The 69,808-nt window shown below is 42.5% G+C and overlaps 5 protein-coding genes and 5 non-coding genes across 13 annotated transcripts; 2 read left to right on the top strand and 8 right to left on the bottom strand.

Annotated features, from left to right (window-relative positions):
* Positions 1-11,830: 11,830 nt before the first annotated feature.
* map2k1 (mitogen-activated protein kinase kinase 1) lies at positions 11,831-23,053 on the top strand. Its single transcript, XM_071896500.2, has 11 exons — positions 11,831-12,087; positions 18,783-18,993; positions 19,729-19,875; positions 20,097-20,174; positions 20,361-20,412; positions 21,011-21,135; positions 21,477-21,684; positions 21,946-22,010; positions 22,144-22,202; positions 22,389-22,434; positions 22,522-23,053. The coding sequence occupies exons 1-11, from the start codon at positions 12,005-12,007 to the stop codon at positions 22,633-22,635; spliced, it is 1,188 nt and encodes a 395-aa protein (XP_071752601.1). The 5' UTR covers positions 11,831-12,004; the 3' UTR covers positions 22,636-23,053.
* Positions 23,054-23,066: 13 nt separating this feature from the next.
* On the bottom strand, positions 23,067-26,879 carry rpl4 (ribosomal protein L4). The gene is made up of 10 exons (XM_071896502.2): positions 26,811-26,879; positions 25,930-26,101; positions 25,665-25,771; positions 25,275-25,413; positions 24,838-24,962; positions 24,430-24,559; positions 23,908-24,064; positions 23,607-23,690; positions 23,295-23,415; positions 23,067-23,205 (listed from the first exon to the last, which is right to left on the bottom strand). Exons 1-10 carry the CDS (start codon positions 26,811-26,813, stop codon positions 23,134-23,136), a joined length of 1,110 nt encoding a protein of 369 aa, XP_071752603.1. The 5' UTR covers positions 26,814-26,879; the 3' UTR covers positions 23,067-23,133.
* Positions 23,495-23,561, bottom strand: LOC139909459 (small nucleolar RNA SNORD18). The gene has a single exon (XR_011784518.1). It is a non-coding gene; the product is annotated as a small nucleolar RNA SNORD18 (small nucleolar RNA).
* Positions 23,778-23,848, bottom strand: LOC139909458 (small nucleolar RNA SNORD18). The gene has a single exon (XR_011784517.1). It is a non-coding gene; the product is annotated as a small nucleolar RNA SNORD18 (small nucleolar RNA).
* On the bottom strand, positions 24,718-24,785 carry LOC139909456 (small nucleolar RNA SNORD18). Its single transcript, XR_011784515.2, has one exon. It is a non-coding gene; the product is annotated as a small nucleolar RNA SNORD18 (small nucleolar RNA).
* LOC139909461 (small nucleolar RNA SNORD16) lies at positions 25,033-25,132 on the bottom strand. Its single transcript, XR_011784520.1, has one exon. It is a non-coding gene; the product is annotated as a small nucleolar RNA SNORD16 (small nucleolar RNA).
* On the bottom strand, positions 25,479-25,578 carry LOC139909460 (small nucleolar RNA SNORD16). Its single transcript, XR_011784519.1, has one exon. It is a non-coding gene; the product is annotated as a small nucleolar RNA SNORD16 (small nucleolar RNA).
* A 474-nt stretch (positions 26,880-27,353) lies between the features above and the next one.
* Positions 27,354-32,945, top strand: zwilch (zwilch kinetochore protein). Of its 2 annotated transcripts, none has more exons than XM_071896436.2 (18): positions 27,354-27,484; positions 27,657-27,699; positions 27,816-27,908; positions 28,306-28,427; positions 28,606-28,793; positions 28,938-29,017; positions 29,095-29,250; positions 29,429-29,500; positions 29,580-29,673; positions 29,775-29,827; positions 29,925-30,027; positions 30,135-30,214; positions 30,326-30,482; positions 30,658-30,686; positions 30,778-30,914; positions 31,019-31,114; positions 31,664-31,775; positions 32,258-32,945. In XM_071896436.2, exons 1-18 carry the CDS (start codon positions 27,435-27,437, stop codon positions 32,588-32,590), a joined length of 1,998 nt encoding a protein of 665 aa, XP_071752537.2. In that variant the 5' UTR covers positions 27,354-27,434; the 3' UTR covers positions 32,591-32,945. The 2 variants fall into 2 exon arrangements, with proteins under 2 accessions (XP_071752537.2, XP_071752538.2); XM_071896437.2 differs by having other exon boundaries at positions 31,660-31,775; positions 32,258-32,536.
* Positions 32,946-32,955: 10 nt separating this feature from the next.
* lctlb (lactase-like b) lies at positions 32,956-37,681 on the bottom strand. 3 transcript variants are annotated; one of them, XM_078283265.1, is made up of 14 exons: positions 37,537-37,681; positions 37,261-37,421; positions 36,989-37,076; positions 36,784-36,893; positions 36,537-36,665; positions 36,287-36,382; positions 36,105-36,159; positions 35,828-35,993; positions 35,149-35,422; positions 34,864-34,990; positions 34,518-34,717; positions 34,070-34,133; positions 33,298-33,342; positions 32,956-33,131 (listed from the first exon to the last, which is right to left on the bottom strand). In XM_078283265.1, exons 1-14 carry the CDS (start codon positions 37,661-37,663, stop codon positions 33,016-33,018), a joined length of 1,758 nt encoding a protein of 585 aa, XP_078139391.1. In that variant the 5' UTR covers positions 37,664-37,681; the 3' UTR covers positions 32,956-33,015. The 3 variants fall into 3 exon arrangements, with proteins under 3 accessions (XP_078139391.1, XP_071752541.1, XP_071752542.1); XM_071896440.1 differs by lacking the exons at positions 33,298-33,342; positions 34,070-34,133; positions 34,518-34,717; ... (2 more) ...; positions 37,261-37,421; positions 37,537-37,681 and having other exon boundaries at positions 36,537-36,626; XM_071896441.1 differs by lacking the exons at positions 33,298-33,342; positions 34,070-34,133; positions 34,518-34,717; ... (3 more) ...; positions 37,261-37,421; positions 37,537-37,681 and having other exon boundaries at positions 36,537-36,626.
* Positions 37,682-39,243: 1,562 nt separating this feature from the next.
* On the bottom strand, positions 39,244-41,775 carry snapc5 (small nuclear RNA activating complex, polypeptide 5). The gene is made up of 4 exons (XM_071896443.2): positions 41,622-41,775; positions 41,163-41,290; positions 40,981-41,061; positions 39,244-40,064 (listed from the first exon to the last, which is right to left on the bottom strand). Exons 2-4 carry the CDS (start codon positions 41,250-41,252, stop codon positions 39,870-39,872), a joined length of 366 nt encoding a protein of 121 aa, XP_071752544.1. The 5' UTR covers positions 41,253-41,290; positions 41,622-41,775; the 3' UTR covers positions 39,244-39,869.
* Positions 41,776-69,808: the final 28,033 nt, after the last annotated feature.

Here is a 69,808-nt window from a genome sequence, read left to right as displayed (position 1 = left end):
GAATTCACGGCATCTCAGCGGCAAATGTTGTCCTTGTTTCTACTGAAGCCACTGAAGCTCACCTCAGTGTATCAGTCTGCTTTCTGGCAGCACGTTCTCTCATCACCACAAAAGTTGGATCAAATCACAGCTTGAAACAAATAAAATAGGAAGAACAACAGATGGTACAGGTAAAAATGAAAACCCAGTTCCCACGTTTTGAATAATAGTCACTTTGTTTGGGCCTACAATACATTGATAGAGGGGAAATAACAAGTCTAAAACTCACTGATTATATTGTTTCCAAGTGCAAACTGTCCCTGACAGATTGAAGTTATGACCACATAAACACACTGCACATGTTAATGTATTTAAATACATATATATTGCTGTTGTTCAAATTTACAATTTGTAACAATATCAAATAAGCCAATTGTGTAAAATATTTATACACATATGGGGTGAGCGATTTCCTAAACACATAAACCAGGTTATCTGATAATTAACATGAAAAAATAGAGGCATGTGGATTTAACCAAAAAAATGTGAAATTACAGCTGCATAGATGCCATAAACAAAACAACATGCAAACATGGAACACATCTGTCCATACTGTCTGCTGGTCTATCCATCCCCAGATATAAAAGTTGGCCTTGAAGGTCCAAACGGACAAGACTAAAATTCACCCTCTACTGGCTTTGTTTGTTGTTGGATTAAATTGGAGTAAATATTGTTAATGACAATGAAACTGACTAGCTAACTGCTTGATACAAGGATGAACAGAATGTGTAGGTCAAAGATGAATTTGCATGCCTTTTGAAACTGTGAATGGTTTATTTGTATTTGAAAACTCTGGGGCAAAAAGGACATGGGATTTGAAAATGGAGAAGAGATTCAAGATTATACGTGTCTACCCATATGCTCAAAAAAAGAAATAAAAACTTAGCTTTAAAGGAATAAGGACTTCATTGAAGCATAACAAAGATGAAAGCAAATCTTAATCTTTGAAACCATCTAAGAAGGTTCGTTATGCGTCAGTCTGCAGGTCAGAAAACAAAAACTGCACTGCTGTAGTGCCAAGGTGCATTTATGACAAATGACTTTATAACAAATTGCTGTAATGCGGGGAACCCATGCAGAGTATAAGATACAATTATGCAGCTTCCAACAGGGCAAAGCAACAGTCGATAGAGCTCCACTCCAGTTGCTTCAACTGAGAGAAAGAGAGAGTGTACCGATCAAGGTTCTATAAAAAGCTTCTTTGTCTGTTTATTTGGAAAAAGGAAATCAACCACAGCAGCCTGCTAATGATTTCATTATTTAACCATCGTCCAGATCTGCTCACTGACTAACAGACTTGTGCAAGTTTGCTCATTCCTTCTGCCAGTAGCTTGCACTTTGTTGTCATCTAGCGGCTTAAATATGACATAGCAAACTACATTTGATCTCTAAACTGAATCAAAATTTTAAGCACCTCTGCTGGATTCATTCGTCATCCATGGCTTTGAAGGGCAAAACATAATCTCAAAACATTATTCTGACTGCCTAAGCAATATTCAAATTAGACTAAAACAGACATTGTAACATTGCTCGGTTAGGCTACATCAGGTGCAACTTTCTGAGGCAAGGGAAACAGAAAATATACATTTAGCAGGGACGGGGGTTGGAAACTGAAACAAAAGGCGGATGATACAGTCACCAAACTTATAAGAAACAGACAACCCGTCAATACATCACTATCACTATCACTATCACTTCTATCGCAGCCTCATTCACGGTCAAAAATTACATTTAAGCAGTCCGAATCAATTGCTCATGCATCATGGTTGTGCGTCCGATAATACACTTCCAAATCATTAGCGCATTAGTATTCACTACATTACGATAATGCATGAAACTATCTCATTTTCTCACAGAACATAGGCTACCACTTGAAAAAAAAATACATTATTGCAGTAGATTAGAAAAATCTTGAAGATGATACAGCCTTTTTTTCTTTGGCAGAGCGGATACGTTTTCATGGGATAGACTCGCCAATAGCCTAATTAAATAGAAAGCACTATTTGTCACATCAAGTAGCCAACAGCAGCGCTTGCCAAATGCCAAGGATTGCACCCCAAGTTACTGCGGACCGGTTCAACAACACAGAAAAATGACAAAGACAACTTCATGCTCATGTCCCAATATCTGCAAAGCTGTGTCTTACCACAGATTAGGCTATATCGACACATATGACACGCATGCTGCAACATCATTAGCCTCCCTTACGATTCAATCAAGCTGAAGTTTTTTTTTTTGTTTTTTTTTCCGATTTTCGGGAAAACTCACCTTCAGGAGACTTCAAATGTAAAGTTATCGCCCTTGAAAATAGCACTCAGTGGGTCCTATGTGCGACGCGGTCTTCCATCTCTAAATAGTGTGCAACTTGAAATGCCGGTGAAATATCTGCAGGCAGGAGTTCAGAGTGGCATTTTAACACGAAGCTGCACGGTCAAAACTCAGGTGTTGTGAGAGACAGCCGCGGTGCCTCCTCACTGCTCTCTCTCGTCTCCTTCACTGGCTGAAGCGCGGCCCACTTTAAACTCAAATGACGTCATGGGCGCTGATGCTGATGCTGCACCCCCCCCCCACCCCCACCCCACCAGCCCTGACACACACTACCACCACCACCACCACCAAGCTGGCTGCTCCATCACATAAAGGGTATATTCTTTCCACTAAAATATTCCAATAACATTCCCAGGGACTTGCATATATGAATATTAGACAACTCGAGGCAACGCCAGCGATGGATAAAAACTTATAATGGAAAAAAATCTATGTTGCTGGTGAATAGTCTGCTTGCCATGCCTACGATGTTCCACATTAAGTGAAAGGAAATTAGGTAAATTGCTCGGAACAGAATAATGACTGTAATTACATATATTTTTCTGCGAGGATGAACTTTTCAGTTCTCATCTGAACCAAGAAAAATATCAAGGCAAAGTACAATAGGGCTGTCCCTCAGTTTCAGATGCTTGTTCATGCAGTCCTATCATATCACACCTGAAATGACATCGCCTCACCCGCCTGTGAGGGAATCAGGTTTAGTCTTGAGGTTAAGATGACTGGAGAACTAACTGTTGCCACTGAACAGGGAATCTAGCATGTGCAAGCACCAGAACATGCCCCTGCATAAGACCCTGCAATCCTGACATCTCCCCTGGCCAGGCGGGATGCCCCTTTGATTTTCCACATGGCAGGTGTGGAAATCCAGTGTTGAACCCAATCTCTTACAGTGACAGTTAACTTATGGCATGTTTTTTTATGGCAGGTCAGAGGGAGGTGAGTGTAGCGGATACACCTTGAATGTATTTCTTTTTTTTTGAATGCTTGTGTTGCTTGAGACAGTATAGGCCTACATCTATAGTGTTACTTTTCAACGCAATATGTGCTAAAGACATGTTATTAGCAACATATGACAAGACAATGTATCATGTTATTTAAACCAATGTTTTCCTATAATTTGCATGCTTGTATAATATTTCAATAATTTGTGTCTTTACTTTATTTCTACCTGTTTTTTAGGGAGCCTGTGTAACATCTGGCCAGGGACTACAGATGAAAATTAGCTTTTTGGATAACTTTGGCACATTTACATTCTGAGTGCACTGTCCCTGTTAAAATAAACAAAATAAATAAATAAATGAATAAAAAAGCGATATGTGCCACCATTACCATATATTGTTTTGAAAAGTGACACAAACATAACGAGGGGCATAAGATGTTTTGTCCCATTCTTCATTTATGAATTTACAGGATCTGATGTAACTATCCCCTGTGATATGTGAATGAGTGCTTATGTAGAAACTTAACTTCAGTGTCCCAGGAAAGAGGGATGGGCGTCACACAGCACCTCCATAAGACTCAACAGTAAATGCTGACATCCGATAACCAACCCCCTGGCTCTCCATACTAAACAGAGCTATAATCACCTACACTACTCTGTATCTACACCTAGTTCACACCATTACACCCATTCTAACCTTGCTATTGGTCTCATCAAAAGGGACTCTGACCCTACGGGCTTGAAATGGGCCAATCAGAAAGTAGAGAACTGTATCAGCAAACAGTGTGCTTTTAAAGATCTTTTCATACATGATTGCTTTGTTTCCTTCTCTCAACTATCAGAGATTTTTCTGATACCTCCAAGTCAGACATTATGTGCAATGCCAAATAGCTCAATTCCCTGCAAAACCCTCTAACAACCCCATAGCATGTTCCATTCTATTAACTCTACACTGAAAGGGGCCACATCTGATTTTTCAACTTCAACTTTAAACTTTTTATTACCTGATTTTCAAATTAGACTGGCCATCTATGACTGCAATAAAAAAACAGCATGGGAACAGGGCCGAGACCTAACCGTCTGAGACCTGGGCCGAAATCTTCAGGCAGATACACACTTGGTCTGTGTGTGCCCGCCATGCACTCATGTAGTTCAAAGTGTCGTATCCATATACCCAAAACCAAACAAGTTAAGGTTTACCCTGAGGTGGACGTTGCTTCTGATGAGTACAAGTGTGCCTCACTCTCTTGCATGTACTGGTTTTGCCCCGGTTTAGCCGAGTTTTGGGCCTCTGTCTTTAGAACTTTATCAGAAATTCTCAGCTGCCTTATTGAGCTCAATCCTCTATGTGCCGTCTTTGGCCCGGCCCCAGATGAACTACATCTGCCCAAAGCAAAACAACATGCCCTTGTCTGTGCTTCTCTATTAGCTCGCCGAGTTATCTTATTCAAATGGGAGGACACAAGCCTCACCTTCCCATTGGATTACAGACATTATGTCCGCCATGAAAATTCGTTATACACCGTTCAAGGGTCTGAAAATAAATTTGACAAAAGATGGAGCAAGTTTTTAATATTCTTTGAAAAACCTTCTGTTGAGGTTTCTGCATAGTGTCTGCTACCCTTTTTCCCCCTCCTTTCTTTCCCCTTCATTTACATGTATAGTTTCTTTTATATTTACATTCTGTATGCCATTTGTACAATGTATACCTTGCAGTCAGCTGGATGGGTGGGTATGTCTTGGGGCTGTGTATTTTTTTGTTTTTTTGTGCATGTGTGTGTACACTGTAATTAGTCAAGGGTTGTGGATAGGGTAGAAAGGAAAAAACAGCGTTGTAAATGTTTAATTTGTTTATTGTGCACATTGAATAAAAAGGCATTTGAAAGAAAAAGCACAGTATGCTTAATTAAAACAATAATACCAATAGCTGAGAACAGTGTCTGACTCCCCACTTCTCCTACCACAGCTATCCCCTCCTATGGAATAACTCCTGTCTTAGTTATGGGACAGATTTCCATGCTCTGGACCCCGACTAGTGGCCTTTCTTTTCAGTCAGAGGAACTGGCCGCTCTTATCGGCTGCTTCAGAAGCTGCCATTGTGGCCCGCTGTAATCCCTGACCATGGATCCCCAACTCCCTGAGTAAAGTAGTAGTGGATGTGGCAGCAAATCCACAGCATCAAACTTCAGCATTGCGTATCCTAGTTTTCCAGCGTGGCTGCTCAGACTCGGCTGTTAGCTCAGCGCATCTGAGCTTCTTCTCTGCCTCATCTGCTGTGTCTTCTCATGGCAGTCAGTTCTATAAAGTAAACAGTTCACAGAGTATTGGACCACAATACTAGGTCAGGTCCTAGACTGGTGCTGACCATGGCTAGGGCTGTTAGTTTCCAATCCCCAGCTTCCCCTAAACACCCTAATACTCAGTAGTGAGTCTTGCCTGACTTGTTCGCCTTCACATACAAAGCCGATCTGATGCATAGAGCTTTCTCTTCTGACAGTTAAAGAATTAATTTCTGTTCATTTACTCTCAATTGCTCCTGGCAGGGACCGCAACACCCGCCGCCAAGCGTTGAAATCCCTTTGCACCCTGACAGGTTAGTTGTGTTGAAAATTAGATTCTTTTTCAGAGTGTAGATTGAGAGTTTTATGGTCCATGTGGGAGATCAGGTATGAAGTCTGGTCTGATATGTTCAGATGACCACAACCCACAGACTCACATGGTTTTTGGCCATGGGCTAGAGATTGGACAGGACCGGTCCGGTTTGTCAGTCCTTGTTTATGATGAGAAAGAAACGCGTTTGAGAGTAAGATGCCTTTGGTAAAGCAGGCACAGCTCAGTGGTTGCTGTCAGCCCGACACATCACTCACACTGACACATCATAGTGTGATTCAACCCAACATCTGAAACCATTCATTTTTATTTCTAAGTTTTTGCAGAGATCAAAGCCTCCCAGCATGTAATAGGATCTAACAGCAGTAAAATGTACCACAAATTAAGGGGAGGAGTATTCATAAATTTACCAAATCATTTTTATGTTCAGATTTGAGATGCTCCGAATTACTGAAGTTGATAGAGATACAGTTTTGTTCTATGCAAAAACTGTTGGAAATGTGAGTCTATGTAACTGTATGAATGCTAAGCAAGACATTGCTGGAAAAGAGAAAGCATACTCAGATGACTTTCCCTGGAAATGTTAAAAAACATGTGGCATGGTAGTTTTCTTTGGATGAGATCAGACACTGAGTCCTCAGAGTTTTTGGAGTGATATGAATAAAATACGGCCAAGGCATGTAAAGAAAATTCCAAAGGAGGCGTGGGAGGCTGACGGTAGCCTGAGAGACAAAGATACACTTGAACTGAAAAGTCTGTAAAATTATTTCAAAGGGCTATTTTCAAATGACAACACTGGTTTATTACAGAAAAGTCAATTATAGAGAGGAAAATGCTGTAAGATGACTTTCAGAGTAATGACGCTCAGCTGAACATGGCAGCAAGGCAAAACTGGGAATAGCTGCTGGTATTGAAGATCTACCCAATAAAGTTCTGAGATCTTGTGAACTTTCACTATTTTGGAAACAATAAGAAACCAATCACATGAGAGTATAATCCCACATTTGCATGCTATTTTGATTTGTAGAAAGCTTTTGATTTCATTAACAGAGACTTGTAGGTATGTGGAGTGAGGTGTGGTGCAGAAAACGTATGCATCAATTTATATGCAGATGATATTGTTCTATTGGCTGAAACAGAGAGGGACTTATGAAAGATACTGTCCTGTGCTAACACCTGGTGTATGAAGATGAGGCTGCTTCTGAATGATGAGAACACTGAAATAATATTTCATTTCAATTCATACATTTTACAAACTCATTGGTGGAATTGGATATTAGTGATTTTCAGTTCTGTTTTGGATATAAGGATTACAAATAGGGTTTTATTTAGATGAAGAATCAGCCATTTGAGCTCTGGGAGGAATCCTATGGTTTCTCTTTCTACCCCACATTTGACCAAGCCTGAGGTTGTTGTCCAGTGTTGGATTACACTGCCAGGGTCTGGGGTGTGAAGGGATTCACAATAGGGCAATAAGATATAGTTCCCAGGAGCACACAAATTTGCATCAGCCCTAGCATGGGGGTGGAAATCGTGTCAAGCACACTGGAGCAGATGTATAACTGAACTGTGGAATAGGCTGCAAAACAGGAGAGCAGACTATCCAAGAGGATATTTGAGTGGCTTGTAGATACAAAAGGTCCTCAGGCAAGTAATATCCATAGTTTATTTTAGAGAGTCAGATCCAAAGTATACATTCTAAAGTAGAGAATTGGTATTTGTGTAATAACAGTACATTAGCTAACAATTGATTATTTTTAATCAACTGAAAGCTAAAAAGGTCATCTTTGCACAACTGTCTGTATTTGCCAGGTGCGTTGGAGGAGAAGGATAAAGTAAAAACCTGTAGACTCCCACGCACTGTCTTCACTTCATAAGGATTTTATTTCAAGACACAACATTTTGGTCAAGTGACCTTCGTCAGGTATTTCACTGAAAGCTAACTGGGCTACAAAGATGTGGAGCAAACCCTAAACTATGTGATTAAAATGAATTTTGTACAGAAAACTATGGTGAGATACAATTTGCCCATGGAGAAAGGGTCGCTGCCCAATTCACATCGGGAACATTACCCCACCGTGTTGAAACTGGATGCTGTGTTGGTACAGCTGACAACGACAGACTGAAAAAAAGAATATGAAATTCATTTTATTTTATATTTGTCTACTTATTATATTCTGAGAAAAGCTTTGTTTAATAAGATTAATGATGAAATTGACTTTCTGTCTATGGAGGGCTCTGGAAAGCTAAGGTGGGTGTTTGAGAATGAAACATTTACACTTGGAGATTATTTAAAGAAGGCATGGGAAATGAGAAAATGTGTGCTATAGGGGAAATCAGTGTATGGTATAATTTGTATAATGGTGACTAACATTATTTGTCTTTACTTTTCCTTAATGGAATATCATGGAGGTGCCTCAAGTAGCCCTTGGGCCATTTCTCTCTTGCCACACCTTCATTGCTCTTTTTTATGTTGTATGAAGTGTCATGTAATTTTATGTGGGATGACAGATAAATAAATACAAAAAATCACTAATTCATGTATACATGCATTCATTCACAATCATTAATTCATGGGTACATACATCCATTCACATAATAACTAAGGCAAGGCAATAATGTCTATAATAAAATGTTTTCTGGCTGGTGAAGGTTTCCTACAACAAGACCTGCAGCTTGCCAGCGGGTCAAATGAAAAATCAAGACTACACAGAAAAGGAAAAGGCCTGTATGATCCCCTGGTGCTTCTGTAAGCATTTCAACAGTAGTGCGCTGCAGTTTGATGGATAACTGTTTGTTTTCACATGTTAGCCTGGGACAAGGCCTGGGATTTGAAACTCACAACCAGTAATCGTCTTTTTAACCAAGCCACAGCTGCCATCTAGTAGAGTTATAATAGTTTTGCTATTTGCATTAGTTTATATTTTGACCATACTTTCAGATTGGAGATCAATTATAGTTTAGTTTCATTTTATTTTGTTTCAGTTTTAGTTTGATAAAGATAGAGAGAATGTGTCCTGAGTTGCTAATTATGTGTCCAGTGTTAAAAAAGAAAGACACAAGTACACATAGTTGGAGAATTACCTTACAGGAGTTTCATATGTATCCTTCAATAGTGGCACTCTAAATAACATGAAAGTAATATTTGATTGTATATATGTTTTGCTTTGTAAGCAGCCATTACACTCCAGTTTTTTTTTTTTCAAGTTACTAAAATGTTTTTTCATGCTTATTTTTGTCTTAGCTTTCACTTTAGTCAAATATAATAATTTTGCCAACTAGTAGTCCTACTTTTAATGTCCTGTTTTTTGAATGTTTTAAGTTTTGTATTTTTTATGTTCTCCTGAATTCCTCCTGAATGTTCTCCTAATCCTGAATCTTTCTTCACAGGGCGCCAACTGACTAAACTCTATTTGTATTGAAGATGTCATTGTCACCAAATCTGTCACATAAGCGTGCCAACTGGAAGCCTTGGTTGACGGCGGAGGTCTGTGCTCTGCTGAAAGTACGTGAAGCTGCTTTCAGATCAGGTGACAAAGTGGCCCTCAGGACAGCTGGGGCCAATCTGTACCGAGCTATCAAGAAAGCAAAGTGGGCCTATCCCAAGAAGATCCACGGCCACTTCAGGCCATCACAGATTATAAAACCACCACACATGTTCAGACCAGCGATGCCTCTCTCCCAGACAGGCTGAACCAATTCTTCGCCCAGTGTGAAGCACCAAATGATGCGTCATAAGGGAAGACCGTATCCCTCCTCTCCACGAACAGGTACTCTGTCTGTCTGTCCACAGCTGATGTGCGGAGGACTTTACATAGAGTCAACCCACGCAAGGCTGCAGGATCTGACAGCATACCTGGTCGCTTGCTGGCAGATGTCTGGACAGACATCTTCAACATCTCCCTGAGCCAGGCGATCGTTCCAGAGTGCTTCAAAACTGCCACCATCATACCGGTGCCGAAGAAGACAACTGTGTCCTGTCTCAGTGACTACCGCCCCGTGGCTCTCACATCTTTAGATCCCTTCCAGTTCGCATGCTGGTCTAACCGGTCCATGGACGACGCCATATCCCTCGCTCTGTACAACACCCTGTCACACCTGGACAAAAAAGACACCTACATTAGGATACTGTTCATTGATTTCAGTTCAGCATTCAACACAGTCATTCCACAGAAGCTGATAGGGAGGCTATGCTGGCTGGGCCTCAACACCTCACTGTGCAAGTGGATTCTGGACTTTCTGACTGGAAGACCACAGGCAGTCAGGGTTGGCAAACACATCTCCAGCACCATCAAACTGAGCACTGGCAACTCCCCCCAGGGCAGTGTGCTCAGTCCATTGCTGTTTACACCGCTGACATATGACTGTACAGACAGATCCAGTTCAAATCACATCATGAAGTTTGCTGACGACACCAGCGTAGTGGGCCTCTTCAGTGGTGATGATGAAACAGCACACAGAGTAGAGGTGGAGCAGCTAGTGGACTGGTGCACGGAAGACAACTTGTCTCTTAACGTGAGCAAAACGAAAGGGATGATCATGGACTTCAGTAAGGCCCGTCCTGACCACATCCCACTGCAGATCAGCGGTTCCATCGTGGAAAGAGTCAGGACCGCTAAGTTTCTTGGGGTGCATCTCACAGACGACCCTTACCTGGACCCATAATTCCACCTCCCTAGTAAAGAAAGCTCAGCAGCGTGTCCTCCCACCCCCCATCCTGACTACATTCTACAGGGGCACCATTGAGAGCGTACTGACTCACTGCAACACTGTGTGGTACGGGACCTGTAACAATCTAGACCGTAACACCCTGCAGCGAATAGTGAGGACAGCAGAAAAAATCATCTGAACCACTCTCCCCTCGATTCAGGACATTTTCCATAAAAGCTTCCAGTATTGCCTCCAGTATTGTCAAGAACAACCTCCCATCCTTCCCACAGCCTCTTTGTCCCACTGCCGTCGGGACGGCGGTTCCGCAGCCTCCAAGCCAGAATAGTCAGGTTGAGCAAGAGCTTCTTCCCCCAGGCTGTCAGGCTCCTAAACTCTCTGGGTCCCCCAAAAACACATGCCCACCTTGAATAAAGAACCCTGCCCACAAACCCTTCTCCATCCCCACTCGCCACCACCTGCCTACATTAGGAGTGAGGCCCTATACACTGTAAAGGACTGTAATGTCTGTAGAGGACTGTAGAGGACTGTAGAGTGCTGCTATCATGTTCCCACTGGAGTTTTTTTATTACTGTTTGGATATTTTGCACTATATGTATGTATTATGTTCTATCTGAGTCTGAACATTACATTGTCTGTGCAATATTGTTTTATTCTTTTTGTTATTATTTATTATTTGTTTGTTTGTTCTTTTCATCATCATCATCATTATTATTATTAATATTTTAAAATACTAATTGTTGATTTGCACTACATCTCTGTTGCACCTTGAGCCTTGAGAAACAATATTTTGTGTCACTGTGTACAGTCTCTGTATATTTAGATGTATATATGTAGCTTGATGCAGCTGCGATGACAATAAAACGGAACTTGAACTTGAAAGTATGGCCAAGTCGCAAAGTCTATAATAAAGTAATTGAATTCGTCACTAAATCTTCCAAACCCGCTAATACTGACTACATTTCATTATATATAGTATTTGAGATTAGAATGAAATCTGTATTGTTCTCTGTTACTTGAAGGAAAATAAAAACATATTGATAAAAAAAAAAGAAGTGACTTGCCTGACTAGTCGGTTCCTCTCATGTTGCTGATAGCGGCTGTTGCTGCTGCTGCTGTATGTTGCTGTTAATCGCCAGGTGAGGGCGCGCTGCCCCAAGCACAGCCATGCTGTCCGGAAGACGAATGTAAATATTTTTGTGACGTACCATCCCCGGATCATTCACATCCACCCATTAAGAAGAATATCTGTGCTGTCTGTCAGGAGCAGCTCTTCCAGCTCATGACAACGTTGCTCATTTTTTTGTAGTTATTTTCGAGTAAAGAGATTGATCTTATCTGATATCAGACCTCTTTTGTCACGTTTATATCCAGATTGCTCGCGCCTGTGCGTTTTTACAGCAGTTTCTTGTGTTCAACATGCAAAAGAGAAGGAAGCCCGAGCCGATCCAACTCAACCCGATTCCCGATGGAAACACCATCAACGGCACCGGTGCCACAGAGTGAGTGGGAATATTCATCTACCCATGCTATATATATTGATGTATATATAATAATGTTATAACCTTTCAGGTTTATCATTCATTGAAGGCTAATATTCGCTATGACAACAGATATTTCTTGAATAGTATCATTATTGTGTATATGAACTTCTTTCTTAGTCTCTAATCTGAGACTATTTTCCTACATTATGTATGTGTGTGTATGTGTGTGTGTGTGTGTGTGTGTGTGTGTGTGTGAGAGAGAGAGAGAGAGAGAGAGAGAGAGAGAGAGAGAGAGAGAGGAGGGGGGAGTGTGCGCGTGCGTGCGTGCGTATGTGTGTGTGTGCTCGGGAGTTATGGGGCAACTGCACCCAGTGTGTGAGCGGCTGACCTGCAGGTGGTTTATATTTGGGATGCTCCAAACCTCGAAATTCAAATTTGGCAACCTAATGTAAGAATACCATTGGTGTTTGTAATCATTTTCACAGTTAAATTCTGTTACAATGCTTCCCAACAGAGATGATCTAACCACAATAAACCTACTCCTCAAACTGTAAATCATCTTCGTGGTGTCACTGATGACCAGTCGTTGCCTCACTGTAATTAGATAGTGATTAGTCAGAGGTCGACCTTTGCAGGGAGAAAGCATTTAGAATAATATTTTGGTGTGTTGAGGGTGTTTTGTGAAGGCAGAGGCTACTCCACCATCCAACCAAACACAATAATGGAGATATTAAATTGTTGTGACACCATGCTCTAGTTCTCAGGTCAAAGAGAATGGCAGCCAACCCTGCAACATCAATCTCTCCTGCTGGATCAGTTGAGATAAGAATTACATAACATGCCATCCAGTGTAATGGTGAGAGATGGTTGGTTTGCTAATGTGTTGTAGAAGCGGGATGTTTTGTCTTTTATTTTATTTTTCACTGGGTCATCCCCTGCACATCTGAAGGCAAAGCACTTTCCCAATCTTTTGCAATGAATGACTTCTTTAAAAACAAATGAACTAAATTCAAATCCTTATAGAATTCTGCATTAAACTTTTATAAGGTGTCACTCTCCACAGCTTAACATTTTAGTTCAAATTCAAAGACAGTTACTAGTTGATATCAGTTGATATTAGGTAAAAACATCTTAATTGATTTTGACATAATTTTTTAACATTTAATTTGATTTTATTTGGTTTTGCTTAGGCAAAACTTTTAACACTTGATTGAAGAAACGTTTTCCATTAGGATGAGTATACTTGGTGCCAGTTGGTGGGTTGTTTCCCCAGAACATTTGATATACATACAGTATATCAAAACCACTTTCCTACTTAATAACAATAAAAATAATCAGCTTATACTAACCCACATTCTGCTTTTTTGTTTGGAGGTCAGCATGGTAATAAATGTTAGATATGTGTGGGAGATGAGTTGGGCTTGGGTTCAGTAGTAGTTGCTGTACATGACATAATGTTTGGCTTGAGCAGAGTGCATTCCTGTTGCTGCTGGGCAGGCTGTGGCGGGCCGAGCAGCAGCGTGTTAGAGTGAAGCAAACACCAGGATCTCTGATTCAGGACTTTGGAAGTCTCTGGAATCTCTCTTCCCGGCACGGCTACAATGGGAAGTCACAACTTGTGTGTGTGTGTGCGTGTGCGTATGTGTGTGTGTGTGGGTGTGTGTGTGTAAGAGAGAGCTTAGTCTAATTCCTCTCTCTGGCTCAGTGACACTGCTATACTGTGGCAGCCAGCCGGACAGAGCCAGACTGATATATTGCTGACAAAATACCCATGGACCCTGGTGTTAGTTGGCCCTCTTTTCCATAAAAAGACAGTTTTATCTGGGTCCTTAGTTTCAACTCTTGGAGGCTGTAAGAAGGGAAAAAAATCCTGTTACAGTCCAGTGACGGTACATAATGGGGCAGACCCTACTGTAGGCTCACCAGTACCTTTTGTAAAGATGTGCACTTTTAGCTGTCTTATGATTAGAAGTTTTTATTGTTTTTAACAAAAATAATAAGTACATAGTAAACAAAACAGCTCAGATAGTAAAGAGTAAAGAGGAGGCTGGCTGGACACAAAAATGAAACCATACACTTGCGCACCCGCCAAAAAATGAGAGGGGGGGGGGGGTAAGATTTTGAATAGTTACACAGTTACAGCATTACAAGTTGAGTATTACATAGTAATGCAAAGCAGTCAACAGTATGATATGCCAAGGTAATGACAGTTTCCTGTATTTTTAGGAGCTGGAAACACTATTACATGCCTATGACCTAAGTATGGTATCTATTCTACTTCAAGTAATATTCCTCCACCCTGCTAAGCAGCCTGTATGATAGATGTTCTAGGGCAGCTGGATGACTGAGAGCAATGTGCCACAAACAATACTAAGGGTGCTGAAGAGGCTTTCCAGTCTCCAGTAAGGAGTTTCCACCCCAGCAGGGTTGCAGTCTGAATCCACTCTGCAAGTGACGGAGCCAAATCCATCAAAACTGGATTAAACGGTCACCCAAAATACACAGGGTAGGGGAGAAGTGAATGTTTCGACCAATAAGACTTTGCAACATTGCCATTGATAGCCCACTAAAAATACCCAAGTTTTCAAGCAACTCCAGATTATATGTACTAAAGCAGTGATTCTCAACCTTTTTCATATCAAGGACCCCTAATTTAATCCACATTAGGGCCACAGACCCCCATTTGATGAGATTGTTTCTCGGACCCAAATCTGAGAATATTTTTATTGTTAGATATGATTTTGTGCAGAATTCCATGACTATCTGTTGTACGTAGAGAGATAACAGAGAAACTATGATCAAAATAGTCATTCTTCTACATTCTCTAATTGTGTTAACTTCTTGTAAACAAATTGATGGTGAAGTTTAACAATTCATCAATTTGCTGGGGACCCCCTGGAACCCCCTCAAGGACCCCTGGTGGTCCCCGGACCCCACGTTGAGAACCACTGTACTAAAGTGCCTTCTTCATCATGGCATCTCAAGTATCTAGAGTTCTCACCCAACCCAAATGTATACAGCTCAGATGCATCAATAAATAAACAATGTATTGTTTTAGATTGGATTAGTCTTGTTCGTAATTCTCTTGACATCTTTTTCCCATTCCTAAAACGTCTACCCTATTCGACCTCTGTAAGTAATACATTCAGGTCTGTTTCCCATGTTGACTTAAGAGCGGATCTACTGGCATCTGAACCTGCAAGTATCATGGAGCAGTAGACACATGCTTCATGGCCGATCCCAAAAATGCTCAGTACGTGCTGAAGAGTGTCAGTGTCAGGCGGGCCAAATGTCTAAACCAGCAGCAGTTGGAAATATTTCCAAAATTGACTGTATGGTAGGTCAAACTGTTGTTTAAGCATCCTGAAAGATTTCAATATTTCCACATTATATAGTTCTCCTATAATTGTGATGCCCTTAAGGAACCAAGAGCTGGAATAGTGATTCGTTTATAGAGCTTGGGATTCAGCCAAATCCCTGCAGACCGATGAAGATAGGGATTGAATTTAAAGATCCGAGGTACTTTGCTCCACGTGTGATATAATAGGATGGATGTGGATATCTGGGGCTAACCTAGCTGTGATGTAGCAGATAGGAGGAAGAGGGCTGTATTGGGTGCTTTCAAGGTCAAACCAGGGGGGCATTTATAATGGTAACAATAACAATAAATTAGGCATCCCATGGCCGCTGCTGTCCACTGGCCTTTGCTGTTTATGAAGATTCAGTCTAGGGCTGAATCTTTCAGTATTGCTAAAAATGCGCAAGTGGAATTTTAACTAGGAGAGCCTGCCGCAAATAATTAAAATCGGGAGAACTGTTTATTTTGATTATGTTGACCTTTCCTGTTGACCAGAGAGACATTTAGAGGAGACCATCGTTCTATATCAGGTTGGAATTTGTTCAGCAGAGGGTCAAAATTTACTTTGATCAAGTGAACCAGAAGAGGGGAGAATGTTATGTCCAGGTTATACCATGTGTGGGCCAGGTAGAGCTGTCTGACTGAAAGAGAGATTTTGAGCAGCAGGACGTCGGAGGAGGGGCTTCATGTTTCATCCAATTTGCTTCATGAACTGAAATTGAAGAGAACATATCAGTTGTTTTGAATAGAGAGGGGAGCAAATGCTCGGGTTCCAAAACAAACACAAGTGTGTTGTCAGCATACAGCATTATTTTGTGGTATTTGTCACCAGTCTGGATGGCAGGAAATGCAGGGGCCCTGCAGATAGCCACAGCTAATGGATAAAGGGCGATTGCAAAGAGGAAGGGGGAGGGGCCCCCAGCTGAGGGCCGCTAACCAGCTCAGAGGATGATGCCACTGGTAAGCATGGAAGTTGTAGGTTGGATGTAGATGAGTTTAATCCAATCAATGAACTTCTTACTAAAACCAAAACATTCCACAGTGGTGAAAAGGGAGGCTATTGCCATTCCACCCTGTCAAATACTTTCTCAGCATGATATGGCGTTCATGGGAAAACTGCTCTGATTGGCCCACATAATGCCAACCAATCTTATAATGTTATCAGAGGAGGTGCGAGAACAAATACAACCGCCCTGGTCTGGATGGATCAGAGAGGTTATAACTTTGTCCAGGCGGTTTGCTAAAATCTTACATAAGATCATACTATTACAGAAGGTCAGACTTATAAGTCTGTAATGTTTACGGTCTAAGGTGTCCTTTCCAGGGCCGCACATAGTGAAGGAGGTAGTCTTACATTCTGTAGAGCTTCATTATATCGAAAAGTGTTGGTGCTAATTCCTCTTTGTGGTCTTTTATGTTTTATGTTTAACGATGATTCTTCACTTAGAGAAACATGCAATCACACAGACAAACACAGGGCCACGGATAAAGTGGGAGGTTTAGCTTTTACTTACTTAACCTGCATGATGTGGTTGATGATTATATTTGTAATCAAAATCATGAGTACTGGGAATGCTGAGGGTAATGTTTCTCTGTGACTGTCATCAGTCTCGACTGTACAAGCTGGACCACACACAGACGCTCTAGGGAATGGCGAGGAAATCACATTAATGATTAACCGCTACAGCAACCACAGTCTCTGGAGCTGACTGCTCAATGGTTACGTCCCTATTACTATATCCTATCTTACTACAATGGAATGTGCACTTGTTTGCTATACACTGAGGTATGTATACTACTAGCCAAAACCCAGTAGAGCTTTTAAGTCAGATATGTGGGTGGCTCGCAACCACAAACTTATTTATGATTACAGTGATGCCGTCGTCTTCAGGAGCTTTATGCCAGGCTGTAGAAACTGAGTCTCTGGTCTACTGGATGTCCTTGGACATTGTGGATGCAACACAAAAGACCAGAGTCGTGCTCACTTCCTCATGCACTTAGAAGGGGGCTGTGGTGTGCAGCTATTGTAATCCCTCCCACACGTTGTGCAGAGTGTGTGCCAGGCTGCTCCTCTCCTCAGTATCTCCTGCCTCCTCCACCTCCAGCTCTTGTCGACAAAACGCCCACACTACCCACAGCCCCCTCAAACTCAGCACCTCGTCTCCATGGATATGCAGGCCTGCTGTCAAAAATAACACCACTTAACCCTCTCTTTGCCGCATGTGGTTGAGCCATGGAGAGAACAGCATCCTGCCCTGCTGTAGCTGCTTTCCATTGAGTCGTGATTAAGTACAAAGAGAGACAAAAGCATAATTACCACTGTGCCTGAAGAAAATAATACTATCATCACCGAATTAGCATATTATGATGCAAGTATAAAGGACCAGCACTTCAGCTGATGGAAATCAGATTTTGCTTCCCAGTAGCTAAATAGGTAAAACCTTACAGTAGCCTGTAGTTCTTTCAGAACAAATATACTTGCAGGCAAATGTCCTGACCATTAATCAAATCATGGATGCTTTTGTTTGGTTCATTTGCAGCATAAAACATTGCGCTTTGCATCAGCAAACATTTACTCCGAAATTTGATGCCCATTTTTGCATTATTTATGTTCCATTAGTCTTTATTTTCCACCATTCTAAATGAACAAACATCTATTGTATCATCTTTGGGATGTTTGAAACACACAAGATCAGTTCACTGACTAATTAACTGTTTGACCATATAATCATTTGCTTGTGAAATGACATGACAATTTATTGATCTTTAGATAAACAGTCCTGGTTAAAAGCTTAGATTGGTATTGTGTTAATATGCTTCGGGAGAGTGGAGGAGGACTGTAGGAGGAGAAGGAAAGGTCAAAGAGCAGCAGGTCAGATGAGTTCATTCCGCAAATGACTTATAAAGGAAATGCATCGCCATGACAACAGCGCCAGGGGAGAGGCATCGCCGCTCAGAGGAACTCCCAGCTTCCTCATATTGGGATCTGGGAAGGAACAGAGAGGCACACACCCCTGCGGCCCTCACTGTCTGCCTGCCTGCTCTTTGGTTGGTGCAGATATTCCTAAGGGCATATGTAGTATTAGCTATCACACACCAAGTTGTGTGTGTTTGCTATGAGTTTTTAATGATATAATGAAGAGATCCTGACTCACCTTGTTTCTCTCATGTCTCCAGAGGGGACAGCCAGTACAGTGGTGCGAGATCTCTGAGAAACAACATCTGTAAAAAACTGTCTGAATGGACACTTGCAATCTCACCTAAGTCCAAAATATACACCTTATATTTAGCCAATGCCATATTAATAATATACGGATTACTCACCTCTCTTTCTCTCTGTCTTCCTCTGTGTAAGAACAAACTTGGAGGCCTTGCAGAAGAAACTGGAGGAGCTGGAGTTGGATGAGCAGCAGCGGAAACGCCTGGAGGCCTTCCTGACACAGAAGCAGAAGGTGGGGGAGCTGAAGGACGATGACTTTGAGAAGATCTGTGAGCTGGGCGCAGGCAACGGGGGGGTGGTGTTCAAGGTCTCCCACCGCCCCTCTGGTCTCATCATGGCTAGGAAGGTAAGCTGTTTAAAAACCTAATTTCAACTCCTTTTTACTCCCTGGGTTCCTGAGCTGCAAGGCAGAGAGCGACTCAGCCTGAACTGTGTCTGGTAGAGATGTGTATATTGTAAGGGTTATTTTGCAGTTATTTTCCTTCAGTCAGCCTCACTTAGACCAGGCTGCCCTGAGCTCTCTTCTCCAATATCTCAGACAGGCATTGATTTTTACAGGCATCATCACTGTTTTTAGAGACTGTGGTCAGAAATGTATCTCTCTTGTTTTCCTCTCGAGTATATTGTGCACACAGTGAGAAGTGGGTTAGTGGGAGTACAGTCTATCCAGTGATACAAAAACCCAAGAGCTGTGGTATAAAAGTGGTTATCAATGTATATTAAAATGTCAATATTTGGCTTCCCACGCTTGGCTGACAAGATTCAAATACTTATCGAACATGCAACAGTATGAAAAAAATATCAAAAACATGTTTTCCATATGATCATTATATAGTATTGCAATTATGTATGCTTTATTTTCTTCGCCTTATGCTTGTAACCTTGAGCATGGTTGAATGCATATGTCACGACAACTCATGCAGCTCTGCTTCAGTGAATGCATCTATATCTAAAGTCCCTGTGTGTGTGTGTGTGTGTGTGTGTATGTGTGTGTGTGTGTGTGTGTGTGTGTGTGTGTGTACATGCACATGTGAGTCTGTTTATGCCAAAGGGTCATGACGTCATGTTTCATCTGTTCTAGTTGATCCACCTGGAGATCAAACCAGCCATCAGGAACCAGATCATTAGAGAACTGCAGGTGCTACATGAGTGTAACTCCCCGTACATTGTGGGCTTCTATGGGGCCTTCTACAGTGACGGAGAAATCAGTATCTGCATGGAGCATATGGTACGGCTCTTCAAACATGTCACGGTTGTCAGTGTTTTTACTCTACATTCACTCTGAAATCTGCTTTACAGACTGTGCTGTAGTTAGTTGGCAAATGTATTTTCCATGGACACACTCATTGGCACGGAAACAAACTTAGTTCAAGTCAAATTTTGAATCTGAAAGAGCTATACAGTCATTCAGTAGACGCTCTCCTTCTGTTCCTTCCCTGGTGGCTGTAGGACGGCGGCTCCCTCGACCAATCACTGAAGAAAGCAGGCAAGATCCCAGAGCAGATCCTTGGCAAAGTCAGCATTGCTGTGGGTAGCTCAAACACCTCTCCCACCAGATACACACTCTGCCCATGACGCTACAGCTATATTTATGCAGCTTTTTTGGCTACGAATCTGGGCTCCTAATGGCTGCATATGCACTGTATTATTTCTGCTGGAGTTCACAGTAATCTGTGTGCATACTATGCTGATACATAATATTTATCTTTCCAGGTCATTAAAGGGCTCTCCTACCTGAGAGAGAAACACAAGATCATGCACAGAGGTTAATTGCTATTTTATTCACTGAAAGATGTCACAGAAAACATAATGAATAAGGTTTTGCCGTCTCGTTACAAGCCCTTTATATAACTGAGTACCTGCCTTTAGGTATGCTATTCTTAAAATGAGTGTTTACTCTAAATAACTTGTGAGACAGTTTTTTTTACTTACACTGCAGTTGAGGCACAATTTGTAACATGCTGAGTTACAAACATAGAATGCAAAGTTGATATGCATAGTTCATGCATGGGGTATTATTCAGTTCACACACTTGTTTGGAGAGATCTTGACTGAACTTCACCACTGGATTGATCTTCACTTAACAGTAATTCCCCACTTCAGATGCATACACTATATTTGAAATAGACATTTGCTGCACTCAAAGATGAATGAATGATGTGAAGAAATCACTCAAAGATGAATGAATGATGTGAAGAAATCAGTCAAAGATGCATGAATGATGTGAAGAAATCAGTCAAAGATGCATGAATGATGTGAAGAAATCTGACGACCTTGTAGCAAAAGCTTGTTTCTATGGTGACAACTATTTCCTCTTGAACTGCCCAGCGTGTTCTCCTAAATGCTGCATATCCTTCTTTCAGATGTCAAGCCCTCTAACATCCTAGTGAATTCCCGCGGTGAGATCAAGCTGTGTGACTTTGGCGTGAGCGGACAGCTCATAGACTCCATGGCCAACTCTTTTGTGGGCACTCGCTCCTACATGTCTGTGAGTTCACAGCCCTTTCCCCTGCTGCTCTCACTCACACAGTGACTATTAGCCTTTCTGCTACAATGGCCACATGTCTAGACCTCATACCTGTGAGGAAATAGAAGACAGCACCCAAAACAGTCATTGATCATAACTTTCCAGCATGCAGATTTTGCAGGAGCATTGTTTATCATGTCTGCATCTCAGTGCATGTAATGAATTCCATGTTTGCACTTACCTTTATGAGATTTTAATTGTATTTTTGGTTATGAACATTGCTGTATATTGTTCGTCTGCAACTTTCTACTGTAAACAATAGTATTGGTAGTAGTAATAATATAATTGCATGTGTTGTGCAGCCGGAGCGTTTACAGGGTACCCATTACTCTGTTCAGTCGGACATCTGGAGTATGGGTCTATCCCTGGTGGAAATGGCCATTGGACGCTTCCCCATCCCACCGCCTGACGCTAAGGAACTGGAACAGATCTTTGGCTTCCCAGTGGAGGGGGAAGCAGCCTCCAGTGAATCCTCTCCAAAGCCGCGGCCCCCTGGGCGACCAGGCAGCTGTAAGTCTGAGAGGACAATGGTTCATCTCCTGTTTTTGCAGATGAGCTCTGTAAATTACAGCAGCTTCACTACTTACTAAAATCATTTCAAAAGGATTTAAAGTCTTTGCTGAATTAACTCCACGAAACAGTCGTTATATAGTGAAAACTTTTATTGATCACCTTGAGTGGTACTTTGTGCAGAGGCGCAGATAGTAAAATATGACAGCCAAGAGGCTGATGTCCACATGCTGTTGTGACAAGTAGTTTCTTCTCCTCTAGCGTACGGACCGGACAGCAGACCTCCGATGGCTATATTTGAGCTGCTCGATTACATTGTCAATGAGGTGTGTGGATATCTCTGCTGGATTTCCATGTGTTGATTTGAGACTGAACTGAAATGTAAATGCATTTTGCTAATGCCTTTGCTACACCATAATATTTGACCATTCATTGTTGATTGGACCATCTTATTTTCAGCCCCCGCCTAAACTGCCTGGGATATTTGGCTCCGAATTCCAAGACTTTGTGAATAAATGGTATGTAATCAAAGAAATGTTGAAAATATTTACAGTACCATGTGACAACACTCATTACTGGGTAAAAATGAGCAAGGCTCTGTAATTGAAAATGTAAATCTGCTCATTAGAAGTTATATTGCCATCTAGTGGTATCAATAAAATCTGCACATTGTCATTCTAAGATGTTCAATGTCTCCTTTGCAGTTTGATAAAGAATCCAGCAGAGAGAGCAGATTTGAAACAGTTGATGGTGGGTGCGCTCATGTAACAGTTTCTCAGTTCCTACTGATACCATTTTTTATGTCTAAGATGGCTCACCTTCTTTCAATGTCTTTAGGTCCATTCTTTTATCAAGCAGTCTGAGGCAGAGGAGGTCGACTTTGCTGGCTGGCTGTGTAGCACGATTGGACTGAATCAGCCTGTGACCCCCACCCACGGCTCCGGCATGTGAGACCTGCCATTCTGTCTACAAGCTACATACAACCTGACCATTCAGCCGCTCTGCCACAACCAGCTCCCAATCTCAAGGTCATCCTAATGACTGGATTTGTATTATGGGAGATATGTATCCGTTTATAAGATTTTCAGCGCTCATTGGATCAGAAGTTGTGCAATCACTAGTTGTATACAAACCTACATGCCAAGTGAAATTAACTTTATGTATTGAACAATTCTCTGGGCTACATTGCAGGCCTGCCTGAAAAGCCATTTTTTCTAATGATGATCAAATCATTTAATTATGTGACAAATGCTGCTCAACCTATTTGCTTTGTATTCCTCATTACCCTATGTGCTTACTGCCCCTCAAGATAAGTTCTTTGCTAGCATTTGTGAAATATGGTGTTTGTCTTGTGAATTAAAATTATGAATGACAGGAATGACTTGTTTATTTGAAACCACTCCATTTTATTTAAGTCACGAGTGAACCCCACAGTTTGTATGGACAGATTTATGCCTTGGCTTTCGGAGCTGCTGCCTTCTTTGCTGGCTTCTTCTTGGGTTTCAGCATCTTGGCCTTGATCTATGGAGAGACCAAATGAGATTCATGAATGATAATCAAGAGTTAAGTGTTCAAGTGTGGCAACAAGCTTAAATCTGTTAGCTACTTACAGCAGGGTCGTGCAGGAGGATGGCATGACGTCTTGCTGTCTTGGCGTAGGGGTTCAGCTTCAACATTATCCTCAGGTTCTTCAGAGGGTTCTTCTTCAGAACTCTGCGGTTGATCTTCTTGCTGTAATGAGAACACGACAGCCCATTATATTAATGTGCACAATTTGCTAATATTCCGTCTTTGTGATAGACTAGCTTTTTGGCTCAGGACTTCCATATAATCAGGATTCAGAAACACGGACCTGAAGTGGAAACTCATCATGGTTTGACAAGACACTTAAAGTTTAAGAACTCAAACTGTGCAGTGCTTACCTTGGTGCACAAAGTGCTTTCTGGATCTCCTCACTCTTCAGAATCCTGCTCAAGTCTGTGTTGGTCATCTTGTGCATTGGCAGGCTGAAATAAAAAAATTTTTTTAAAAAAAAGGTGTTAAGAAAGGGGTCCTCATGTATTGAAATACTAAGTTGACAGCATGCGTTGTTCAAACTCAGAACTTCTTAGTTATCATGAAATTTCAAAAACACGGACCATGAAGTGGAAGCTCATCACTGCAAAACATCTGAGCAATATCAGGTTCACTAGTGCTATAATGTAATATTCCCTTTATACTCACTTGTAGCCCAACTTCTGGGAGGCAGGTTTACGCCAGGTGCCATACAGCTCATCCAGTTTACGGAAAGCACTCTCAGTCCAGATGCAGAAGCGTCCAACATGACCACCAGGGGCAAGCCTCAGGAGGTTCAGTTTGTTCACGTTCTGCAGAGTGATGCCTGTGAAAAACAATTGGCTACAATCATAGGGTGCAGTACAATGCTTTTCATACAAAAGGCATTTCATGTTCTCAGCACATAATTAAGTATGGATAACTCAACTAGCCTTAAATTCAGAAAAATGCAACATCCAAGTTGGAATTCATCATTCAACCAAATTGCATAGATTTCCCGGAACACAAGCTGCATACCTAGAGACATGCATTAAGGCCTCTACCAATTTTCTTCTTCACTTAGTTTTGTGCTACCCGCTGCATGTGAATTACAAGTGAACATACACAGCATAAGTACTATTATTTTTGTTGAGAAAATCCTAATGTCCTTTTCATGGCAACATTGTTGAATCCCACATCTTAAATACACACCTGGGATATTTCTGAAGGCTTTGGTGACACCTGCGTCTTGGTTGTAGATGATGCATGGTCCTTTGCGCTGGATACGTCTACGATTCCTCATCTTACCCTTACCGGCGCGCATGCGTTGGGAGGCATAGACCTGGTGAGAAAAGGAAAAAAAAAAACTTTAACACCTGAGCTCACCATTAACATTGGCCAAGCAGCGCTGTCATCAGGTAACCCACAGGAGAAGAACAAGTCAGTCTGAGGTATTTGTATAATGCTACTCTCCACATTTGATCAATTCAGACAGCTGAAGGGCTCAGAACTTCCATTAAAATCAGGTTTCAGAAACACGGACCTGAAGTGGAACATCATCATGGCTTGACTGTCATTTTGGAATCCAAAAGCTCAATTTACAATTCTGGTGTAGATTACCTTTTTGATGTCGTTCCAGGCTTTAAGCTTCTTCAGCAGAAGCACAGCCTCCTTGGTCTTCTTGTATCCCTCAACTTTGTCATCAACCACCAGTGGGACCTCAGGGATCTCCTCAATGCGGTGTCCTGGCGAAAGAGACCATCATGTCAAGCCAAGACATATACACACACAAACCATCACGCTGCTGCCAGAGCTTGCTCAGAATTAAATGGACATCACCACCCTATGACAGTTTTGAGACAGCAGGCAACTGTCACTGTTCACAGGGTCAGACGCAAATTACACCATCATGGCAAGTCAGATGTTAAAGCCTTTGTGCTTTAAAAATATTTTTACAAATGCATAGATTTTAATGGCTTTTGTACTGTCTGTAGTAACACTTTGTACTCCTGTTTTTAGGGCTATATAAATACACATTATTTTTACCTGAGGCTTACCTTTGGACATAACAAGTGCAGGAATGGCAGAGGCAGCCAGAGCAGAGCAGATGGCATAGCGCTTCTGCGTTGTATTGATCCTGCGGTGCCAGCGACGCCAGGTCTTGGTAGGGGCAAACATGCGGCCTCCACGACACATCTAGACTAAAGTCAAGGAAATAGCCTATATGACTAATGCTACAGCAACACAAATTACTTAACACCTGCTCAGACTCAAGGATTCGTCAGCCATCTGTGCCAGCCTATGACAGCAGGCATACCGTCACTGGTCACAGTGTCAGACGCAAATTACACCATCATAGCAAGTCTGCAATGTTAGTTTGTTTACAACATGATATAACATCAAGTATGATTACTCCATATTAGCCGCAATCCTGGTCAAAAGGATACATTTCCAAAAGCTCCCTGGCCAGAGCGGTGGGTACCACCACCTCTCACACGAGGGATACGGGCCACAGCTCTTCCTGTGCCCCAGGACTCCGCACTGGTCTGGTGACCTGAAATATACACATGAAATTACATTCATCCATTACAAAAGAACCAAGGGCATCAGATTAGCCCCCTCTCATTTCAATTATCACAGCTTTCAAAACCTTAAAGTAGTCTCAGCAAGATTTCATCAACATGCCAATTCTAAACTGACAGATTTACTCACCTGCCAGTTCACTGACTGCATAAGGTTGACGGCTGTTCTTGCGCATGTTGGTGTGCACAAAATTCACAATATCTGGGCGAATTGGAGCCTTGAACACAGCAGGCATGACAACATTCTTGCCTGAGGATTCTCCTTTCTCGGAATAAACCGAGATCAGGGGTCGGGCACAGGCCTGAGGAGGCAAAACAGAGCGTAACATTGAGCTTCAGGTAGGTGCACAACTTTCAGAGATTGGTGGATGAATACATTCTATAACACTTAACTACCGTGTAACAGCAGGTAAACTGTAACTTTAGAGTTAGTCCGATTAAGTGCAATTTGTATAACGGAAAGAGGCTCGTGCATCTCGCTTACTACCGTTAATGTGTAGTTTTGCCATTTCCTTCGTCTGACAACGTACTTGACATTCAGTCTTAAATGAAGTTGTACAAGAAACCATAAGTCAGCTAGCGTTAGCTTGGCTAAGTTCTAGCTAACATGATTTATCATGCGAGGTATACCGCAATTATAAATTACGGGTAACCGTGTTAAAAGCAAAATGCACCCGCGATGTCGGGATTAGTATCTTCTGCAGTGAGAATTTGACAAAATGTAAGCGTCATCTCATTGTGCGGCCTTTGCTAGCTCGCTTGCTAGTGATCTACCATTGAAGCGACATTCACACGTGTAACTGAGTTGCTAGCGCTAAGTTACCAAAATGGCTCCTCGTGTTAGCTTTACTAACGTTAGCCGGGAGCATTCCAACTCACGGCACTATGAGTTCTAACGTTATTATCTCTCCGCAAGACAGATAATACAACCTGATTAACTTAAGTACAAGCAAAGAGAATAATCCCTATTATTACATATCACGTTAACACAACATTACCGTATATTCTCACCATTTTTGATAATTATTTTTCGGCTCGCCGGGAACCACGCTCCTCACGCTATGGCGGCCACAGTAAAAAGGAAGTTGGTGAACCAGCCCAAACGGTATATGCCTCCGCTCGACGAAGGACTACTTCCGACAAGAGCATTTTTAGGCAACTCCTTTGCTTAACAGATATAAAAAATACACAATACTATTTGTATCAAAGTAAAATTTCAGCGTAATATTTTTGTAAATAAAATGTCAGGGTTCTACTAAACCACTTTTAAATCGATAGACATTACTGGCACTAACTTTATAGTCCCAGTTGGCGGAGGATAAACGTCAGACCGAACTACTTTCGTGGTAAAATATTTCTCATCTATTTTTTTTTTTTTTTTTTACTTTACTCAGTATTTCGCTGTTCATATATTTGAGATTATTAATACACTTAACTGATTTCATTTATGCATTTCTCTCAATATAAAATTATGCCGATAACGTGATGACCTCTAACCTCATGACGTGCACTTTCACCACTGAGCGCGCGACTGTCAAAATAGCAACACAGGAGCACAACTTTTCACCAGAGCAGTCTGTACTTCTTCAGTGTTTACTGTGTAACGAGAGACTTCCACTTATTCATATTTTTGAGATGGGCTCAAAGATGATAACTAGTGCTAAGGAGTTTTTTAATCTTCTTCGGTGAGTTTGCTGTGCAATGTTAAACGTTACTAACGTCAAGTTAGCCAGTAATATGAACCGATGCTTCAGTTCATGTTAAGTCAAGCAGTGCTTCTGTCAGTCGTCATGTTACTTGTTACTTTGTTCAATTAATATATTTTCTTTTAATTTTAATGCGCCCTTTTGGTTCCAGGTCTCTTCAAAACGAGGAACGTAAGGATTCTTGTGCATATGAGGTAACATAACGTAACTTTGTATTGCTATTAACGTCGATGCAATTTTGCCATCTTCATGCATCCAGCTGAATAAACTAGGCCTATTACAGTAATGATGTTAATATCTTGAATTTCAGGACGACATACAGATATTAAAGATCAATGGAGATAGCTGTGCTGTGCTGAATATGTACTGTGGGAACCAACCAGTCTTCATCTGTGAAAAAACTGTGAGTTCTGTTACTTCGGTGTACAATATATAATTTGCAGTTTAATTTGTTGAAACGTAGTATTTCACTTAGGTTTTTTTTTTTAAGCATACGTACCTTGGTATGAGCTTATGTACAGTCGACCCTCAGTATTAGCTGCACTAGGAATCAGTATTCTCCACTAGCTCTGGCTTTCATTCCAATCATCCAATCAATAATCAGTCATTACTGATTATTGCAAACAGTCAAAATAACATCCTGAAAAGTACAACACAGAATATGTTGTTTGGGTCTCATCACCATAGCGAAAGAGTGTGACATCACTACAGATACCTGCAGAGCCCAATACTGGTGTTTTAATCAATCCTTTTACTACTGTTCACCATTAGAATATGCCTTTATTTCTTGATTTTACAAGGTCCCAAAATTAATTGAACCTGACAATAAAAAAATGGATGAGACATCATCAGGCTCTGATAATGAAGCTGATGCATCCCAGGCAGACTTGGGACCACAACCGCTCACTGTCATGAAAGCAAGGTGATCTACATAATATTCACATTTCACACTGGATTGAATTACATTTCAGTGAGAACCGTCTTTTAAGCAAAGCTAGAAATTAAACATTTCATCCCTGACACAAGTGCTAGTAGAATCATGTTACCTGTTTAACTATGTAAGATATGTATGTAAGTATTTATTTTTTCTAATTTTACAGGCAACTACTGTCTTGGTACACAGTATCTCAAAATGCTAATGTGTCGTCTTTGGACAACCCCGCCTTGCCCCCTCTGTGGGTGCGCTGCGACATGTCTGACCCTGCTGGAACATCCTGGTTGGGGGCAGAAACAGTCTGCATGGGCGATAAAATAACTGGTGTCAAATTATACTCTGTCACCTGCAAAGGTATAAGCTCAGAGGCTCCAGTCCTCTTTGAATAACCCATCATTATTTAAAACATTATTGACAGAGTGAATTAATGATGTTTGAAGTTATAAACTCCTATTTGATTCTGATGTTTCTTACATTGGTTTTACTCCAACTTTTTAGGCTCATCTGTGGACAGAGGGTCATTCATTACCTTAGATGAGCTTAAGCAAGAGCACAAGAAAAGACATCATCCATCCTCGGTATGTCATGACCCTCCTCTCTTGAAAGTTATTGTAAATGAATTTTCATTCATACACATCTCTCTTAATGTTTCCAGATGCAGATAAAAGGCAGCGCCAAGTACAACCTGTTTGGCTCCACTGTTGTTGAAAACACTGTGATTGAGTGCCAGAATAGTGTGATGGTGGATTTCAAATGGAGCCATGTGGAGAGCATCCTGGAGACCCCTCCTCTGTCCTCTTCAGCCACTCTGGTAAGCAGTCAGTCATTCACACTTAGATTATACTCTTTCTCTATATAAAATACTTACTCAAGATCTGTACATGTAATTAAACAGATTTTTAATCGGATCAGACAGAGGAGCAAAGTGCTTTAGATTTGCTCATTATAATTGTGATTCTTGCCTTCCTTTGTCTCCTGTTCACATGCAGAATATCAAAGTTGCCAGTGGGGACATGAGAAGCCCAATGTTCGAGATGTACAGGGAGCTAGAGTTTCTTCAGGTTTGTGTCTCACAATAATTTGATGTGAATGACTATCAGTGCACAGTAACTAGATATTGCTAATCCCTGTTATTGTCAGATTCTTGCTAACGGTTTGAGAACTGGTGAGACCGAATGGATGGAGCCCTTGGAAACCAACTCCGCTGTAAATCTGACCAAGGCCTATCTAGAAGGTATGAGTCTGAAGATACTTGTTTTGTTTTATCACTATAACTGTACCATTATTTAATGTTAATAGGTAGTTAAGAAGAGTTTCTTTTTTATACTCTTTCAGAACTTCAGAGTACTGCAAAGACACTACAGGATCAGGCTGCAAAAACAACTGAGGTAAGATGGTAATAAAAAAACGAGGAACACTTTACAAATGTGCTTCATTTTCAGAATACAAACAGTAGCTTGCTAGCCTCTCAATCTTTTCTGACAGGCACCAAAGTTGAAGACCGAGTCGGACACTTCCATTTTCAACTCTCTCATGGAACGAGGCGATTTGGATTTTGTAGAGCAGCTGTGGGTTCGGATGAGAAAGAGTGAGTCCAGTTTTGGGTCTCTCTTGGGGAAACTGGAATTCCTTGATCTCCACAGTATAGGCAGACGCAGAAAGTCATTGTCATTCTTTTTTTTTTTTTCATTACAGGTGTGACTTCATATCAAGACATTGGAGACTGTCTGAAATTGGTTATAGAAGCTCTAAGATACGGTGACATCAAACCATGGGTATGTGTGGTGCAGCTTCTGAAAAATAACTTTTAGTTGCTTATCACAGAGAAAGAACTGAAGTTCATAATGAGTATAATCTATCTCAAGGCTATTTCTTGTTTCGCCCAGATTCACAGGGACAGCAGCAGCTCCCTCAGCAAGCTCATCCTGCAGTCCTACCACCAGCAGATCGATCATGTGTCTCTTACAGGTCTCACGCCTGTCCACATGCTGCTGGAGATGGGTCTGGACAAGATGAGAAAAGATTACATCAACTACCTTATAGGTAACCTCTTCAGCATCACTCTGTCTGAGATTTATGGATCCTTTCTACATGATGTACCATAATATGTCACGTCAGCTCTCATGAATCATTAACGAACATTGCCTTGATTTGTTACTTTGAAAATAATGTGAAAATGCATCTTTTACATATAGACAATGTTCTTTGTTCTTCTCAGGTGAAGAATTGACGACTCTAAACCACTTGGTAAGCTTAAGACTACTTTATAGACTTGTAGACAACCACTTTCAAATGAGTCTTCACGCTAAATTCTGAGTGTGTGTATTCTATTCCACAGAGTTACTATCTTAGCACAGAGGTTGATCTGCAGGAGCAAGTGATCCGAGTCAGGAAACTGCACCATCTGCTGGAGATAATGGTGACCTGCAGCACATTCCTGGGTTTGCCCTACGACCGGCTGTTCTTCCTCACACAGTAAACCCAGTTGGCTTGTTCCAGTGATATATCTCTGTGGAAGCTCTATTTTGCCACAGACAAAGTTAAATTATAGACAATTTTTTCCTTTCTCATTCTCCTAGATCATGTTTGCAGTACTACAAATTGTACCCATATGATGAGGACCATGAATTCAAATTGCAAATCAAACCAGCCCTGATCAGCCATTTCTACCAGAAGTAAGGAATACAACCCTTTGCACACTAACTACTTGAGTAGATTTAAAGAAATTTGTAAATAAGATTTAGATGTTTGCCATTTCATTCAAGTTTTAAACTTATCTAACAAATTGTTTCACCTACATGAGTATCAGAAAAGGTGAGAATGAAGGTAGGATTCATTGGACAGGACTTATAGCTTCATGGTTCCATACTGTTCCATGTTTAGACATGTGTTAGCGGTTCCATGGAAAAACACTGGAAAATGACTGAATGAAACTGGAAATGAATGGCTTAGATAGTAGTTAAAGTTGGACTGTATGTGTTAATATTCTCAGAACTCATACTCCCATTAAGATCTTGGGAGTCCCTCCTGCTCCCACAAAGAACAAGTGGGGAACTATTGCCTTATCCCTCACTCGTGTGTGTGTGTGTGTGTGTGTGTGTGTGTGTGTGTGTGTGTGTGTGTGTGTGTGTGTGTGTGTGTGTGTGTGTGTTGTGTGTGTGTTGTGTGTGTGTTGTGTGTGTGTTGTGTGTGTGTGTGTGTGTGTGTGTGTGTGTGTCAGAGAGCATCCAGTTGTGTGGGGGGTTGAGGTGTCCAGTGGCCACGGTCCTCGTGAGGTCAGGACGTCCTTACAGCTCAGTGACAGACCGCTGGTTGAACACGTCATCTTTGAAACAGGTGACCTTTCTGTACCACTCTACTGTACTAACTAAACATGCCACACAGTTCTGAATAGTTATTATGTCTAGTATATAATAGGGCTGCAACAAACAATTACTGTCATTATCGATTAATCTACTGATTATTTTCTCTATTAATCGATTATTCATTTAGTCTATAAAACGTCAAAAATAATGACAAATGCCCATCACAAGTTACCAGAGCTCAAACTGATGTCTTAAAATTGCTTACTTAGTCTGACCAGCAGCCAAAAAAAACCAAAGTATTCATTTTATAATTATATGAAACAAGAAAAAGCAGCAAATCTTAGCATTTGTGAAGCTGTAACCAGCAAATGTTTGGTATTTTTACTTGATAAATGACTAAAACTATTAATGGATTATCAAAATTATAATCGATCAATTTTCTGTCAATCAACTAATCGATTAATTGTTTCAGCACTAGTATACATGTATGGATAATTTATTTATTTATTTCAGATTACCCAAATGAAACAGTCAATGGAGACAGTGAGGAGCCAGCCTACTTCACCACCATGGTGTGCTGCAGCCTCGTCAACTTTGCTTGAATTCACACAAAGCACAACTGAAAACAACTTCGTTTTTTTTGTTGTTTTTTTTTGTTTATTTTCATATTTGATATTCTCATCACTAATTAATGTGTTTAAAAGTGAATGCAAAACTAAGATGAGCAAAAACTGCATAAGCTTAACAGGGGCCGGTGTGGGATTTTCTTTTAATATATCATTGTCAAATGCATTGTGTGAATCGCTTTTATTGCTGTGTTCTGTGACCCTGTGTGGTGCTTTCTAATTGCACCTTCATAATCACCCCTGCTGAATGTTGTTTTCTTTTTGGGGGGTTTTCTGTGCAAGCTAGATTGTGGTTAATTAAGCCTGAGAGCTCCCAAATTTGACCAAATGAAAACACAAAGTAGATCCTTGGTGATATTTCACAGCGATATTTTAATAAGAAAATCCAACATGTGGCAGTTTTATCCCCACTGTGTGAGTGTTTGGTAATAAGTTAATATACGCTAAAGCAATGTGTCATTCTGCAGCAAACATTGTATGCACATCAAATTAATTAATTCATTCAGTAATTCTCTTAAAATTCAGTTCAAATAATAACTAAAATATTTATGTTCACACATGATACATTAAAGAAATTATGCACGTACAATATGAGTATGTGTTTATGTTTGTGATTGTAAACATGCACACTTTGAGAGCTGTTTTCTAATTCCGCCTCCGCAGCAGGAACATAAGGAAGATGGCACTGAGTAAAATAGAGAGTGTGCACACAGTGGGAACAACAATCTCAGTTACCATCTCCATGTGGCTGGTCAAAGGGTCTGCAAAGCACACAGACACACATTAACGACTCACTTGCACAATTGTGTAGCCTAGAGCAGACTGCTTATAAAGCAGTCTAATGATACTCAAGTACAGCACTCAAAGGGTTAATCATTTTCCTAAGTATTCTTTGATCTGATTTATAATGAGCATGAGTGTCCTTACCATGTATAAGTCTTAGAATATTGGCAGCAGTACTCCGCTGTTCCTCTAATAAAGAAAGAGAAATTACTCAGAGTTGGATGAAGGCACATTAACCCTTTGAGAACTGCATGCAGGTATTGGGCACAACTTCCATAGATATGAGTTATAGGTACAAGTTTTTGTCAAAGCTGCTGTGATATCAAAAGGAGCGTCCTTGGTTGCAAATTAGATTTAAGGCATACCCGTAAAACTTAAGATAAAGAAAAAAGCAGTTGCTCACTGTATGCAATAAGTACAAGCTAACGTTTGGGAGGCGCAAAGTCATAGTTAAGTTCAAGTTAGTGTTAAAAAGGCTCAAACTTCACTCTGTAAGTCAGACTGAAAGCCACACAATCACAGAGCAACAAAAAGACGATGCATTAATAAAAAATATATGTACCCCTTAAGTTCTACACTTCATCATGCACTGGCCAAACCTTTGGCATTTCTGCATGTTCCTTGGACTTTCTTCTAGCTGGAGGGGCAAACAAAGAAAAATCCTGTTAGAGATTTTTGGTAGCTAGTCTTTCTATTTCCACCTTTCCTAATTAACTAATAATTTGTTTATGTGCGTTCTGAGGTGCTGAAAGAACGGGAACACCTATTCAAGTCAAATCTGTTTATAATTGTAGATCTTATTTTTTCCTTTATCTGTTTTTAATATTTGGGTCAGAATCGTTATTTGTTTACCCCAGCTAGTTATTCACCTCCTGTCACCCTTAAACAAGGTAAGGGATGTTATAGGTGGACTGACCTGCGGCTAGGAGCTGGTTGCTGGAAGAGCAGGTCTCAGTGGCCTTCCTCCTCCAGTTCTCAACCTGTGGAGATGTTTGGTGCAATCACTCATCAGTAGCCTTGTGATTTACTCAAGGGCATTATTTTATCTTTTTCTTCTACTGTTTATATTGTTTTTATATTACTGTTTTTATTGGTTTTATATTGTCTTTTATTCTTCTCCGTCTTCTAAAAATGTACACAAGCAACCACTAAGCTAAATTCCTTGTATGTGCAAATGTACTTGGCCAATAAAATTATTCTGATTCTGATCATCAGAGAGTATTTACCAATTAATCCAAAGGTCATAACTTCAGAGAAAGAAATTGAGTGTATCTGTATATGTGGAAAGCTATTAACAGTAAAAAATCCTTAAAAAAAGGGAAGGGATTAGAAGCAGGTCTTGTAGAAACCACACCATCTCTCACCTCTCTCTGATTGGGGAATCCGTTGGAGCTGATGATGCGTTTGTAGTACTGAACAGAAGACTTGGGATAGCGGGGCTTGTTTTTGTTCCTGAAGTCCACATAATACAAGCCAAACCTCTCAGAGTAGCCTTCATCCCACTCAAACTTGTCCAGCAGGGACCATGCAGTGTAGCCTCTCACATTGACTCCATCTTTGATAGCTGAGTGACACCAAAAAAAGAGTAAGCTGATTACAAATTATTTTAACTACCATATAAAAATGAAACAGAAATGCCAATATCTTTTCTCGGTATGTGTAGTGTAATCTTGGTACGTAGAGACTACATTAACGTTAGTGCTCACTCGCCTTTTAGCATCTCATTGATGTAGTCTTTATAATACTGTATTCTCCAGTCATCACACAACTCTGTGCATAACATCTTCTCAGACACTCCGTTCTCTGTCACATAGATCATTGGGTTCCCATACTGAGTCTAAATGGGGAACAAATCACAGTAAGTTGCTTTTACATGAAATCAGTGACTAGAGGGGCAATGTGTTACGCTCATTTCAGTTGTTCATAAAGTAGAGCACAAATTTTAACAAGCCTGCTGTGCATCATTCACTACACACCATGGGATGCAAGATTCACCTTGACAAAATTGAGCAGGCGTCTGAAACCCCAAGGCACCGAGTAGAGCCACTCTGACCCGGGGTCCGGCCAGCGGGGGTCAACCAGCTCAGCCAGGTCGCGGTCAGTGAAGTAGCTGCTGCCACTGCGGCCTGATGGGTTGTTCTTCTGGGTGATGTAGCGGGTGGTGAAATGACCGATGCCGAGGAAGTCACAGGTTCCCTTGATGTAGCTCTTCTCTTGGGAGGAGAACGTGGGCAGGCGGGACGTCCCAAGACCCTGCTGGCCGCTCTTTCTTCCTGGACACACGGAAGGAACACACAATCAAGGTTAGTTTCAGGTCAGGTGAATTGAAAACTCTAAATTTCCCATAGGCGTGAGTGTGTTTGTGTGTAGTATGCTATATGATGTAGTATATGTGTAGTATGTACATGATGATGCAGTCAAATGATGTATATGAAGTATGTATACGATGTAGCAGGCTATAGGATGTATATGATGTGTATGTAGTATGTATATATGATGTAGTATGGTATATAACATGTATATGATGGTATGTAAAGCCCTTTGAGACTTGACTGTGATAATGGGCTATATAAATAAACTAGACTAGACTGATTAGAATCAAAATAATGACTTTCCCAATGACTAATACTACTTTCCATTTACACGATCTCTGATGAATTGTGCACAATGTAACTTGCCGATGAAGTCTTTCATCACTTGAGGATAGTCTCCGTGAAAGATGGGTGTGGCAAACCAGCCCAGGTAGAACTGGACGTATCTCTCAGCTGCTTCGATGTCCTTCTGGTTGCTGATGTCCACTGGCTCTCCCCAGTCCCCAGACAGAGAGATGCCAATCAGACCTGCAGATGTGGACAGCAGCTCTCAGTGCACAAACAGACTGTACTGTTGAGAGGTACAGTATATATTCAATTAAGACTATCTATTACTTGAATGGCTTTGTCCTTGTTTACCTTTTTGTTTCGCCCTCCACTGTGTGTCATATGTGTGCCAAACTTTAGAGTGCGCCTGAGAAAACAAAAGTTATTCTGTGTTATGAATAAGATTTCCATTTCAGTTTAAAGTCATTAAACTAGCACTTTCATTAATTGATAAATGACACTTTGATAGAATACATTTGCAGCCAGTCTCATACCTTGATTATATGATGGGCGGCCCGGTACGCTCCAGTTCCTCTTAGCTTCAGTCCAGGAGCATGCTCACCAGTCTCATAACCTTCAACTGCTACAGACTGTGGTTGAGTAGAATATCAGTTTGATTACAATACTGACATTACAGCAACAGGTAGTTATGTTAATCCAAACTCTACTACTGAAAAACTTCTTGTTGCAAGGTGTGAGTGCATGTGAAAACATTACTGCAAACCAAATTTATTCTGAACCTACCCATGGGTTGTTGAAGGTGATCCAGTACTTCACACGGTTGCCAAATCTTTCAAAGCACAGGTTTGCAAATTCATTGAAATGATTGACCATGCTAATATTCTGCCATCCACCATATTTCTCTTGTAAGACCTAAAAAAGCAGAAAGAGAAAGATCCACCCAGTAAAGAATTGATTAATCAATATATAGTGCTATAATAGAAAAGTATTGAGACTGAGGTTGGTGATGATCACTATTTTTTGTACCAACCTGTGGAAGATCCCAGTGATACAGAGTGACAATGGGAGTGATCTTGCTATCCAGCAGATGATCAATCAGATCATTATAATACTGGATTCCTTTTTCATTGATATGGTCAGCTGCAAAGGGTGTTAAAGCACAGAGTTCTCCTCAGCATTAGCCATCAACATACTGAATCATATGTGCCAGTTCAGTTCCTACATCAGTCACTCACACTTAATGCCAGTGGGAATGAGTCTGGGCCAGGAGATGGAGAAACGATAGTGGTTCAGCTTCAGCTCCTTCATCAAAGAGACATCATCCTGTGCAACATAAACACAGAGGACTGATATAATTATATTTGGTTTGGTCCCTCTCTCTCTCTCTCTCTCTCTCTCCCTCTCTCTCTCACACACGCACACACACAAACACACACACACACACACACACACACACAAAGTGGATGGGCAGTGTTTCTGTACTAGGTTTGTCTCCTGATCACCACACCTTGATTTTGTAGTAGCCCTCACAAGAGGAATCCCCCGTGTCATTACGTAGGATTTTGCCTTTCTTGTGGGCGAACACATCCCAGATGCTCAGTCCTTTTCCATCTTTGTCCCAGGCTCCTTCTGTTTGATAGGCTGAACTGCCGGCACCCCACGAAAATCCTAATAATGTTCCAACAACCAACCAACTCAGAGTTAGATGACATAGGAGACAATGTATGTATCCCAGTAAATGCAAGAACAACTTGTGTGCACAGGACTTGCTGAGTGCTCATACCAGCTGGAAAAGTGCCATAATAGAAGGAGCCGCGGTCGTTCTTTGTCCAGTCGAAGTCCTCAGCCGCAGACAGACACAGCACCAACATAAGCACATGGCACACCCTGACTGCACAGCGGGGCAGCATGGTATTCCTGAGCCTGCAGCACAGTCACTGTCTCGTTCTACTCCAGTCGCTCGCTGACTTCTGCACATACACAAGAACCATTCAGCATCACTTGATACAATCTCAATGGCACCACTCAGGCCCTGTACCAAGCTTGGTGTGGAGCAAAAACACCAATATGTCCAAGAGTATCTGCATACATCCACATGCATACACACACATGCACACAAACCTCTCCTTTGAAAAGTCTAAGATTAGAAACAGTGTAAGAAATTTCTAATATGATTAGAATAAATTGTCATCAGTCTAGAAGCATCCAGTGCAATGGACTATAGGGGGGGTCCCGTGTCCCTAATGCAGAGCCAAATGCCCCTATTCAGACTCAATGAAGTGTGAGCTCATTGTGCTGAGGCAGACTGATCCCTCACAAACTATGGTTTCACCTCTGTAAGCAAAGTTAATGTGAGAGAGGCTGATATGTTTACAGTACACTATGATATCACAACAGAGGGATAAAATAAGGAATAATTAGAAACTGGTGCAATGTGTTGCATTGTCAAGGTCAAATATCTTGGTTTTGAGTGCTCACAAGTCTTGGAAAATGAATAGAGACATCATATTTCACTGTGTAAATAATTTTCCATTACAGGTGTCCAAAAATGGAGATGAGCATTATATTTCTTTTATGTTATTCTAAAAAGCATGTAATCAGTCTGACCCAAAGGACACAAGTACATAAGTAAAGGTGGAATTATTCATCAGAGCTCTGATCCATGCTCAGATTTCTAACCTGAAACCTTTTGTCCATGTGCATGCCATAAGAAATCTTAATTGCAATATAAATTTCCTGTCATATGTACTTTTATTTTTTATAAGATGTACCTTTTTCTCTCTTGACTAGCTCCTATGGATTTGGCATTATTTGCTCAGTACTTCTCATGGAAATAACTTATTGAATTGCAATCTTGCCACCCTAGAAGCAATCATGTAGTGACATGGCTTTTCCACTTTAGGTAATTACAAAGTAGAACAATTTGAAACCACTTATTTGCAGTCAACTGCATCAAATACAGTAGAATTACAACACATGCCATTTTAACTTTGCGCACACAACAAAAAAGGAGAAAAATGCTACCACAAAATGCATCCCTATCACACCATGAAATTTGATTTGAATAGTAGATGTGCAGTTACCTGTGTACCTTACGAAGTATTCATTAGCAGAAGTATGTACTGAACCCAAGTCCCTGTGTGAATGTAAGCTCTCCTGGATCAGTGGACCATGTGGAAAGCTGTATATATCTATCGGTGCAATCCCTATTGTACGTTATCTGCTGTAGCACCACCCTTCTCCAGAGCTGTCCCTGCGCTCCGTGTGAAAGCAGGTCTGTATTGTCAGGCTCGCTGCATTGTTTTAGCTGTTTAGAAAATGCTGAATGGTTTGCTGGTGGAAAGTGTTTGCACTGCATTACCCATTTGCAAAAGTGGATGCCTAGGTCAGGTCAGGACAAGAATGTGACACAAGTATAACCTTGATTCAGTATTTGAGAAGGAAACAGAACAAAAATCTGTCCTCTCACTGTCCATACCCCATGAAGTATACATTCCTTACATCTGATAAGAATATGGTGTCCACCAATCCATTGTTTACAAAAGTGACTAGGACTCAGCATATTGGGTTAAGACTGGAGATGTATATTGTAAAAATCAGTCAGGCGATCCCTATGCAAAACATTTTATTTTGTGCTTACAATTATCCCTAATTACATAATGCAGATTCACTGCCCTCTTATATGGCCCAGCCATACATGTTCATGCTAAGAGACACATCTCAACTCCTTTGAATTGCTGCTCAGCCTCTTATCTTCCAGATGTACAATATCACCAGTAAGCTACAAGCACCTAATAATACCGTCTTACTGCATTACAGTGAGACATTTATCAGGAAAATGGACACAAAATTCTAAAATGGTATGCAATCCTAACGACATGCCTTGAACTAGGCAAAGGAGAGAACACTGTTACCACACTTCATCACACGGTGACTGTTACCATCCACTTATCAACACTTCATCACATTGAATTGCTATTCGCTCCGTACAAATAAATTAAACTTCTTAAGTGATACAAAATAAGTCAACAAATAAAGAACTGTCCATTTATGCATGGTTCTTCTTCGGTGGTGCAAATATTAAAGCCCACCGGAATACTGAGGCAGCTAAGAATCTCAGTAATCATCCTCGTCTTCTTCCTCATCCCCCTCAGGCACTAGATCAAGATTGTTGTCATCCTCTTCTTCATCATCTTCATCTTCCTCCTCCTCTTCATCTTCTTCCTCCTCTTCCATATCATAATCTACGGGGGCACTCAATAGCAGTTTGGTTTGATTGATCTCACCCTCATCATCAAGGTTGACATGAACCTGTAATAATGTGAATAAATCATAAACTTAGAAGGCATTTTCAAATCAATCTTAAAAAGTGTGTTACAAACAAAAATTTTAATAAACAAGGCAAACAATAAGAATGTGGGACATGAATTCAAACAAGAATAAAACAAGAATAAAATGTTAATAAAACTTTATAAAAGCCTGTCTGTAATTATATGCATTATAAGAAGTGGTTTACAGGCCTTAAAGGTAATCAGTAGAAAATTAAGTTTAAAACCATTCGGTAACACGTTAAAAATGTGGTTAATATGATCCCGTCTCTAAGTTTGGGTTCAAAGCCTTGCTGCTGCATAGTGCACTAGCATTCTGACTAAAGATAGTTACAGAAGTCTAAACAAGACAAAATAAAGGCAGTGAAAACTTTCTCACGGTCAGCAAAGGATAAGTACAACCAGTATGGCAGCAACATATACACTTTGTCATTTAATGAGTCACCATCTTTGAATGGCACAGACAAGTCTGCCAGATAGGTTATGCATGTTTCAGAGTCAAAAGAACGTGAACAGGCTGCACATTATAATTTTAATTTGTAATTGATTTAATTGTCCTTGTTTATTACTCCTAACTTTCATAGAGAGGAAGAGCATCACAGTTGATACAGCTGTTGAAATATGATGTGAAAAACACCCCACAGGTGTACAGCATGAATTGATAAACATACACAACAGCTATTGAACATATTATAACATGACTCATTATGATCTCTGACTCAAAAAGCAAGTTTTAACTGATAAATGAGGACTTAGCAACACTGTCTTCGACTTGACAGCTGAGTAACGAGAGTTGTGCTCTCTTTCTGATGCTCTGATAACAGTGCTATCACTAAAACTAATATCAAGTGTTCAAGAAATGCATTTTTTATTTCTGTTGTTCTTCCACAGCAATTTACCTCTGTTTCTGGGGATGAAGGTTGAGAGGCTCCTTCATCTATCTGAGCATTTATGATTGATTTCAAGGCCCCTTCTTCAAACTGAAACACAGAGGGAACACAGGGCATCACATCATATAAAGGCAGAGGTACAGTAGAAATACCAACTCCAAGAAACTCAAGTCCTGAACCCTCCCACTCACCTTCAACCTATTCAGCTGGTCCTGTAACATGACTTTGATTTTGAGGAGAGTCTCCTCTTCCTTCTTCAACTCCTGCAGACGACTGTGCATGTTTACTGGTATCGTTGCAGTTAGACCATTCCTCGATACTGAAAGTGAAACCAACAGATTTCAGAAATCCGGTAAAAAATCAGCTCATTAGCTAGCCAGCCACTACAGCTAGCTAAAATGCAGTTTATATAGTTAGCTATGCATTTGTAGCATATCTACCAAAAAGATCGGTATTTAACCATCACAACGGTACACACTCTGACCAACTCAGCCCTAATAAAGATGGTACGTAAGTTGTGTTCAGACTAGTGTTACTGCTAGCTAGCTGTTGATGAAAAGCGGCTTGGTTAAATAGCGGTATCTCCAAGCTAAGCTAATTCTCAGCCATGCAAAACAAACAAACAATAAAGAACAGTTTGAACTTGCTACCTCTGTTTAAACCTCTGCCTACAGCTCCATATCAATGTCGAAGTCGATGATACACAAGATTACGTTCAATTCCTGACTAGGTATTTCAGAGTATTTGTTTTCAGCTCAATTAGCAAAGCTGTTGACTTGTAGTAGCCAATGTTTTGTTGCAAGCTTCATTCATTCACGTGGCCCTGAAGTCATATCCGGCCTCATTCTGCCTTCAAGTGCTGTCGGAAATATCGCTACCACGGCATGAACGGTGCGAAAAACTTGACTGGGAATGTTGAGATTTTCGTGACGTTTAGGGACTGAGAGCATGGAAGCCTTATCAACAACGAATGGCAACAATGTGGTAAAAGTCATGTTTACAACAAGTTTTGCCTGGTAAATTAATTAGAAAAAAACAGTTACATGCCTGGTGTTCAAATATCTCATCTTCGTCACTCTGTCACTACAACACAAAGTAGTTCTGTGCCATTCAATTTCTAAAATACAATCACCACGAAAATACTTTTGTTCCAGGGTCCATTTTGTTGTTATTTTCGACCAAAACTCATATTTAGGTTGTGAGGTTCGAAAGTATGAGTTTATGAGGAGTACGTGAAGGCAGCATTAATAGTGTACGCCCACCAATTCATGCGGGTCAGTTGGCGACATCTTGTGGCATTACCAGGGATTTCGCAGAGTGGTTAACAACGATAGATTCTGCTTTGTGGTGAGGAAAAGTAAGAAAATAGTCGATTAGATCTTTAAGCGAGCGTTTTAGTCGGTAAGAAAACCTAGTGGTAGTCTTGCAATGTAAGTCAGTCGAGTAACTAAATTAGATTTTGTCCTATGTAACAAACTTCACAATACTTGCATACCTTGCAGTCTTAATGACCAAGTGGGCACGCAATAGTTATGTCTTTCTTTCCACCCGGTTATCAGTGCTCTGTCCTCCCCTCCAAACAGAGGTTTGAAGTGGCAGGTGTCAACTTTATGGCACTAGGAAGCCTAATTTGTAACAAATGTAGTTCATGGTGTTAGTCTCCCTCATAAAACATAAAGGTCACACTATTGGAAGACAAATAGGCCCTAAGCTAGGCCTGCTTGCTACTTCAGCAGACTGTATGCTGGGTAGGACTGAACTAATGCAAGGTGTAAATTTGTCCTTCATGCTGGCATAACTCCAAATAGTGGTTTTATTTTATGATTAGCAAGAGTAAAAGTGGAAAAAACACTTAAACACCAAGGGGTTTTCAAAGCAAATATCCATGTTTTAAAAACAAATTTGTTGGAAAAGCAAGTTTATAAAAGCCATTTGACCCAAACATGTTTTGAATTACTTGGAAGCTGGGATCACTTTCAGGGTACAAAAAGAGAACACACTTACTGTAGGATTTGCATGTATGTGCGGTTTGTCATTGATGGAGTGGCCCTTTGCAACACTGCTTGTTCGTCAAAGCATTTGCACTGCCCCATAAGCAAATATACAGCAGTCTTGCATGTTACCTGCAAGGCATGCATGTCCCCCCCCCCCCCCCCCCCCCATCCCCCAAACCCCCGGTAACATTGAAAGGGAGCAAGTAAAGTAGATAACGAATTCAGTGAAAACTCAAATAAATCACAGATGGAACTCATTGATGTGAACCAGATCTGAAACGGCTCTTAATCAGTCTTCAAAAAATGTTAGAAGAGCCCATTAGGTTCTTTATAGGATTCCTTGACTAAGTCCATCCAGATGTGTGCATTGATAATCACAGCACGTAGGCACGACTGGAGACTAACAATGGAGCCCAGCCAAGAGGACAGACATACCTGTCTCTGTTCACACACATGAAAAAGAGCTGCTGTAAGATGTAGGTTCCTCAAATTTCCTAAACCAGATACCTTCTATTGCTTTACTAGACAATCATTTCATGAGCAGATTTTAGGCCGGAGGGAAGAACAGCAAAAGGGGCTTACAAGGCTATTTATGTTTCAGATATAGCATTGTTCTTACTCACTTCATCCACATATAGAACTGCTTTATTCTAAATATCCTGTGACCAAAATGTACGTTTCTTATTATAGCCCGAAGATTTACTCATCCATAGTCATGTTCTATTGTTTAATCAGGATAGGATGTAGCCCACTTATCCTTATGGCACTCTGTGTGAAGGTCTTTAATGCCCATCCTGTCTGTGACTCTACGTGCCTCTACGTATGTCAGCCTATATTATGTCATTTTGGACACGATTCCTGTTTTCAGCTCATCTGTGATCTGCTTTCTTAATCTTTGTGCACAATCTCACTCGGTGGAAATATGTTGTCTGTGCCTAAGGTGAGAAGCAACAGCCGGCCGGTGTCATGCAGTCGGTGCCTCCACTCCAGACCCAACAGCGCTCCACAATGATGCCTGCATGAGAATGGCTATGGGAGCTGACGAGTTGGTGTCCGTGTTTCCCTGGTACAGGTCTGATATCCAGCATCTCTGATAATACAGGTCTGAACCACGCTAGTTCGAGCTATCACATTTACCATGTTGTGGTATGTTACCCTGTATAAGAATTTTAGTGTTTTGAGAGCCGAGCGCAGAGAAAAGCCTTGGGAGGCTGAAACCGGAGCTGTCTGTCAGTGTAGGGGAGACCCTCAGGATTTGGGGGTCAGGGGAGAGGTACTCTGAGGCCTGCGCCCCAGTAACGCAGCTGCCAGCCTCCCAGCGCAGACACGAGAGGCCCCATAGTGGCAGGAGGGCTTAACTCGGAGCTGGCTTCAGCAGCATGAAGGGAGCTAATACGCTACAGATATCACTCTGCTCCTTCAGAGCCACAGTTGCTTTCTCCTTGTCATCACACAGACTCTGTTGCTGCTACATTGCATTTTCTCCCTATCAGAGCTCTCCTCGGCAGAGCTGGGGCCCGGGGCTGAGGCCTGGCGGCAGCTGAGGCCGCGGGTCTGTTGCCCTCCTCGCCGCTGCTAGTGGTGGTCTGGTCTGCTGGTGGAGCGTTTGAAGGTGCTCCCACCGTCTGTGGAATGCAGCGCTGGGCGTGTTGGAAGAGGGGCCTCACAAAAGGGAGAGGAGGAAAGGAGGCGGGGGTGGGGAGGGGTGGGGCGGGGTGGAGGGGTTTGACCTTTGAACAGCGCCGTCAGGAAGTTATGACTCAATTTTCAACCAGGACAGTAAAGGAGAGAGCAAGAGCAGGGAAATGGAGGACGGACGAAAGATGGAAAAGGAGAGAGGGAGAGAAGATGATGATACAGATTGTAAGGAGAGGCCCAGGGAGATAAGATTGTAAGAGAGCAGTGAAGGGTTTGTGAAGTTGATGGGGGTAGGTGAGCCACGGGGGAATCGCAGGTTCCCGTGCAATCACAGCCTGAGGAAAACCAGATCATGGCTAGCACTGCATGTCATCTATCTGTGGCTCAGGAACAGGGCGCCCAGTCTGAAAGAGCCTTTCTCTGAGAGTTGCTTTTGAGTAATGAAGCTGTGCATTCTTTCAGTTAGTGCTTTACATGACTGTAATGTACCATAGGTCAGCCTATCTATAGAATATGGAGGGAAAGGTGGGGGTGGCAGCTCCAGGATGTTCCCTCTTAAGCAGCACAGTGATGTGGAGAGAAGCCCCGGGCGCCTATGAAAGGAAAGGGCTCATGTGGAGATGCCGGAGCCTTTGTTTCCAAGGAACTACCTCAACCTTTACATTTCCTGTCTGACCTCCCACACACACATATGCATGCAAATTGGCACGCACACTCAGTGGGACAAATGCATTAGAACACATTCATTGCAATCAGTACAATCTTCGGCACGTACACAGAGCCAGAAAGATATGGATGCATACTTTGGTGGTGAATGGTTGGATGTGTATAAGATAAAGCCTACTGATACAGACCCATATGTGCACAAATGCACATTATGTAGTTATAAATAAGTGCATAGACCTTCACACCCTTGCATGCAATATAACGGTCCCAGAAGGAAAATATGATGTGTATTTCATGTTCTGTAATGTGACCATTTGTGTTAAACCAAAACCCGCTCGCAGAAGTGAGGATGTAGAATAATGGCCTGGTTTACCTACCTTACATACTTTAGAGATTGTACGTTCAAACCTTTCACACTAAATCAATCAGCTGCTTAATCCCAGTGGGCATGCTGTCATTGAATCAAAGGAGATGATTGATAATAGTCTTAATCACCAGATTAACCATGGCAGTGTGGTATGATCCGCAGTGTGGTCTGTGTCCATCAACACTTTGCATAGTTGTGTGTGTGTGTGTGTATGTGTGTGTGTGTGCGTGTGTGAGTGTGTGTGTGTGTGTGTGTGTACAGCCAGGTGCCCACTACAGCTATACTGTTGCCCTCATTCAGTCAGGGTAGTGTAGTGAAAGCCAAGCATTACTCCCCCTGTCAGACTGGGAAACCCGATTATTGTTAATGTCAGCATTTTATTATCTTAAGCACTTATGTTCAAGAGGACACTTTGGGTTCAGCACCCCTATTCATGACAAGCTCATGGAAGCATATTTATTCCCCATTCAGATTTAATTTCAGTCAGTTTATGTGGCCTTTGTTTGGCTTTTATAGTGGAACCGATCTGTCTAGAGAGGTATAAGTGTATTTGGTGAAATTGGACAGGATGCGTTGTATGTTGTGATCCCGGGGAAGTGAAAGGCTCGCAAAGTGACACATTGGAGGAGGTCTGGTTCTCAGAAGTACCGTGGATGCATGGAAAACTGAAAGGGGCTGAAAGCATGGGCAGATCCTGGATGTAAGGCAATCCAATGTAACCACAGTAAAAAGCTGTTGATTTAGGTTGGGCTAAATGGAGTGAGCTTCTTTATGTTCCAGCCTGGGGAATGCCTCAGATCACGGCATGCGGTTTGGGCCTTGATATGATGTGGTTTGGTCGGGGATGACGGGAGGGACTCTGGGGCTGGGGCCGAGGAGAATGTCTCTGTCACAGCTGAAATCTGTAAACTAATTGACCACCCATACACAGCATTCCTGTTCCACCGGCCTTTCTCTTGGGACCAGCAAACAGACCCAGAACTCAAGCTCACCTCCCCCAGACCAGGCCCACTGACTGTAGTGTGATTAATTACACTTTCCCTCTCTCTCTCTCTCTCTCTCTCTCTCTCTCTCTCTCTCTCTCTCTCACTCCCCTGGGCCTGGTGTATTGGTCTGCGTAGTTCACCTCCCTTGGCACACTAAGTTAAACATCCTTGTAATGTCAGACCAGCCAGGAGGAAATCCACTGTGTTTTCCTTTTCTGCTGTCTTTTTTTCCTTTTCACAATAATTCATTAACAGTGAGGCTGCAGGCTCATTTTTCTCTTTTTGTGAGAGTGTTTTAATCTCAAATATCCAACTGCTTGGCTGAAAAATGTGGTGAAAGATATTTCGGGGTAAGGTAAAGGTTTTTTACTCTATTCACCACAACCCAAAAGAGTGAAAAATGACAGTGGGCGTTGTAAAATAACTTTTGGTACAGTACTGGACAAACTCAAGTTAGTAGTGCTGATGCCAAGGACAAAGGTCAAATGACAACACAAGGTCGGATTACTCCCATAGGACAGGCTGTATGGTCATGACACAGCCTAGGCTAGATAACACTGTGTAATGAATATTGAATATTGTATGTGTCATGTTCTCATGGTAATATGAGCCGAGAGCTTGGCTGGTTAATTTACAGTTCGGGATGTGTCCCTTTGGGCTTAATTTTCTGGCTGGCATCTTAATTGTCAGTGGTGGGAGGCTGAACTGCTGCTATCATTTCATCTAAAGCAAATATTGACTGAAGAGGTTTGGGCATTCCCCACATTCCTCATGGAAAGACCACAGGATAGGTACTGCGCTCCCGCATTTCCTCCTGCTTCTCTCACCCTCATTAACCCTCTGCCCCTATTTTCTCCACCTCAGCCAAAGACATGTAGCTTAGTCTATACATCACACAACCTATGGCTATGGTATTGATCTGTGTAAATTATTTTGAAGGTTTTTAAGCTTTTGGGCCATACAGCCATTCACCTAAACGATAGTCTTATGTTGTGTTGGTCCATTTTCCTCTGTGAAGTCCAGTTGGTGCGTATGACTGGGTGATGTCAGCAGTCAGCTGTCAGGATGGTAGCCTATGGTAATGGAGGTACAAGGCTGAGCAGGCCCATTGGTTGGAGGAATGTGTGAACACAGTGACAAAACCATTTATTTACAGGCACTTCCACAGTGAGGTCTAGCACCCGCAGCCCAAGTGCAACCCTGGGGAAGACACAGCTGCGTGCGAACGGTGTAGCGCCAGCCCCGCTCGCTTTGATCGCCCGACATGAGAGCGGCCCTGATCTCCAGGAACACCACCCATCTTGTCTGATATTCCGAGTGCACAAACTGAGACATTCCAGACGTGCGAACTGCCCGTGACAAATGATCACCCTTTGGGTTTTCAGCTTTCGCATGCCGTGGGCTTCTTGGCAGGGTGAAGTGGGTCTAGGGCTGAGAGTTTTCCCCTCTCTCTCCGGCTTCAGTAACTGGAGCGGCACCACAGAATGTGGACAAGTCCTGGTGTGGATTATTACATTAGTGAGAGCCTCAAGGGTGGGGCTATGATTTAATATTGACCTTTTTCAACACAGGACAGCCTGCACTCAGAACACTGCCAAGGCTGTGGGGACTGTGTGTCATTCAGTGGACTGTTGACTGGATTAAATCAACTTGAATAATACAGATCCTAGGCACAGCACAAAACAAAGTTGGTTTGGTTTCGTTTTAGTTTCAAGCCGTAACCCTCTGTGAAGAGAGAAGTGAAAATAACATCTATTACTGCCAGATTAGTCACTACATATTAGCGGGTGATGTTGGTTTTGATTTGTCTCCAACTCTACTCCGATTTCTCCTGCCGTTGCATGAAATATGTCCTTTTTTAGTTCACAACTGGAGTCTCAAGGTGTGCTGCGTGTTTTAAAAGGCGCTATAGAAGCCCATTGATTTCTCCAGTTCATTAAACAGGCCCCGCACTGTGCCATAACTGATGTCATTCTACTGCTTCCTGTCATTTTCCAACACAGGCACTGTTCCACATGTCCTCCTCCGGCTGCAAACTCCATGCAGTCAAATCCTGACATGATTGATTCTTTTACACTTCATTTCTAGCATTCGTCAAACTTCCATTGAATCATGAAACTTTGGCTGGCTACTCTCCATATGATCTAACCAGTAGTAGAACTGCTAGATTCTCTTGTGGACATAGATATCACAAATTGATTAGATTTGGAAATATGAAAAAATGTGCCATCAAAAATGTGCTACCTCTGTGCCATCCAAAATTTGTATTTTTCCCCATAAAATTAGCCTCAGGCAGTTGTATCACTCAAAGTTATATCAAATTGTATTCAACAGAGACAAACTAGATACTTAGTTTGGTACCAGGAAAGATAATTGCCTGTAGATTCTCGTGCTATGAAGTTGATTTCTAGTCTGGTCAGTCTGTCTCTCCACAGAGAGTTACATCTTAGTGTTGCTGGGTTGCTGTTGAAGTCTCAAGCAACGTTTGCATGTACTAAGTGCCCCCCACCTCTCCCTTTTGCTACAGTCTAGTGCAGATGATGATCACTGCCAGAAAAAGACGGCAGCAGATTTGACAAGAATGCTTACAAGATCTTAACAACTCTCGTGCGTGCATGTGTGTGCGCATGTGTGTGTGTGTATGTGTGTAGGCTCGCACATCTGCATGTGTGTGTTTGACATGCTGTTATCAGACATCTCAATCGCACAAGTCATGTATGACTTCCAGTTGTGGCATGTCTGAGGCAGAGCCTGATGAAAATCCAGCAGATGCACATTGTGGGGAGGGAAAGAAAGTGGATACTGAACCTCTTTGATCAAGTCCTCAATATCATTTTTCAGTTGCAGCAACTAATGAAGTAGAACTAATGTTTCTTCCATATACAAATCACACTCTTGGGGTGACCATGATTCATCACAGTGTCTTTGCTGCTCTCTTAGTGTGGCGCTGATGCAATACTGTTGGATGCACATTGCTGGTTGCAACAGTAAAAGATGATGGATTATTGCTGGAGCAAAGCACTATGTGTTGTATTTAGAGAGGACGCTGAGAGGTAGCAGTATTCATCCCTTTTCCCATAACTGGACTCTGTGGAAGTGCTCCTCCACCATTGAGGGTTACATTGTGGGACCAGGGAGGAAGTGTTGTGGAGGGGCTGTGAGGGCGTTGCTAGGCAACAGGGCGGGCAACTTGGCGTAATGAGCGCGGGGCTCAGGAGCTGTCTGCTCAGTGTTCCGGGTCCTGACAAGAACAGACAGGCTGGCCTGGGACGGCCTGCATGGAGCTGCCACCACGGCCACCTGCTCACAGCAATCATCACCAGCGCTCCAGCCAGCCACCGATACAGCATACAGACCCAATTAAGAGCTCTGCATGTCCCCCTCCAGCCAGCCATCACTAACACTCCTGCAAGTCTGACAAGGCTGCCTTTTTTCCCCCTAGCAAATCTCTAATTAACAATGGTGGTAGTGGTGAGGCCGGGCTGTACAGAGCTGCTGAAAGGGGCCGGGACTCTGCTCGGGTAATCAGCTTAAATACAGGTTTATTTCCTGCCCCCTGTGCCCTGCTGCTTCCAGCAGAGATTGCATTCTTTTATCTGTTTATCTCCAATTTCCTCTGACTTGTAACGTGTCTCTCAGACACACTGTCACCTCCACTTAAGGCTAGACTGACTGCTCCTGCGATCAGATGGTTTCAGAGCAGTGATCAGAGTTGGTTTTGGCAGGGCACAGCTCTCAACAATATCTCTGTCTGTTCCATTACTGCCTTACCACCTCCTCTCCATCCGCTCCCACCTCACTGAAGGCCTCTGATCTTAGCAGCAGAAACACCAGCGGATATCTGAGGGATCAGAGACGCTCATATGGAAATATACCCTTTCATCACACTGGACTTAAACATTTTATGGTCTTGTAAAGAAAATACATTGCTAAAGATAGAAATCGATCACAATGTTTTCGTTCCTGTAACTGGGCAACAGCACATTTCAATTTGTTACAATGAAAAATAAAAAAAGCAGCAAATTACATTGTGAAATGACCTCATTACCAGAGCAGGATTAAGAGAGCTGTGTGTTCCAGCCGAGAGCAGAGGAGGCGGAGGAATTTCCTTTCAGTGGGGAGGTGTTATTGTTGGAGCCCTGTGCATAGCCGCTGGATGAAATATCCTTTTCCCCAGTTTGGGATTGACTCTTGATACAGGACCGCCACTCTTGATTGTTCAGAATTATGCCCAATCATCTGCTTTGAGCAATTCAGAAAGACATAAAGATTACTTGTAATTAAAATGACAAATGTTATTGAAGAGGTCTGTCCCCTTTTTAAACAAATCTACCACTGCCTTTTATTTTTCATCTATACATCATATGATGCCTGTAAAGTGTCTGTTCTAGCTTGCAAAAAAGAAAAAGTTGGCCCTCATCAGGGTTTCCATTGGTCAATTTTCCAGAGCTTTCTGCTCTTTGACTTATATTGCGATTAGTAAGACCTATTCAGAATCATACTGTATTGCACTACATATGATTACTTTATAAGGCTATTGTAACCAATGTTTTAAATGAATAACTGCATTATCTAAGAGTGTTTTTCTATTCTGTCGCTAAAAAACGTTTTATTGTGTCCGTCACTATGGATGACAGTATCTTAAAGATGCTTTTTGTTTGTAATGACAAGCTTAAACACTTTGATATGTGCATTTGGTTAGACCTCATAAACAACCTATTTAATACTATCTTTTATGATGTGTTGTTGATTTGCATAAATGTATTTTCACACAATGCCTTTGGGAAACGATTTTCTTTCTCCCCTTCCCTTGGGTTGACTTCGGCCAAAGTTAGTACAGAGCCTAAGCAGCAGAGGGCGATGTTCATCAAACGGGGCAGAACCCTTTGCAGTACTACAGTGACTACAATGGATACAAATAGCAAGCAGGTCCTGAAGTTTTCTATGAATGACTTTATACTTGAAAATATTACCTCTTCCAACTAGTTTGCTTTTCAAACGACTGCCTTTTTCCTATGACCCGCAGTTTGATTTTTACCTCTGAAAGAAAAGTTGGCAGAATTGCAGGTACTAATGTATGATATTGTATGACTGTCACAGCCAGTACTTCCTTAGTATTGCTGTTTAGTATGTATATAATTCATCAAACAAGATAGATCTGTCTTCATGCTAGAGTGTCAGATATTTGATCCATTGTGATGGGTGTTACAGTGTTAATCACAGTCTGGTCTACCCATGACGGCTAAGGTGTCGAGCTGACATGCTTCAGGGGGGTGAAGCGGAGGAAGCCACTTCAGCAGCACCTGGTAACGCCTCTCAGATGAGACGCCGTGCAAACACCTGCTTTCCTGTTCCACTGGAACCCTCACAGCCCAGCAGCCTGTCTGCTTCAGAATTCGTCTCAGCATCATTTCTTTTTCCATTTACCGATGGCCTCTTGTGATTTCCATTGCTAATGCTGTTGATCTATGAGCAAGGCAGCATATTAATGTGTGTGGATGATTTTCACAGATTCTGCTGCTGTGGTGCTCGCCTACTATTGACAGAAAGTATAAGTTTGCAGTCTATGTGTCTGATAGGGAATGGTGATGATATGGTAGGGTGTGAATCCTCAATTGGATCTACTGAATTCTATGGACTGATGCATGGCTGTTTACTGTCGCTGTATTGGCTATTCTAGATACAATTCAATACGATTCAATAATGGTCGTGGAGTTAGGCGGGCTGAACTGGCTTATTGAGCTCTCCTTTCATTGCCTACCATGCATGGAAACTTGTGTACTGCCCAACACCCAGTCTGTTCCTCTACAGGCAGTGGTTTCAGTGCAGGAGGTTCAACAAATATCTAAATGGGGAGATTTGGGTGTGGGGCTGAAGAGAGGGGAGCAGTCTAGCACTAAACCTCACTCTTTACCTGCATTAGGTCATAGGCTTAAAAAGGGGAGGACCTCAGTCACCACCTCTAGCCCCCACGCTGCGGTAGCCCCTCTATGACAGATCGCTCTGAGCATGCTGATTTTTTCAGTTGTGAACAATGAACTTGCAGTCCCCAGTCCCCCGGCCGGTCCGTGAAGAGAGGAAGGGAGAGGGGGGAGGAAGCGGAGGGGGGTGGGGGGGGGTGGGAGTGCCTGGCGTTTCTCAGGCTGCCCCCGGACTGGCAGGGTCTACTCCAGTGAGCCCGGTCTCCTGGGCCCTCGTCTCGCTCAGCCCCTCAATATCCCTCTTTCTCTCTGTGGGGCCAGGGTTCCTCTGGATGAAATTTCAGCAGGGGTATGAGGGAATGGTTCACAGAGTTTAGCACCTTCTTTAACATAGGCAAAATAAATGACTTCTCCTAATGCTCTAATTGGTGGCAGTTTGATGATCAGGTATCACGGGCCTTCGGGGCTGAAGCACCTCGTTGTTTTGCTACAGCCTGGTGAAAGAGCCAGTCTGTACCTGTTGCTTCTAAGCTTTTTTCAAGAAAGGGAAAAATTGCTTAGTAGCATGGGGTCTGTCGGGTCCTCTGAACTGTCTTTTTTTCCATGAAGTCAAAGTAAAGCATTTGACATTTTAAGTTAAGCCTGGCTACTGATCTCTCCTTCTCAAAATCCCTGCCCCCTGGCTGGGATCTGCGTGTGAATTGTGAATCAAATGAGTGGCTTAAAAATGGTTCAGCCCCTGTGTGTTTCTCTCTCTCTCTCTCTCTCTCTCTCTGTGTGTGCGTGTGTGTTTGTTAGGTGAGTGTCTAGGCTGATGGCTCTTTATAGTCCTTCCATGTGTTAAAGATTTTGAGAACAAAAAGGACCGGCGGTGGAAGGAAGCACGACTGATCCACAGTAGTGCCTCCTCACTTTTCTTGAACTCTGTTCCTTCCCCAGACAAGAGTCAAAGTCAGAGTCAGCCCCCCACTGTGCTGCTGCACCGACGGCAAGGCCCGTACTGACAGACTAGATGTGTGTGCTTAGCCTCACTGATCAAATTGTCTCGCCTATGAGACTACATCAAACACATCCATCACTCTGCAAATAGCTGAACTGACTGAATGAGATGTCAGCCAGTTTTTGAGGTCACTGAATGGCACAGTATCGTCCACTAAAATAATCCTTTGATTTATCCAACATGTTTTTCCCCTCCTGAGGAAGACATAGCTCCCATGCCAAACCTTTTAACCCGTGCCAGAATGGGCTCGTAACACTGCCTTGTGTATAAATCAGAGTAAGTAAACTGAATTAATGATCAATGAATCAAGCAGCTCACTGACAGGCTGGGTCTGTGCCCAACACCCAGGCTGATGTTGAGAGTTGTGTGTTTGTAACTCTGGCTCAAAACAACTGTTTACTTATTGTCTGTGGAGAAGAACCAGACGTGCGAGTATATATTGAGAGGAAAGGTGTCTGGTTCATGGTCAGTTAAGGTTTGCATGTTCAAGACTCTTAAAAAAAAGGGAGTGAGCAGTGAGAACCTTTACCATTTTTTTAAAAATAATTTATCCACATAGTTGGAAAGCAGAGGGAGTTACAGAGTGAAACATTGTTGTTGGGTGAAAAACTGGTTTTGAAAAGGTTTCATAAACCCAAGTGTAGAATTTTCCCAACCCATAGAGGAGTATGTAATCCTTCAATTGAAGTTAAAACATGAAAATCACCAAAATTGGAGTTGGATAAGGCACAAGAGCAAAAGTTCTGGCTAGATTCAATCCTACACCAGTACATGGTGTAGGATGGCAGATTGTACACATGTTGAAGACTTAAGGTGACAAAGGGGCATTCTGTGTACTGGACAGTTGCATGCTCTAGTTTCTTTGTCTTCCCGCAAACCTCTCCATTCTTTTGTTTTGCATTGTTAAAGAGGGTCAAAGGAAAGTTAGGAAAGTTAAAATCTCTCAAAAACAGTGTTTATACTTTGAAAATAAACGTGAACCACATTGTTTTGTTACTTAGACCTAGGAATGTTGTTACTATGCTGAGCTTGTGAGTAGGTTTTGGACCATTAACTATGTGAGGTAAAACTTTTCGATGGTAAGTCAAGGACAGTGGACAGTCCTACAGTGGTGTCAGTTTGTTATTGTACTGGGTGCCTCATGGCTGTAGCATGTCACTTTCCATCACTTTCCCAGGTTAGCCCTCTGTAAGGCTTTAGGCTGGCCTGCTGTTTACAATACCTCCCATTCAGCCTGCTGCTCCTCAATGAAATTTCTATTTATAGAGGCCACTGGCGTGCAGAGAGTCATCTGCTTGTTCTGAATGAGGCCTGGTGGTTTTGACAAGGTTAGCTGGATTAAAGCATTGGAGGGGGGGCTGAAGGACAGGTCACAGGGGCTGGCTGGGGTGAGAAGGCCACCACGAGAAGACTGGCTGCCTTTATTATGTGTGATGCTCAATGTCAGCACACTATTTGGTTAAATGCCGGACATGTGATGAAGCTGAGTTAGCCAAACATTTACTCAAAACCCAAACTCCAGTTTTATCCCTTTAATGTGGCCTTCGTGTCTGCCCTGCACCTACGCTGACGCCAAGTATGCATAGATTGCTGTTCTTTTGACGGGAAGTCAACATACAGTAAGAGCTGTTATAACCAGTCAGCAATGTCATGCACAATGATGTAATAACTCTGACAACACTGGCCTATAGATGGCCTTATGGCCCCACCCATTCACCCAACCAATGGCCTACTGAGAAAGAGGCATTCTCCAATCAGAGGCCAGCCTTTGTGGAAGTGAGGGGTTTCATGGCTTAGAAAACATTTTTGACTGACAGCAGACATTGAGTTCATTGCTGCACCAGTCAGTCAAAAATACTCTGCATTCAGTTTTCTTAAAGATCCATTATTGTGCCAAGGGTCTGTTTGGCTTACATCCTTCAACTGACTGTTGAGGAAATGTTTTTTGCAAAATACAACGTGGCAAAAGAGAATGAAAAAAAAAGGCAATTTCCTTCATCCTTGCAGTTTTTTCCTCTTCTGCGTCTTTGTTTTGATTCTTTCGTGTGTGACGGTGTTTCCCACACAGTGGTGCTGCAGCCAGCTCGCCCTGCTCCATTGTGCTGCTGGCCTCTCTTTGAACCTGTGCAGCTATAAACATGGCTAAGTGCTCTCCATCAGTGGCAGGCTTGCAGGAGGACAATGCTGTGACAGGAAGGTGCTCTACACTGTCCCCAGCCACACACTCAGCCAACACTGGGGCCAAAGGGAGAGAGAGAGGAGAGCTTGGATGAGGCACTCAAATACAGCTCAATTACCAAAACCTCTGACCCTTGAGACAAATGTAAGCAAAGAGATGTCTGTCAAAGTCTAGAAAGCCCCCCCCCCCCATCACCTCTACACACACACACACACACACACACACACACGCCATCATTATCATCATCATCTGCCTCCCATGTTCCTGCAACCTCAGGCTGTTCTCTCTCCCCTAGCAGAGTTCAGCCAAACCTAAACACAGAACTGATCTTCTTCTCTCTTTTAATATCGAAATAGAGCCTCGTCCTGATCTCCGTAAGCTGCTGATTCGGTTTCAAAGCTTTGGCCAACTATCTTCCCCAGTATCTCCCAGAAAAACATTGTCACTGTGTGGTCAGGATAAGCTGCGTCGGGATGAAGTGCAAATGAATGCCAGTGTGGTCGTGTTTGGACAATTTAGCAAGGCTGCACAGGAAAAACCCTCAAAGTCATCTAAACACAGGGACTCCTAAACCTCCCGATCTCTCACGGTCTTGATTGAGCGGCTATATGATAGACAGACTCTGAGATGACTTAAGAGGGATCCTATTCCAGAGCAGTGGACAGCTTTGAACAGTTTGTGCCTTACCAATCAGTGTTTGTTTCCATGCTCAGAAAGCCTTTAGTGAAACTTTGCCTGTTGAATGCCCTGAGTGGCCTGTTTCCCTCTCACATGTGTATTTTTGTAGTGCCCCTGGTCTTTGAGCTCCTCCTCTCCAGCCGCAGAGCAGAAACCCTGCCACCCACACAGCTCAGATACCATCTCACACACAAACAGGGCCAAAAGGGGTCTCTCTCTCTCTCTCTCTCTCTCTCTCTCTCTCTCTCTCTCTCTGTCACACTCTCTCACACACACACACACACACACACACACACACACACAATAGCTGGAAGATATTGTAGGTTAATTGCTAGGCCTACATTATTCAGACCTTTTGTTTACCATGGATCGGTTCCTACCTAAAACACCTTGTCCTACACCGTGTTGACTTCATTGACAAAATGGCACATTCTGTTCCCAATATGAGCTGTTCTGTCTCTTGGTAAGGGTTGAGTCCTCCCCAGTCAGAGCAGGGTTCACTCAGATCAGAGACAGTTTCATTCAAGACTTCAATTAAGGCCTCCACAGTCCTTGACTCATTTTCCACTCTCTAATTTTTCTAATGGCTGGGACAGGAGGCTGGGAGCAGCACAGCCAGCCCTGCACTGCTCATTAGCTCTAGCACCGCCGCCCGCGCTGCATTTAACTTAATAATGAGGCCAAATTAACAGCAGCCCTGGCCTTGCTCCAGGTGCATTGTGGGTGAGAGTGAGGGTGAGGAGGAGGGGAGGGGGAGTACCTGGCCAGCTAAGGGGGTTTAGAGAGGGCTAGGCAGTAATGACTGGAAACATAACATCCTAAGACCTCCTCCTCTGCTCTCTGAGTAGCTGTCTACTGCTACCACCTCGCTCCACCCTGCCTCCACCGTGCCCCTTGTGTCGGTGATCTAAAATCTGTTCTGACTTTTGCCAAGCATTGCTCCATTTTCATTGCATTCTCTCTCATTCTCGGCAAAACATGAAAGTATTTATCTCTTGCTGTTACGACTGCTCTCTGTCCCGCACCAGCACACGTTGGAGTAAGGGTGGAGGGGAGTGATGCATGCCTGAGGAGGGTGCTGTGCAGGGTGGGGTGGGTTTGAGTGTGGATGGGTGGAGAAGACATGTCCTCATCTCTTGGTGTGTGGAGGCTGCGCAGCCATGATCGTCCTCCAGCTCAACCCTGTGCCAAAGCGGGCGCTGCCAAGGGCTAAGTGCTAATGAATCCAGGCAGCCTGGGAAAGAGTACAAATAAACAAGGCCCCGGATGACAGGCACTTGCTTTGGTGTATACACCCTCCCTCATGATTTATTTTTTGTTCTCCATCATGTGTTTCTTGGGTTAACTTTTGTCTGCTGCATTCGGAGGAAATGCCACCCAGGTCTTGGCAAAGAACTGTGGGGAGTCATTTCTCATCAACATACATGTTCTTACTCAACCTTCAGGACTATGCCTATTAATTTATGTTTATGCATGAGATGAGCAGCCTTCGAGGCAAATTGATTTACCCTTGTTTCTTATGCTGGACCAGATAATAATAATTCAAATGATGTATTAACGCAGATGTCTTTGAATCCCAGATCAAACAGTAGAGTATTGTTTTTAATGTGATCTTATTGACATACGGCTAAGCTTTTCAGGATGCTGTGGAGATCAGGATTGTACAGCCTAATTAGACACAGACCCGCTAACAGGGTTTTGGATGTGAGAGAAAACACCACTCTGAGAGCAGCATTAGCTCCAACTCTGTGCCTGGTGATGACAGCATCAGCTCCCCAGAAGCTGCAAGTTGCTCAGAATATAGAGCCAAGTGTTTGTACACCTGCTAAGGGTCTGGCAGCCAATGACCTCAAAGACCAGTCATGTGCCTCCTCTCCTGCCATCATAGCCCTGAAGTGAACCTTGACCCTGTGACAAGGCTAATGCTAATTCACTCTGTGGAGCATTCAGGAAACAGGCTCCCATTTTCTCATTGACACTCATTGAGTGTCATGACAGGATGCTCTCTATTTAGAAAATCATGTAATAGCCATATTTTTGTCCTGCTGTTTTAGTAATGCCTTGGCACACGTTGGACTATTCATCCAGTGTACAGGCCAGAGGTGATGAGGACGATGCATACATCAGGATTTGATTTAGTGTATGTGTTTGTGTTACTCTAATTTATTCTGACTCACTGCAGTCAACAGAGAGGAAATGATCATGCACGCATTCAAGCACACGTGTATGTGCATACACATAAACACAGAAACACACACACTATGCCTGTGGAATTTTTTGGTACTGCAAATAAAACATTGATTATTTTTTGAATGAAGAATGACAATGCTATTGAAATCCTTATGTAACCATGTGGTTCACCCTCTCTGTGCTGGCTATGTACATTTTCCATGACCTGGTTTTCAACTGGCAGGCAGCCTGGCACATTGTAGGTAATTGTACAATTTTCTCCTCTGAGGAGATGCTGTTTTTTTAACCAGAGCCTTTGATATTTTTACTTTTTTTCATCCAAGCTTTGAATGTCTCCCAACACAATCACATTGGAATACATTGCCACTGACTCAAATGCATTTGTATCCCTGGTCCATATAACATGCGGGTGTTTCTCATTACTAAGAATACTTAAGGACTTGCATAAAGTCACTTGATGACTTATAGCAAAACATAAGCTAAGCAATATCCAACACTAATAAGGATAAAAGCAGCGCTTTGTTTCTCTTTTAAGCATAGAGTCTGGCTGAACTGAGTCTCATCTCTGCCAGCGATTGGCTGCCTGCATTGTGAAAATTATGATTTTGTTAATAGTTTGCTTCAGTATAAATGGAATATGGTTTTAGAGAGGACAGTCTTATAGGCCTCTTGTGTTTATGTACTTTGTGTATATAAATGACTAGAAGGAGACTCAATGCCCTTGGCCTATAATTTCCTCAGGTCCATCATTGTCCCAGGACTCTGTGTGTATGTGTACATGTGTATGTGTGTATGTGTGTGTGTTTCTGTGTGTTTAGAACAGGACCCTGGTGTTTGGACAAAGCAAACACACTATCATTACTGGCATGATTATGGGGCATTGAAAGTTTAAGCAAATATTCGAGAGGCTTTGTCTGTTTTTAGGATTTCTTGATACATGGATGACCACTAAAATAGCTGAAGCATCGACCAGGCCAAGCCAGGCCCTGCTTTGTTCCCAGTCCTGCCCTAGCCTCCAAATGGATGTTAAAGTAGCCAAGAGGACATGCAATCTGACATCCCCCCAGACCACTAACAAGCCTTCTCATGTTGTGGAGACAGATTGCACTTTGGCCCACATTGACAACATTTCAGTTGTTTAGACTAAGCCAGGAATAATTGCACAGCAAACACCCTTCTGCATGCATTGTCACAATAACATTATGTCAGTCGGACCAGTATTTGTTTCGCCTTTTTTTAGATGTCATCGGCCAGTTGACAATTGCTGAGAGATGCAGGAGGAACTGGTCAGCTGGTTCGGATTTGTCCATTTTGTTTCCTTTACTCTTGACTATTAGATTGACCTCTGGTAATATAGATAGACTACTCACAAAGCAGATCTTTTATGACTTCAAGCTTTAAGATTTAGACTGTTATGTTGGGTTCTGCAAACCAGTAGGAGAGCATTATCTATGTACTTTTTATGACTGGACAGAAATCACCTCCCACAGTTTCTGCGGGCGATGGATGTTTATTTTGTGAACCAAATAATTTGTCAAAAGAACACTGTGTATGGAATAGTTTTCCTCATCTCAGTTGTGCAGATCCACAGTGTTTTGATGTGCTGATACTGACGTCACATTGTTGGCTCTAGTCGAGTAGCTGTATTCAACATGGATCTGGAGAAACTTTATGCCTCAGTCACTGTTGAACACAATCAAACAATCTGGCACTCATTTGACAGCCTGAAGCTGGTAACTCTTTGCCACGGGTACAAATAGCAAGTCAAGAGGAATTTACTGAGTATTAAAGGAGTCCCCCCTCTCTCTCCGAGTTAAAATAATGTTGTTCTGGATATAATCATCCAATTAGGGTGAGAGAGGCAGGCCTTGGCTGGGACAAGGATCACATTTCAAAGACTCGTGTCTGCCAGCCTCCACACTGATGGTAAGATAGCCAATAGTGCTCGAGATCGTGCGTGAGTGAGGAGGAGAAAGCATTCCTGTGTGCCTGTGTATGATCGCGTGCGACTCTGTGTCGCTTGCTCCACCAATAGTATGGAAGCCATTGTGCGCACTGCACTGTTATCTGAAGTTCATCTTAAACATTCCTGCTTTATTTCTTTTGGTGTAATAGGAGGCGCATTAACTGGAGCACTTCCCAGTGATTTGCGTTATCGTTGGAGATGGCCGGTGGAGGCTCTCGAGCAACATTATGTCCTGATTCAGCAAAGGAGACATTACTCACATGAGTCTCCATTACTCACCACACCTGGGAGCAGTTGTCACCCTGGCTTTCAGTGACAAAGACCTACAGACCCTGCATTCATGTACTACATAGAGAGAAATGGCATTTAATCCATAAAGGAGTGATACAATACTGCTCGTATGCACCTTATGAGCTAAAGAGCATCATCAGGTGATTTACCATCATCTAATGCAAATAGGCTAGAAAACAACATGCAGGGTCACTTCTTTACTCTCTATTCCCTGAGAGAGTGTATTAAACCTTCCTCCTGTGTGTGTATGTGTGTGTGTGAGAGAGAGAGAGAGAGAGAGACATCCTGCCACTGACACGTTTACAGGCCGCCTTATAGAGTGCTGTAGGCGTGGCCTGATGGCAGCACTGCTGTCTGAGTAATTACAGGCTCCCTGGTGGATATTACTAAGGTCCCAGCGATGCAGACTCCACGCAAGGCCACTTTCCCACTGTAGTTAAGGCAGCAGGGAAAAAAGGCTTGAGCAAAGAAAAGTCAGAGGGAAAAGAAAAAAAAAGGCTTTTCCTTCTTTCGAAGTTCTGGTCTAATTCAACAAGTCCAGCTCTGTTTGCTGTGCATAGAGCTGTTTGGCTTCTGCCAGAAATATGCACCCCAATATAGGCACATTTTTATTATCCAACAGGGCTCCTGGTATTTTGAAAATGAGGTAAGCTCAATTACCAACAAAGGGCTCTTCTCAGGGGTCTGTCATCACACAGGGGGTGAATGGGAGGGAGAGAGGAGGGGAGGAGCGAGGAAAGAGAGACCTCTGCCTCTGCTTTGATACTGGGGGATTATGGGCACAGTGGCTTGAATTGTAGCCACATTGCAGCCTGCAGTGTGGGGACCAGATGTGAAGCTGAATTACAGGACAGGACAGTAGTAATGGAGTGGTACTCTGTGCACACAGCACTTTCCAATCACACTCCTTATCTCAGCAGAGACCCCAAGCTAGGCCATAAACTTCCCACAGGGAAATATTTCAGAGCAGACATTTGGCTTTGCAGCTCCCTAGTAAATCTTGAGACCTCAAGCAAAAATGGAACTAGATCCTCTCTGTCTAGGAGTGACTTTGGTTGTTATGGTGATCACTGAAAATGAGTTGATCTTTAAAACTAAAAAGTATGGCTATGAAGAGAATGCGTCCTGTACGAAGGATGATAATTCTCCAGCTAAGCACTCGTGTTTCACTAGGGTCCAGCACCAGGCTGTCCTCTCTGCAGCCGTCTGCACTGAGTAACCTGTACTGTACTGGTGTGATGTGAGCAGTAAAATGAGATGAGGCAGAAGGATTGATGGATTATCAGGTTTGGACCTGTTGCGCTATGCCCCTAGATTGCACAGTTGATTTTCATGTAGCAAATGATATTGGATTTCAACACTTAGAGCCATTCACAAGGTGTGGATTTCTGGTGAATAATCATGTAATGTATAGGATCACAAATTGGGGCTCACTTATATTAGTGTCAGCAGTAGGTGCAGCGTAAGGTCTTTTCATTTAAGTGTGAAGGAGACTGTGCGCGTGATATCTCCTGTATAATAATGCCATATTCAAGAGTCAGGCTCTGAGACCATCTGCACATATTTCATTCTTTATTCTTTATGCTAATACCTATTATAATATTTCTAATTTGATACCATTTCTACATGTATTATTTTTTATACCTGGTAATAACACATTTCATTATATGATTAAATCAGGCCAATTCTGTAGACAATATATATTATTTGCTCTTCCAAAGACAATCAGATCATGTTCAATTAACTTTACTCACTTACTCACTGAAATGCTAACATTATAACTTCATTAATCAAACATTCTGAAACTTTTTTGAAACCTTTCAGTACCTTTTTAGATGTCTTGATTTGAAATGAAATGGATCTGAACAAAGAAAAACTTTACTCTGAATCATTTTTTCATGTCACATCAAGGCTAAATTATTCCCTCTTCAGTCAATAATTTATTTAGCTGTCAATGGTGCCTCCTATCTTTCGAGGAAGGATGAAAATGAAGACCATTGTGACTGTAGGCCTACATAATTCAATAATTTAAAATGCCTTTGTCTCAGAAGAAGAGGAAGAAAGGCTGGCCCTTCTGGTCTTCATAGTTACACAGTTGAAGCACTGCCAGACTGATGGGAAATGCAGTTGTGTAAAATAGTTTTGGGTTTACAACCACAGACACAGTGTGGTGTAACATAGTGTGTATTGTTGAAATAATTCATATTTTCAATTGAATGGAGAAAATAACTTGTTAGAGGGGGAAAATGTCACTTTCTCAGACAGCTAAAATGAAATGTCTGTGTAATTTGCTATGAAAGAACATATCTGGGGCGCCAGATCCTGAAACAATAAGCCTTGTTGGCTGACTGAAATGTGTTCATCTATGATTATCATTTTATGTGGCTATTAGTGGTCAATAATCATACACTGTGGACATGCTAGGCCCAACCTCTGCTTTTCTGTCTGCCAGAGAGGAACATTCCAGTCAAGCAATGCACAGTTTCATTTTCTTTAAAGTCGTTCTGTCACCGTTTTGCGTCTGTCAGAAAATCTCTCCAGACTGCAAGGGAGGGATTCAGCACTGAAATTCAACTTAAACACTGCAATTTTAAAAGGTCACATTTTTTCCAAAGTCACAATATTTTTTTTCATAGATGATATATGAGTGTGACAGCTCATTATTTTAACCACTTTAGAGGAGTGTTTTGATGGAATATGCCTGGATCTGAGAATGCACAGCAAGGCAACAATAGACTGATTGTTCTATAATGACAGTTGACTAAATGTTATTTAGAAGAGGCAGAGTATCGAGGACAACAAAACAAGGCTATCTTTTGTTCAGAAAACTTGTTCTGGTTAAGTATAGTCTTATATCTGGAGAAACGGGGCAAGGTAGCCTGTTATGTTAATTGTGTTGACTAGCTGTTGTGTAAGGTTGGTCTATATGAATGGTGCTCCCTAGAGGGCAGGCGGGGTGCCTCCCACCACAGTGACGCAGTAGGCACCAGAGCTGTTTGGGTTCCAGCCTGTCCTAGGAGCCGCCTGACGTCTCCTTACTTCCTTATCTTAATGACCATTAACCGTTTCTGCTCTGTGTCAGCTCTGCAGCTTCAAGGAAGGGACAGGAAGAGAGAAAAAAACACAGCGAGGGAGACAGAATAAGAGAGCAAAGGAGATAGAGAGGGAGAGAGAGAAAGAGGGCCTCTGATAGAAAATTCCTGACAGCTGATAAGAGGGAGAAGGAGATCCAGTTTACTGCACAGATAGGGTAGGAATGTGCGGCCAGATGATGATGACTGGATCCATGACTACACTGCCCCTATCTGTGCCTGCCAAGACCCATCATCACTGACTGCCAGCATGCTAGCCAAACTCCTTGTTTCCCAGAAAAACCTGGGATTGGGAGAGCTCCCTCATGGCTCTGCCTCTACCACTTCTTCTGACTTCTGCACTGTAATATCATAGCTCCATAATTATGTTATTACCATAGTGCAGTGCTGTCCATCCAAAATCACTATTTTCATTCAAGCACTCTACCTGACAGAGGAGCCTATATGTACAGCTACATTATATTGCGGTATATAAAATATTCATATGTGTTGGCTCACTAATTTTAGCATGATCAGTATATGCCGCCAGCTACAGGGCTAAATGAATCTTTCCTCTGGCATACACTATTTCATGTGAATTATTGGTCTGCTACAATAGCAACAAAATGGACATGAGAGGAAATGGAATCCCGCTCAGACAGTGTAGAGCATGGCCAGGCCGTCAGACAGGGCATTTTAGCCGTGCAACTGAGCTCCCAGCTTTTTAATTTACGATAAATCACAGTGAATAGATGTACCCTAAAAAGGCCTGTGCAGACGCCGTCTCTCGGCCAGAGACAGAGAGAGAGAGAGGGGTGCAGCAGATTGGGTTAGTGGGAGCCGGGGCTGCATGTGGATCAGACTCGCTCTCAGCTGTCTCCAGAGGAAATCAAACAAGCCAGTGCGGTTCATTATTCAGTCAGTCGACTCAGCAGCAGAGAGCACTGGCGACACGGCCATTTACTGGGAGTCTCCGCTGACCCCGCTCAGCCTGGCTACAGCCAGAAGACGGCCGGTCGGCTGGAAATGCTGAAGATTCATCGCCTTATAACGCCGCTATCGATCCATTTCAAATCAAAGCTATGTTATATTGCTTTCTCTTTTAATTACTGATGAAAAGATTGGAATGAGGGGTAATTCTTTCAGAATTTTGACCTTAAAGCTTAAAGTGATGTTGAACTTTGGTAGAACAAAACAGATTCTGACAGTATGTAAGAAAATCAATCTGCTGTTTTTTTTTAAGTGAATCACTTTCTTTGTTATTAAACCAACAAGTGTAACACCGAAATCCAGTCGGAAGAATTTAGTGTTACACTTCAAACTGAAAGGTTTAATAACATAAAGAAAGAGATTCACTTAAAAAATAAAAAACAGAATGACTAGTTTTTTTATATATTGTCAGAATCTGCTTTGTTCGCATTCATTTATGTGCTAGAAGTGTGATTCTCAGACCTGTTTTGCCATATAATGGCAGTGAATGGAGAGAAAAAAAAACCACAATTCTCCAGTCGTCTCTACCGGAACAACAGATAACAGAGAATCGCCAAATTTGGTGTTATATCTACTCTTATATACCAGGAAGCTACACAACCCAAGGTACTACCAAAGTTCAGCATCACTTTAACTTGGGAATGCAGTGTGTATCTCCCATACCAATCACTGCCCCCACACCCATCACTAAGGTATGAACGTGAGCTTTGTCACTTGTGTGTCTCAGACGGAAACATTTGGAAGGAGACTGGGGAGCGGAGGAGGGTCTGGAGGGTCAAGGCCTCTGTTTGTTCACCTCCTGTAGTACAAAGCCGTGTGTGGTGACCCCACCGCCAGACACCAGCAGACATACAGTAGACAGGAAACAGCAGCAGCACACATGGACAGCAGGCAAGCTCTCAACCTCTGAACTGCATTCACCTTTCAACTGAAGGGGAAAATCAGGAGGAGGGACACATGTAGAAAGGCACGTCCTCCTGTACACATTGTTTTATACATAACTGGACATTATATAGAGATGAAATCCTATGTGTGTATTGTACCTGTTTTATCTCACAAAAAACAAACCGATTATCTGGTAGCCAAACCTGGATCACACCGGCTGTTATGATGCAACAACGGCGTAAAAGATGGGGAAGAAAGAATGGCTGGGTTTGAGGTATTTTCCCATTCTTGCTCATCTCTATTTCTGAACAATAGCATTGTGTGGTGAGCCCTCCCAGCGCTATCTGCTCCATCAGACCCTGATGATAGTGTGGAGACTGGCGTCTGGGCCGGCCGATAGCTGTCGGGCGCTCTCTGACTCGCAGTGTGCAGTCGAGCGTGGCGTTATGGGTGGAGTTGGGGAGGGAGGGGTTGGGGTGGGGGGTGGGGATTTGAGGAAGGCTAGACGCTTTCCGATCTGCCGTGAGAAACAGACAAGAAACATTCAACCAGTCAGCTGGTATGCAGAAGACAGAATGGCACCAGCAGAGCGCCAGCCAGACACAAAGCTGTCTGGGGGCAGAGGTCACCAATATTATCAGCCGGCCTCTGGTGACATGCTGACTCTCTATCTCTACCATCGTTCTCAGGTCATTTTTTCCTTGTCTGGGCTGAGTCATGGCCAGCGCCCTATTTGTGGGTAGAGGACAAGCAGGTTTGGGTGGAGTATGAGAACTGTGACTTCCATCAACCTCAGACTGCAGGCAAAGGCCTGTAAAGGACTACAGACTCAATTTGATAGGGCAGACGGGTACAAGGTGAGGAGGGAGTGAGGTGCAGTCACATGTCCTTTGAGGCTGGCTGTCTCAAAGGCACCCATGTGGCAAAGTAGCCCAGCAGGAATCTTCACTTGGCATCTTTTAAGCTATACCTTTTCCCATTCTCCTCCTCCATTAGCCCCTGACCACAGGCAGCTGTTTTGAGTGCCCATCTGCCTATCACAGCATGTGGGCTCAAGTGAGACAGATGAAACTTAGAAAGGTGTGATGCATTCCATCCCTGAGCATAATTTATGAATTTGCATCTGCCAATCATGCCATATTTTGTGGCAGCACACGCCTGGCACAGGGGAGAGCTTTCCCATACTCGCTGAATCGCTTCCAAATGAGATGGAGGTGGAGAGCTATAAACTGTGGCTTCATCTGCTGGGGAAGTCACTGATGAGATGTCTGAGTATGTTCGGGCACGGTGTTAAAATGCTGTGAATCAGCTCATTGTACTGATAATTATAATGGAAGGCTTGCAGTTCAGGAACAGAGCATGCCATAAACCAACAGCGGTGTGTTGGTGCTTGGCAGAGTTGAGCCAGTCTGAGCTGGCATGTTCGTAAAAGAGCCAAAGGAATGCCAGCATGGGATCATAATGGAAGAAAGGAAAACTCACAAAAACTTGGTCATGTCAGTGCTTTGTCAGCAGAGGTGGCAAGGATTATATATTAAAAAAAAATTTGACTTTTATGTGTGTGTTTTTGTTATAACAGTTTCTTTGTCATGTCTTGGGTAAACCTGTGGTGGTTATATGCATGTAGACTCCTTATGGCTGCTTTCAATGTATTCTTTTAGTTTCTTCATTAACAAAGTTCTGACTTAAGTCCACATAGGCATCTTAGTTCCTCCTTTGCACCACCAAGTAAATAACAAAGCTTTAAACTTGAATTTCCAGAATAAACTGCTGTAGTATCTGTGAAATAGGCAACTTGGTTCATTTACAGTCCCTCAATTTGACAGTTGTGGTAATCCAAAGCATACCAGCACCCCCCAGTGAGCTACACAAGGTCTAGTAAGATTCAGTTGTCACTCTTACGGTGCCTGGACTTTGACATCGAAGTCTAACTGCAGGATCCCAGAGCCACCTGGGAAGTGCTGGCTGTAAGGCGATCTGGAGTCGTAACGGTTGTCATACTCTGCACTAGGAGCTGGTAGCTGGGATGGCATGGCTCCAGAACTGTAACTTACCAGGAAATTCTCAGTGGGAGATCCATTCCAATGTGGCCGTCTTACAAAATGCGATCGCTATGGCACACACCGAAGAGAAAATGCAAGAAGTATGACGATGATACATGGAGCAAATGGCGTCAGGGCGCCCGTGGTTCAGAGCCTAGAACTGAACTCTCGCATTTGTGCCAATCCCCTCTATCCAGTGCTTTTATCTCAGCCACAGCCATCAGCACCCAGCCCCTTACCAAATGACTTGACATCTGAGACCCCTGATGCCGTTATTCCACCTCGCCTTCCCAAAATGCAAGGGCCTTATTTCAGCTGAGACACAGCTTCCTCTAAACTATAACCCAGGTCTGAGCGCACTGTTGCCCTTTTTTTGCAGTCTAGAGAAAAATAAGCTTTAGCCACAGACATTCTTCAGTTGTAAATTCAAGGGCAACAATAATGAGAGAGAAAGGCTTCTCTGGCATGACAACAAGTTTGTGTGCTCTCATTCATAGTTCTCAGATTTCTCTGGCAGAGGTATTGTTAATGGAATTGCTGTCCTTTATTGTTCTTTTTACAACCACGTTTGCCACAGAGATTGTGTATGTGCATGCGTGTGTGTGTCTGTGTATGTGTGTGTGTGTACATGTGTGTGTGCGCAGTCAGAGAGAGAGAGAGAGAGAAACTTTTGAGCCTGGATATGTGGTGGAAACCAAACCCTTGGGTTCATGTGAGCCGACAGCGCCATTACATGTTTAAAGTGTCTACAAATTTCTACGATAAAGCACGCTCATTCAGCTGGAGTATTGATTCCAGAATGTCCCCCAGGCACATACATATAGCCCAACTACATGTTATTAATCGTATCCACCAAGCCCAGTGATCACAGTGACATCTTGTTCTTCATTCCTTTGGCGTGCCATAAAAGGGTGTATGTTTGTGTTGGTATTGGCATGAGTCCTTGTCTGTATTTGTGAGTGTTTCTGCTTTTCAGAAAGCACACTTGATCATGATTGTGTAACTGTGCAGCACGGAGGCAGGGATATTGAAAACAGATGTGGCCTCTTAAGTTGGGAATGGGGGGTTTGAGGGGAGGGGGTGGGCTCTGGGCAAAAACATTCCCCCATTATTGATTGCTGATCCTCTGGCGTGTTTGGGCTATCAGCAGGGTTCCAGAGCTAAGATGATAAATTGAAGTGGTAGGGGGAAGTTGTAGATGGGCTAGGGGGAGTAGAAAAATGCCATTGGGTTCAATGTATAACGAGATAGGGGAGGTTAGAGTTCATACAGCTTGTTTTCAACTTTCTAGTTTTTATGGCATTTGATATCAAACCAGCTCCATTTAAACTGTTGGCCAAGACTGTATTAAGCTTTGCAAACACAACACGTCAGATTTTATACACCACACCCCACCACTTTATGGTTGATTTCCATTAATCTGCAGTGACTCTTCTGATAACCCCCACCGCCACACACACACAAACACACACACACCACCTCCACCTCCTTAGCCATTCACTAAACTGTAGAATGGGATTCATTATTGCAGGAAAATATGTTAACCCCCCCCCCCCCACACACACACACACACACACACCCCAACCTCACCCCCCCACCCGCATTGTCTTGGTGTGACAGTGGAAACAACACTGTTTGAGACATGTTTTATCTGTGGCAGGTCTCAGTGTGAGGGAGGGAAAGAAGAAAAACTTCCTTGTGAAAGTAGGAATGCAAAGTATTCCCCACAATGCCACACTGCTGCAATTACTCCAGCGCCTGGTGCCGGGCCAAGACAATGAGACGACAGCTTGTGGTGTTGAGGGGGAGAGCAGTTCAACTCCCATCTCTCTTCTGTGTACTGCACAACACACTGTAGGCCTGCAGTACACACAACTATCTACACAACTATCTACACAGTAACATTGTTTGTCAGACCCACCCTTTTGAATGTAGGCCTACTGTGAATGAATGAATGTAATTCCACCTGGTAT

This window comes from Centroberyx gerrardi, chromosome 4 (genome assembly GCF_048128805.1).
Source record: "Centroberyx gerrardi isolate f3 chromosome 4, fCenGer3.hap1.cur.20231027, whole genome shotgun sequence".
In the NCBI taxonomy this organism is placed as follows: Eukaryota; Metazoa; Chordata; class Actinopteri; order Beryciformes; family Berycidae; genus Centroberyx; species Centroberyx gerrardi.
This window is presented reverse-complemented; position numbering and strand designations above follow the sequence as displayed.

Coding starts and splice junctions, on each gene's coding strand:
- rpl4 (XM_071896502.2), bottom strand. Junction 25,414..25,664: donor GCCAGGGAGCTTTTGGAAAT/GTATCCTTTTGA, acceptor ACTTTAGTCTAG/ATGTGTCGTGGAGGCCGCAT. Junction 24,560..24,837: donor CCTGGAACGACATCAAAAAG/GTAATCTACACC, acceptor TTTTCTCACCAG/GTCTATGCCTCCCAACGCAT.
- zwilch (XM_071896436.2), top strand. CDS start 27,435: ATGGGCTCAAAGATGATAACTAGTGCTAAGGAGTTTTTTAATCTTCTT. Junction 29,501..29,579: donor GGGAGCTAGAGTTTCTTCAG/GTTTGTGTCTCA, acceptor TGTTATTGTCAG/ATTCTTGCTAACGGTTTGAG. Junction 30,687..30,777: donor TGACGACTCTAAACCACTTG/GTAAGCTTAAGA, acceptor TCTATTCCACAG/AGTTACTATCTTAGCACAGA.
- map2k1 (XM_071896500.2), top strand. CDS start 12,005: ATGCAAAAGAGAAGGAAGCCCGAGCCGATCCAACTCAACCCGATTCCC. Junction 21,685..21,945: donor CCCTGGGCGACCAGGCAGCT/GTAAGTCTGAGA, acceptor CTTCTCCTCTAG/CGTACGGACCGGACAGCAGA. Junction 22,435..22,521: donor CAGATTTGAAACAGTTGATG/GTGGGTGCGCTC, acceptor CAATGTCTTTAG/GTCCATTCTTTTATCAAGCA.
- lctlb (XM_078283265.1), bottom strand. CDS start 37,663: ATGCTGCCCCGCTGTGCAGTCAGGGTGTGCCATGTGCTTATGTTGGTG. Junction 36,666..36,783: donor ATCACTGGGATCTTCCACAG/GTTGGTACAAAA, acceptor CTGCTTTTTTAG/GTCTTACAAGAGAAATATGG. Junction 34,718..34,863: donor CATCAATGAGATGCTAAAAG/GCGAGTGAGCAC, acceptor GGTGTCACTCAG/CTATCAAAGATGGAGTCAAT.
- snapc5 (XM_071896443.2), bottom strand. CDS start 41,252: ATGCACAGTCGTCTGCAGGAGTTGAAGAAGGAAGAGGAGACTCTCCTC. Junction 41,062..41,162: donor ACCAGCTGAATAGGTTGAAG/GTGAGTGGGAGG, acceptor TCTGTGTTTCAG/TTTGAAGAAGGGGCCTTGAA. Junction 40,065..40,980: donor CTTCATCCCCAGAAACAGAG/GTAAATTGCTGT, acceptor ACATTATTACAG/GTTCATGTCAACCTTGATGA.